The sequence below is a fragment of the Saccoglossus kowalevskii genome, chromosome 15 (assembly GCF_978046115.1).
Source record: "Saccoglossus kowalevskii chromosome 15, keSacKowa6.1, whole genome shotgun sequence".
NCBI lineage: Eukaryota > Metazoa > Hemichordata > Enteropneusta > Harrimaniidae > Saccoglossus > Saccoglossus kowalevskii.
The window spans coordinates 2,631,546-2,703,634 of NC_140655.1; the positions used below are offsets into that span (position 1 = coordinate 2,631,546).

The window sequence follows — 72,089 nt, forward strand, 5'->3', positions numbered from 1 at the left end:
TCACAATGACAAGATGTGAACAACTATTGTGAAAATGTTTCATTCTGTGTCCAGCTTTAATTTTCTGATTTTCAAATGAAACATTCAGGTCAAGCAATGATATAAATATAAATGTATGTTTCTTGAATGAAATATTATCAGGTTTCCCTATAGGGCCTTGACTTTCTAACATTTTACACTTTTGAGACTAAATTTTTGTAAATTTATAACCTGTTTAGGGAAACGCACAAATATTAAATAAAAAAAACATTCATAGTTAAAACTACATGTTCTTAAGTAAAATAAAGCCAACCGAGAACATAATGTTGATTTGATGAAATTTTTGTTTCTTCAGACCTTTTCAAGCAATCACCAAAAGAGTTAGACTTTTTAAAGAACTAAATAGGAATCCTGCTAAATGTAAATGTACAATTCAAAGATAATCATCCACAACCAGTATTATCATGTAATAGTTAAAAAAAAAAGAAAAAAGTAATGGCTATAGCCATATTTGGATTCACAAACTCTGGAATATACAACAGATTTAATGTTCACACTGAGCTGCAATTCATCAGAATTAACAATCTTTTAGGGTTCTTCCAACATTACTGGTTTTTGTTTTCAAAATACATAAAGTCCTGTGAAAAGAGATAAAATGTGATGTATAAAACATAGTTATCAAGTCCATTTAAAAGTTTAATAGGGAATAAAGTGTATTTAGGAAGTGAAAATAGCAAACACAAGTTTATAATATTAAAAGCCAATCTAAAAGAAAGGGCTGCAATAATGAATATTTGGTAATGTATGTGACAAGAAGATCTAATGTTGTTAAAGCCAAGATTTGGTTATGGGAATCCAGATACGCTATTTTCACTGTATATTAATATGAATTTTTCAGATGCAAGTTTCTATGGTAACATAAATGGTGTGTTTTGTAAAGTGTTGACTAAAAACAAGTCACAGAATATCCATGAAAAGTTGATGAAAAGTTTGTAAGAAAAGTAAAAAGTAGTTTTGGTGTGTATACATTTGATTTATAAATAGAATCATTGCAATATTTTACAGATACATTTTGATCATCAATCAATTCAGATAGCAATGTGTTACCGTACAGTTTCAAACATCACGATCACTGACTACATACTTAAACTAAAAGAGTAGTTGACAACTATTTGTATGTAAATTGTAAAACGCTTTGAAATAGTTGCATGCTGTTTCTTAAGCATGGAACTATAAATTCACTTAACCATTTCATTTTACAAAACTAATTATTAAACATAGTTTTTTATTTGCAATCACATGGTATAAGACTAGATTTTGAATAAGTGTGAAGTTTGAAGAGATTAGGATGAAGGAAAGTACGAGATCAGACACACTGGTGAAAACTAAACTACAAGTCCTTGTTTTTGACAAACTAATAAGGAATCGCTTCTGAATTTAAAAGTGTGAGAACTATGGCAGAAACTGAGTGATTGTCATAAACTTTACATCATTTACCTTCACTAACAAAGGTAGCATTGTAAATACGACGTAGCATGGTTTCAGATTTGCTGAAGCCTGATCCATAAAATGCAGAAAGGCTACATGTAATACTACTGTAATAAGCCAAAATATGTGACAAGGAATTGTTGCATGGCATGAAAAAGTCTCAAATCTAAGCTTTGGTTCTCTCTTGCGAATAATTCTATCAACTTAGACCGCAATTCACATGCTCTAGAGAAATAAACAGCCAAACCACATTCAGACCACAAACCAAACAGACATGGTGTTGATTGTAAGCACTCATCACAGCTGAGCAAAAATTGCGATACAGATACATGGAAATAAAGGCTGGACATCGTCGTCTGTGCTGTTCTCTGGCAACATTATTTTTATCAAAAAAGTTGAGATTCACTATCTTTTATATCAGATATTTGACCAACAAATCAATAATGAAGTAATTATTCCAATGTTTCATAGATTATTTAATGTAGTGACAGGGGAGGGGGTGAGAAGGAAAAACATTTTTCACAAAATTTTGGATTATCAAACATTATATTGTATACTTTCTTTATCACTGGTCAAAATTTTCTGTGCGCAATGCATTTGGCGAGTATTTTGGTTCATTTTCAGCTATGCTTATTTCTCCTTCTCTTTCCACTAACAATGCACAAATTACATCACCTATTCATCCTATGTGCTGTTGATTTTGAGTTCTCATCATAAGATCATGGATAAATTCATGAAATTTAGTTCATAAAGTTCAATGGATTATATCTCCAGACCGCCAGAACTATGAGGCAAATACAAAATTCTAAGACCAAGTTTCAAAGATTAATATCCTTTAAAGCAATCAAACTCGTAGAAAAAACTAACAGCAAGAAAAGGCCAATCCTGTGAAAAACCGCGCAAATCCGGAAGTATCCGCTCCCGCGCTCGCTCGCTTGCTTGCTTGCTCGCATGACAGTGCGACCGCCCGCATTTACAGTTCATGTACAAGTGTATCATTTTTGTTTTTATGATGTTAAAAAAAGAATAAATACAACCAGAAATTTATAGAACGACCGTTGAAAAATACGGTGGATCACACTGACATATAAAACTGGTAATAATACATACGCGTAGTAATAATGTCCACCATAAACAAGATCGAACCAAACATGTGAAATCAAATACGGCACTGACACAGACACAACTAATATGAAATAAAACCATTCTATTTTTGGTGGAGAGCGAAAAATGTCTACTGTAGAGTACGGTATTCGTTGAGTAACCGTGTGTAGGGTGACGGTTGACATGCACGCATGGTTTGGGTTTAACACGGGTCAAGTTATAGTTATGTAAATCTGTGTCACCTATAACAATTGAAGAATATTTGCAGGAATAGTAAGACTGGGAAAAAAACGACCAATCGATTGTTTAAGAATGACTGTACTGTACAATTTGTCAAACAAATACAAGACTTGCAAATGTAATGTCGGCCAGCGCCCATCTTACTTGTCCGAAGTTGTTGAATCCGTCATCAATGGAGATCGCGTTTTTTTTTCAACTAGGTGGCTGGCAAGCGGACTAACACATTACATAAACTTGTTGAATTACAATTATAATAGTAGTTTATAAATAAATAAACGCTGCTCGGACTGATAAGTATGATATATTGAAGATAATATTTGGTAATCGTAGTCCTAAATAACTATTAAAAATAGCTAGACGTTTCGAGCAATGGCTCTTTATCGATAGCATAGAAGCAAGTGTGATAACGTACAGGTAGAACATAGGAACGTAAGAACGCACATGAACTATAAGTTAGAATCACAAAAAATTCCACAATAGAACAAATAACGCGCCTTAGGTAGTGAGCTCAACAAATGAGTTGAACTGTTTGTTAATACCATGGGGTTCTTTAGTTCCAAGGCGGAATATAGTTTCCTCCTCGACACGCCTGAGCTGATTTTCGTTGCCATTGACAACACATACTCCAGAAATAGACATATCTGTAATATTATGTCCACTAGAATAACGATTTTTTTGTCTAGTTTGCCGTAGATGCTCAGCAAACCGATCACCCAGTCGACGAACTGTAGAACCAATATAAACTTTCCCGCATCTAATACATGAAATGCAATATACAACATTCATAGTGATACAACTGAACGGATATTTGACCTCAACATCTCCTTTGGGACCAAATATACGATTAGTGTCTGTAATAAAAGGACAAGTATTACACCTAGGACGATTACATGGGACAGAACCATATTTCTCAGGGTCTCTATTTTTAATAGTTATTTAGGACTACGATTACCAAATATTATCTTGAATTACAATTATGGTTTTTATTTTTGTGCCCAATGTCTCGTTATAAAATAAAGGATTCAAATTTTGCAGGGTATTCCGTTTTGCGAACTCTGGACGAAATACTTCCATGAGCTGTACTAGTTCACTTACAGCCAAAACAAAGTCAGCTTTGGACGTAAGTTGCGAGACGCGACAAAACAAACGCTGCCAGTGATAGATTACTTGAATAAAAAAACGAAATAAACGCAATCAAAGGCACAATCAAACGTGTTTCTAAGAGGAATCGCACCTGCATCTCGACGACGTCTCCGGTCATGAGCAGGGTTTGCCGCATCTCGGAAAAATTGAAAATTAAAAAGGAATCAGTGTCGGGGAACCATTGACAATGTTTGCATTTTTTGTGTATCTTTAGGAATACTCTGGTCGGCGTCTTTGATTGCATTTATTTTTTATTTTTATTTTCGAAATGTATCACTGGCTGAGTTTGTTTTGTTTTATTTTATGTTTTCCTCAACAATTAACTGTTCCAAGATCTCTTTCATTTTTCGTCCGGCTGCTGCTAATCCAATAATTCGTCGCCGCATGTACTCAGACAAGCGATTAATCGTCACAGTCATTATACTAGCAGTTTAAGTCCAATTGATTTGTAGAAATTCAGCTATGCGATGATTATATGTGCAGTTTTGTTTTGCACACCAGGAACACGAGCAAGTTAACCCGATAGATTTTCTGAACTACAGCATTCAGATTACTTATGCAAATAGAGTAAGGGTCATAATGTGAGTTGCGTTCGCAAATAACAAAGAGTCAAATTATTTTGAGCGCCGTTCGGAATAAATTTAGTCAAAATCACACACAGAAACACACACACAACACACAAATACTAGTACTCAATAATATCGCGATTGACCAGTTATATAGCTGCTTGAACTACACACACAAGGACGTAAATATGTAAATACAGGTCACAGTTCGACTTGCGTAGCAAATGTTACAATGTGTCAAGTGATTTGAAGGCGTCTTTTTTCCAAAACAGAGAAGCAATAGGCATTGTATTTTGAATCGTCATTAAAACCTAAATTTATTACGAATAAAAACTTAAGTTTATACATACAATGTACGATCATTGTTACTCCAGCGGTCGGTTGGCAAGCGGACGGTGTTTCTGAAGCCAGTCATAGCAGGAGCGAGCGAGCGAACAAAAGCGAGCGAGCGAGCGAACAAAAGCGAACGCGAGCGAGCGTAAAAAAAGCGGTCGGTTTCCGGTCGGAAAGCAGCGAGCGGTCGGAAATTAAGCGATAATCGGTCGGAAAAAAAGCGATAAAAGCGGGAGGTTGGGCGGAATGAGTACTGTATGCTATTCATGCAATGTTTGGTAGTATATGGTCAGAAACTAGACAGGATATGCTATTCATGCAGTGTTTGGTAGTATATGGTCAGAAACTAGACAGGATATGCTATTCATGCAGTGTTTGGTAGTATATGGTCAGAAACTAGACAGGATATGCTATTCATGCAATGTTTGGTAGTATATGGTCAGAAACTAGACGGGATATGCTATTCATGCAATGTTTGGTAGTATATGGTCAGAAACTAGACAGGATATGCTATTCATGCAACGTTTGGTAGTATACGGTCAGAAACTAGACAGGATATGCTATTCATGCAATGTTTGGTAGTATATGGTCAGAAACTAGACAGGATATGCTATTCATGCAATGTTTGGTAGTATATGGTCAAAAACTAGACAGGATATGCTATTCATGCAGTGTTTGGTAGTATATGGTCAGAAACTAGACAGGATATGCTATTCATGCAATGTTTGGTAGTATATGGTCAGAAACTAGACAGGATATGCTATTCATGCAATGTTTGGTAGTATATGGTCAGAAACTAGACAGGATATGCTATTCATGCAATGTTTGGTAGTATATGGTCAGAAACTAGACAGGATATGCTATTCATGCAATGTTTGGTAGTATATGGTCAGAAGCGAGACAGGATATGCTATTCATGCAGTGTTTGGTAGTATATGGTCAGAAACTAGACAGGATATGCTATTCATGCAATGTTTGGTAGTATATGGTCAGAAACTAGACAGGATATGCTATTCATGCAGTGTTTGGTAGTATATGGTCAGAAACTAGACAGGATATGCTATTCATGCAATGTTTGGTAGTATATGGTCAGAAACTAGACAGGATATGCTATTCATGCAATGTTTGGTAGTATATGGTCAGAAACTAGACAGGATATGCTATTCATGCAATGTTTGGTAGTATATGGTCAGAAACTAGACAGGATATGCTATTCATGCAATGTTTGGTAGTATATGGTCAGAAGCGAGACAGGATATGCTATTCATGCAGTGTTTGGTAGTATATGGTCAGAAACTAGACAGGATATGCTATTCATGCAATGTTTGGTAGTATATGGTCAGAAACTAGACAGGATATGCTATTCATGCAATGTTTGGTAGTATATGGTCAGAAACTAGACAGGATATGCTATTCATGCAATGTTTGGTAGTATATGGTCAGAAACTAGACAGGATATGCTATTCATGCAATGTTTGGTAGTATATGGTCAGAAACTAGACAGGATAAAAAATTATTATGCTATTCATGCAATGTTTGGTAGTATATGGTCAGAAACTAGACAGGATATGCTATTCATGCAATGTTTGGTAGTATATGGTCAGAAACTAGACAGGATATGCTATTCATTATTTGACCAGTTATATAGCTGCTTGAACTACGCACAAAAGAACGTAATTATGTAAATACAGGTCACAGTTCGACTTGTGTAGCAAACGTTACAATGTGTCAAGTGATTTGAAGGCGTCTTTGTCCCCCCCTCCCAATACAGAGAAGCGCGTTGTATTTTGAATCGTCATTAAAATATAAATTTATTACGAATAAAAACATAAGTTTTTACATACAATGTACGATCATCGTTACTCCAGCGGTCAGTTGGCAAGCGGACGATGTTTCTGAAGCCAGCCATAGCAGGAGCGAGCGAGCAACAAAAGCGAGCGAGTGAGCGAGCGAACAAAAGAGTGAGCGAGCGGAAAAAAAGTGATAAAAGCGGGAGGTTGGGCGGAATGAGTACTGTAATTTATCCCAAGCAAATATTAACATGAAATATCATCAATATCTCAGCTTTGTGAAAACATATACATTGCCATAGCTACATGCTTAATAACAAGCTTGAAAAGTCCTAATCACAATTAAAGTATTACTCATTTTTCCCTCACAATAATCTAAATCCATTCAACCAGTGGCACAGTCATTCTGTGACACAAGTTTACTTTAATACACCTACACACAATGTTACAAAATGGATGTATTTACTTACAATGAGAAAGCAAGCTCCAAGAAGAGTTGCTTTGGTTTTCACATCCAGATCCATAGGAACTACAGAAAAAAACAAAGTGAATACTCTGTAAATGATACAACAACTTTAAAACACAAATGCATTATGGTATCAATGCTACATGTGTCTTAGCTTATGTACAAGATTGACCACTCCCCAACAGGACTGACCGCTCCCCGACAGGACTGACCCCTCCCCCGAAAAGAGTGGTCCCTCCACCGACCAGACTGACAACCCACACACCCCCCCCCGACAAGACTGACCCCTCCCCCGATAAGATTTTTGAATTCAGATATCAAGTCAGCTATACATTGCTTATATTTAAGTATGTACGTACATTCTCAATAATGTTGGCATATAGCTAATAAAATTGGATTATCCATCACTTACAAAGTCACACTTTATCAGGGATCTGCCCACACTGGTCAGAATTTGCGACCATCACAAAAAGTAAGCGACCGGCACTATTGTTCTCAAAACTTGCATGTCACTGCGTGACAGGAAGCCAGCCAAGTGATATCCCATCCCTCGCGCAGGCTAGTTGTGTAACAAACAGGCAAAGGAAAACTATAATCAACAAAGCTAGTGATTAACACGCCGAATACTTTGAGTGACGGTCGCGAATCGACAAGCTGTACATGAAATAAGAACAAGTGTTACCGACAACGTACTCGTGAATTGGGCGAAGCCTGGTGATTAACACGACTGCTACTTTGAGTGACGGTCGCGTCGTAAATGAAATAAAAACAGTGTTGCCGATTTAATTGAAACATTTAGCACCTCTTATTAGTTGTGAATTACCTGGTAAATAAAATTGTGTATAACAAGTCAGGAAAATGACACAGTCCCCGTTAAGTTCTCTTTGTGCTCGTCATATTAAAGCGGAGGGGTTGTTGCGAGCGTGTCCTTGAAACTTGAGTTCCAAGTGGCGTATACAACAGATTGTTTATTTACATCAAAACACTTGTTTCGTGTCATAGTAATATGGCCAAAATAAAAACAGCCGTTATTCAGCCATCTTTGATCTGATTATGAAACACACTGATATGTATGATGTATGTGCCAAATACGAATGAAAATGGTACATAAATTGTGGAAATATAGTAGTAAGGCCAAAAAGTCAGATGGCTGTCAATCGGCCATCCTTGACCAGATTTTGAAACAAATTGTCATGGACATGTATCCTAACATGTATAATCTATGTACTAAATTTGAATCAAAACTGACGAAGCATGTCCAAAATACAACATTTTCAAAAAACAAGATGGCTGCCAGTCGGCCATTTTGAATCGAATCACTAAACCACTGCATGTGCATATGTCCCACATAAAGTACAAGGCACATGCAAAGAATGAACGGAATCGGTCCAAGGGATTCTGAGATATGACTCCGGACGAACACACGGACGCACGGACGGAGACCGAATTATAAGTCCCCGTTTTCGGACTTCGTCCGAATGGGGACTAAAAAGAGAACGAAATGCATGTAACACACCATTTCCCGATTGCCTAGCAAGAGAGAAGTAATGTCCGATTGCCAAACTTTACTTAGTAAACTGTTCCTGAGTCATCACCTCTACAAAGCATAAGAGTACCGTTGCTTCCGATAAAGAGAATGCTGTGCCGACACCAAAGAAATCCAGAGTGGAAAGTAATGACAAACGTAGAGCCCACGTAGAGCCCAAGCTTCGAACTTTCGCAACGAGTGGATCACTGGTCGCGAATCATGGTTGTATTTTCGCCAAGGCGATGGAATGTATTGCAAGTTATGTCAGAAGTTTAATATGTTGCCGTATGATCGTGACATATGGAATAAAACGCCATGTAAACGACTGAGATTAGGCAGCATCAAAGACCATGAGCAGACAGCAGCACACCACGAAGCTACGAGACGGGACTTCTATTTCCAGTCAAATTATTGCCGAGGTTATACAGCCAGAAGTAAACAATGACGCCATAACATCCGCCTTTAAAGTGCTGTATTTTTTAGCAAAGCGAAGAATACCACATACGGCTAACTTTGAACCGATGTTGGATCTATTAACGCAGCTTGGTATGTCTGTGAAAGACGATCAGTAAAAATGCAACATACTGTAGTGACAAGTAGATTCAAGAAATGACCGGCATTCTTTCGTCTGTACTTGAGAGTAAAACCATCGACGTTCTCAGGAAGTCAGATCACGCTCGACAAAACAACTGATTTCAGTGTCAACAAACAATTAACTTTAAATTGCAGATATATCACACCAGATGGCAATTTAACAGTCAAGTTCTTGAAAATGATTGAACCCCTGAAGCCCGATGACGACAACAATCAGAGAGTAACACTCAGAGCTGAAACAATAACACGACAATTTACAGCGTATTTGGAAGAGAAGGGACTAGATTATAACAGGCTTGTTGGTATTGGGACAGACGGTGCAGCCGTGATGACAGGAAAGCGATCCGGTGTGGTAAAACGGCTACAAAGTTAGCAACGAAAGTGATTGGCATTCATTGTTGTGCCCACAGGCTACAATTGGCATCGTCACAGGCAGCGAACGCAGTCCCCTACGTCAAGCAGTTTACTTCAATTTTGGGACGGTTTTATGACATTTTCAACAACAGTCCAGTTCGTATGGCAGGGCTTCACGCAATTCAAACTGCGTTGCATGAAAAAGAGTTAAAGCCAGTGGAGTCATCATTGACAAGGTGGCTGAGTATTGAGATGAGCGTGACCAGACTAAAATACATTTATTAGCGTGTTATTAAGCTTGGACAGAGCCTTCCAAGCTAGCGAGTTTGAACTCAGTACAATGAAGCCATTGATCGCATCAACTGTGTCAACGATATTGGCCATGTAATCCAGTGATGGTGAAAATTTGGAACAGCTACCAGTATTTATTAACAAGCTTCGAGATGCTGACATCACTATAAATAAACGCGCTGACTACGATGATTTTTTTCAACACCACATCAGAAGCAAGTACCGTGAAATCTGTATTAGAAGCCGCATCCCTAATAGAAGTCGCACCCATTCTTTTTGAATGTTTGAGAACCAAAAATTCATCATTTCTCATATGTGTAGATGCTCTAATAGAAGCCGCATCCCCTCTGTTGCATTGTACCATTTTAATAGAAGCCGCGGTTTCTAATACAGATTTTACAGTATATATCAGTTTTAGTCAACAACATCGAGCAGCGCTTTTCTGAAGAAGACACTGGAATTCTCGCCCACTTCATTATTTTTGACCCACACATTGCTGATCGGCCAACCTACGGAAATGATGAAGTACGAGCGCATTTTTTTCTCATTGAAAACCAGTCAGACAAAACAGCAGATGCCGTCAACGAGTGGACCAGCTTCAAAAATCACGCAGAAGATGCAATTTTGAAACAACCAGTTAGATTCAGGAGTTATTGTCCAATCCCAGTGTACTAGGCGAGCCTTGCAAGCTGCATTTCCAGTCATCGCCAAACTTGCCAATATTTACGCGTCCTTCCCTGTCACACAGCAGATTCGGAAAGAACATTTTCACAGCTTGAATTGATCAAGACGATACCATGTAATTGTCTCAGTCAAAGAAGTCTGGATAGCCTAGTTCGCATCACCATCAACGGGCCAACCACGGAAAACTACAACTATTCAGCTGCTGTTACCACTGTGGGCTGAGATGAAAAAAGCCGTATTTTTCATAAGTAATTTATACACAAGTCGTATCACGGACTTTACCTAGTGAACCACTTAAATTCAGCACTCATGTACATATTTTGTCAGGAATTGTCAACAATTTAATGAAATTTATTTTACCGCAAATGTGTTTGTTTTTTTTCTGGTGGAATATTACTAAAAGTAAGATACAAAGAAAAATTATTAATTTATTTCCTCTGTTATTTATTGAATCTGAGCACAACCAGTCAACTCACTCAATCTGAGCACAACCAGTCAACTCACTCAATCTGAGCACAACCAGTCAACTCACTCAATCTGAGCACAACCAGTCAACTCACTCAATCTGAGCACAACCAGTCAACTCACTCAATCTGAGCACAACCAGTCAACTCACTCAATCTGAGCACAACCAGTCAACTCACTCAATCTGAGCACAACCAGTCAACTCACTCAATCTGAGCACAACCAGTCAACTCACTCAATCTGAGCACAACCAGTCAACTCACTCAATCTGAGCACAACCAGTCAACTCACTCAATCTGAGCACAACCAGTCAACTCACTCAATCTGAGCACAACCAGTCAACTCACTCAATCTGAGCACAACCAGTCAACTCACTCAATCTGAGCACAACCAGTCAACTCACTCAATCTGAGCACAACCAGACAACTCACTCAATCTGAGCACAACCAGTCAACTCACTCAATCTGAGCACAACCAGTCAACTCACTCAATCTGAGCACAACCAGTCAACTCACTCAATCTGAGCACAACCAGTCAACTCACTCAATCTGAGCACAACCAGTCAACTCACTCAATCTGAGCACAACCAGTCAACTCACTCAATCTGAGCACAACCAGTCAACTCACTCAATCTGAGCACAACCAGTCAACTCACTCAATCTGAGCACAACCAGTCAACTCACTCAATCTGAGCACAACCAGTCAACTCACTCAATCTGAACACAACCAGTCAACTCACTCAATCCGAGCACAACCAGTCAACTCACTCAATCTGAGCACAACCAGTCAACTCACTCAATCTGAGCACAACCAGTCAACTCACTCAATCTGAGCACAACCAGTCAACTCACTCAATCTGAGCACAACCAGTCAACTCACTCAATCTGAGCACAACCAGTCAACTCACTCAATCTGAACACAACCAGTCAACTCACTCAATCTGAGCACAACCAGTCAACTCACTCACTGTATCAAAGTAAAATAAATAAGCAATAAGTTGAAATATTTTTTTCCTCTCCTGCATTTAACTGACCATAACCAGCCAACAGAACTGTATTTTAAAAATCTCATAGTTTTTGCCATGTAATGAAAAATAAATAACACAATGATATGACATTTCTTCTGTAGCTTGTATCTTCTGTACAAAAGCAGTACTCAACACCCAAAACAATATGGGTATTTCCAGGGTCTGTCAACCTTATGAATATTAATTAGCTCATGAATATTAATGAACGACCAGCACTCCCAAAGAGCTGGGCAGATCCCTGCTTTATCAATAGTAAACACTTTTTTACATACTTACATGTAATGCTGAAGTTGTTGGCATTAGTAAACATCTCTCTAGCAATACCAGACCATTGTTTACTGACTTTGCCAAGCTCTGTGGTCATATCCTTAGAGAAGAGCTAAGAAGAGAAATCTTAATTAAAACATGGGACAGTACAGATACAACATGGTCACTTACAGTGAATTCCTGATATCAAATACAGCATGGGATGGGACAGTACAGATACAACATGGTCACTCACAGTGAATGCATGGGATGGGACAGTACAGATACAACATGGTCACTTACAGTGAATTCTTGATATCAAATAAGCATGGGATGGGATGGGATGGGACAGTACAGATACAACATGGTCACTAACAGTGAATTCTTGATATCGAATACAGCATGGGATGGGACAGTACAGATACAACATGGTCACTTACAGTGAATTCTTGGTATCGAATAAGCATGGGAAGGGACAGTACAGACACAACATGGTCACTAACAGTGAATTCTTGATATCAAATAAGCATGGGATGGGACAGTACAGATACAACATGGTCACTAACAGTGAATTCTTGATATCAAATAAGCATGGGATGGGACAGTACAGATACAACATGGTCACTAACAGTGAATTTTTGATATCAAATACAGCATGGGATGGGACAGTACAGATACAACATGGTCACTAACAGTGAATTCTTGATCCCAAGTACAGCATGGACCAGTACAGATACAACATTGTCACTAACAGTAAATTCTTGATATCAAATAAGCATGGGATGGGACAGTACAGATACAACATGGTCACTAAGGGAAGAGTAGGAAATCAAACGGGCGGTGCACCGCGGTCATTACCGCGGTGGTGGTGGGTGCTCGCCGGTCGACCGCATTTTATGCAAATTTATGCATAGAATCCATGGCCCCGGTTTACCGCGGTTGTGTGCGGTGGGCTCGCACAGCAATTCACACTTATTGTCAAGACCATTAATGAACACACGAACTGGGAAATTAAAAGGATCACAAAGTTCTAATGAAAAATTAAACCAATTTGGCTGAGCCAAAAGCTAGGAAACTAGTCTATAATAGTTCACATTATTTTATTTGCCTGAGCTTTGGAATAAAATCACAAAACAATCCAGAAAGACGTAGAGATCAATATAATATAAAATAAGATAAGATCGCATTATTTTGTGAATATATATCATGCATGGTCTCAGAAAATGTTTAAAAAGATTAATGTTTCGCGTAGACCAAATATAATCACGCATAAGTATAAATTCAAAGTGTTTTAATACATTGGTGAGAGGTCGCATTTACGTGAACAAGAACATGCACTAAGAAGAAAAAGCAAGCCAAAGTCGAAACGGGGTGTATCATGGACTTGGTACAACATGCGTTGCGACAATTGAGTGATCGTCGACATCATTTTGGGGCACAATTGAACTTGTACGTTGCGAAACTTGCTACGCGGCGATGCTGACATCAGTGTGTGTTGACCGAAGTTTGACCCCCAAGTCACGCGCTGAACTGGCGCGTTACCTTAGCAACCTTTTTCTTTCTTGGTCCGCGCTTCGATCTCGTAAATTTGTTATCCTATCCGGCGGTACTGTAATAACACAACTTGTATCCAACTCTGTATTGGCTTTGAATATTTCAACATCGTTTACTTAGTGTGCTGCTTTTCTAATAACGCAAATATGTTTACAGTATTGGACGGGCTCTAAATATTTCAACTTTGCAATGTATTACTTTTATAATAATTACGTAAACTATGTTATGTTTTATGTTATTATTGTTGGGACACTAACCCGGGCTATTGGGTCTGTGAATATTTCAATATTACCGACTTGATAATGTGTTGCATTCGTAATTATTACGCAAATATAAACATGGGCGCATTTACTAGAAAATCATTGAAAAAGATAGTCAGGTCCCGGAGTCAGGTGTCTAACGAAAGTCGAGAAAATAATTTAAATACTTGTGACTCATCGGTGAATTATTTTATTCGAAATAAAGTGAATATGTAATATTAACCATACAATAACATACAATATCATGCGTAATGTTAAATTTTTTTATAATAAACTCGCAGCGCACTTCGATCGCATTATTCACGTACATTTCGACTGAACTCTAATAACCATTCCATGCAAAATAATTACGAAAAACTAATGAAAACTTCGAAATATACTGTAATGTAGGCCCCTATGGCGTTAAAAACCCCTACGGACGCTTAACACACGTGTTTGAATTACGTGCGGCAATGGGCAATGACCTCAATGAGTTCACGCACTGACATTTAAATTCGGGCCACCCAGTTTGACGCAAAACGATATAGTTACTTAACATTTGTTCAAAAAATCGGTAAACTCTCGCGAAGAGTTAACTGAAAGGCAACGTCGTTTTTGACCAAAAAAAAAACACGTCAATACAAGATTATGTGTGCAAGGTTAGATTTATAGAATGTACATGACCGCTTAACTTTTTTAATAATCATGCCGCACGTGAAACACGGGAGACATTTTAGTTCGTCCATTTCTTGTTTACCGATCTTGAACTTTTTGTCTGGAATGCGATACAGGCAAAGAATAAACATTAATGATACCCACCGTTGTCAAATCAACAAGAGGCTCGAATCAGGAAGGCTTGGCTATTTAAAACTTCGTAAATAACATTCTTTTCATGTGGTAGACTTTATTCAAGTGTAACAAACGTAAGTGAAATGTATGGACGAGTCATAATACTCGTACCTTCGAAAGTTACGACTTTTACTCTTGGAATTGGTGATAAATACATGCATAAAATACAACATTGTTTCACGCAACAACAATTCGTATACAGCATTGGACTTATGGATTTTTATATTAATAAAATACGTGGGCCGATAATATTACTATATGCTTAGTATTTCCATGCCAGCGATGCTCGTAACCTGCTCGATTTAAAAACAGCTATTTGAAACAAAGACTCATGGAATCACAAAGGAAACTGTTAAGTACGTATTTCACACTTTTCCTACGACCGCGGTTGCAACCGGTATCGGTGGCCACCGCGGTAGAGACCCCTAATTATAAGCAGTCCGCGGCTCTCCCTGGTGTACCGCGGAGAGCCGCGGTGATTATCGCGGTGAACCGCCCGTTTGATTTCCTACTCTTCCCTAACAGTGAATTTTTGATATCAAATACAGCATGGGATGGGATGGGACAGTACAGATACAACATGGTCACTTACAGTGAATTCTTGATCCCAAGTACAGCATGGACCAGTACAGATACAACAGGGTCCTTTTAATCGCAACACAGTCTCATGATTGGCATCCATTATATCAAATTCTGCAACCCAACAATACTGCCTGCAATGAAGAAAATAGAAGTTATGAGAGAATATGCATCAACACTCAACATTGTTTTTTTAGGTAGAAGCCTAACCATAATTTTTGAAAAATTGGTCATAAATCGCCTAACGTACACTGGTTTAGTACATAAAATCATGGAGCTATTGTCCTAAGTGTTCAGTGACGTATTTTGGAGAACTTGTCTAGGTATTTTTTCAAAAATCGCAATTCCATAGAACACCAATGTAAAAGAAAAAATTGTTGACACTTTTGAAAAACATTTTTTTGAAATAATCTTGAACAATAAGTACGCCATCATTCACAATATATATATTTTTTTAGCCTATGTCACCAGCCTACAATTTAAGATATAGTTTAACCTTTTCACCACCAGTTCTCTCCGTTATCACAAATCTTGTTGATAGTCTGTATTTTGGACAAAAATAGGCAAATTTTTTTGAGTGAAAACTGAAAATTGACCTGAATTTTGTTAGTTGGCTTCAAAATTAGGGTTCATTACCCAAAATATTGAAGAATTAAGAAAAAAGTGCAGACAAATTTAGATGAGAAAGTCTGGTGGTGAAAAGATTAATATGGATATTTGTATTTATGAGTGGAGTACTACCTTAATTACTGTTCATTTCTGTCGCTACATATTTAGGGGTATAGTATGTACTGACCTTTGTCTGACATAACCAATTGGTACTCCAACAGGAGCTTCAATGGCGATTTCAAATGCACAGTGATCAATATTTGCACACCAACAACACCCAGCACAGCATTTAAACTCACGAACACATCGAAGAATTTCCTGTCAATACAGAAAGACATGTTTATTTTATTTTATATTTTTCTGACTATGCATATATATATTATATTTTTCTGACCTGATAGAAATGTACAGACAGCCCTGATCAATTCTTTGTGGAAGTTCATTATTATTGGGTACATGTGACAACAATCCAATTAATATACTGTAAAATACTATCGCTTGGAATTAATTTTCGCTATTTACTATTTTTATAAAATTCAGCGAATATACTTTTTTCCCTCATTTCACATTCAACTTGTCAGAAATCAGTGAAAATTAATCACATCATGTGTTTACATGTGTAGCAAAAAAATAGGGTTTGACCTGAAGTTAGCTTTAACAAGTCATTGAAAATTACACATTGAGATAGACATTCCAAGAAATTATAGATATGTGTGAAAACTATTTTATGCAATTGCAGAAGAAAGCAAAGACCTATTTGTATGTTTGGGCTGAATTTGAACAATCAAGGTTCATTAGATATGCATTCAGTAAAAAAGAAAAGAGTCATTAATTTCATCTGGGGGGAAAGTAACATACAACAAGGTCCCACCATGTTCAATGTACGTACCAAATTAGAAAGAAATATGTCCATGCATACTCGAGATGTGGTTCCAGAATGGCAGAAATACTTTGAGTTTGAATGTGATCAGTTAAGGCATGTCAGAGATACAGATGCCAATAGACAGATGTAAAACTAAAACATTTGAACAGGGAATAAAAAAATTTGCACATTTATTTTGTGAAATGTGAGAAAAGTTAACCATTCATTGGAATGACATTAAAGTGCTATTACATACAGTCACTTGTATATTTACCGTTTGGTTATTGTCTACAATATGCATTGTGAACCCACGGGCAGGACCACAACACTGACGCTGACATAACTCAGATTCTGTAAAAGTGGAAACAGCAGTGAATTTTCCATGCATGAAAACAAAAACATTGAACAATCCACTGATTCATTAAATATTTATGGTTGAAAAATTGAGAAATTTACCTCATCCAAGGAGTGAATAACTTCACTGAACATGAGGGTATCAATACAGTACTACATGTACATGTAATATGTGTATGTAAATGTATTCACATACATGTCTGTCTTCCAATAGGTGAACATCACAGCAATGCATGATGGCATTTAATGGAGTGAACATCACAGCAATGCATGATGGCATTTAATGGAGTGAACATCACAGCAATGCATGATGGCATTTAATGGAGTGAACATCACAGCAATGCATGATGGCATTTAATGGAGTGAACATCACAGCAATGCATGATGGCATTTAATGGAGTGAACATCACAGCAATGCATGATGGCATTTAATGGAGTGAACATCACAGCAATGCATGATGGCATTTAATGGAGTGAACATCACAGCAATGCATGATGGCATTTAATGGAGTGAACATCACAGCAATGTATGATGGCATTTAATGGAGTGAACATCACAGCAATGCATGATGGCATTTAATGGAGTGAACATCACAGCAATGCATGATGGCATTTAATGGAGTGAAGACAGCTTAGTTGGTAAACTGCGCAATATGTCAGCTTATGACCAGCACAACTGACATGCTGTCATTTTCAAGTTCAATTTTTGGCCAAGTTACTCAAAATTGAAAAGGTTATTGAGTAAATATGCCAACAATTAAGCTTTAAATAACATGTGTACTGTAATAAACAATAGCTGAACATCACCACATAACTATGTAGTTCTAATTGTGATTGAGTTTTCAGCATCTTAGGGTATGATCAAATCACTAAATTGCACACAGATCTCTCCAACCATCTATACTACAAAATCAATATTTGAGAAGCATTTTCCACTACAACTAGTCTGAGATTCACTCCACACTCTTGTTCTGTTTTCCTGAATAGACATCAAATCATGTTACCTCAGTCTGCATTATGAATGGAACATTACATACTTCCTAGGTTAGTTGAGTTTGGCACACCTCTGCATGCTATGAGACGAGTTACACCATGGTTGATACAAAACAATGCATCAGTATAACTCTAAAAACTTTTGCCTACAATACACCTTTTAATACTTTTTTATTGTTTGAAATTTATCAAAATAAACTATAGCTATGAGTATACCGTAAAATCTGTCATTTCTCATAAGTGTAGATGCTCTAATAGAAGCCGCCTCCCCTCTGTTGCATTGTACTATTTTAATAGAAGCCGCAACTTCTAATACAGATTTTACAGTAGTACATGTAGATAAACAAGCCATGCATGGCACAGTCCCAGTTAGTTATCAAATTTAAGATGTATAGTTTTGTTTATAGTAATATACAGTACTCATTTCGCCGAACCTCCCGCCCGCTTCCGGATTTCGATCGCTTTTTTTTCGCTCGCTTTGTTCAATTCGACCGCGCAATTTCCGCTTTTTTTCCCGACCGCGCAAATCCGGAAGTATCCTCTCGCGCAATCGCTCGCTCGCTCGCTCGCCTGACAGCGCAACCGCCCACATTTACAGTTCATTACCTACTGTTTCATGTACAAGTGTATCATTTTTGTTTTTATGATGTTAAAATAAGAATAAATACAATCAGAAGTTTATAGAACGACCGTTGAAAAAAATACGGTGGATCACACGGCCATATAAAATTGGTAATAATACATACGCGTAGTAATAATGTCCATCATAAACAAGATCGAACCAAACATGTGAAATCAAATACGACACTGACACAGACACAACTAATATGAAATAAAACCATTCTATTTTTGGTGGAGAGCGAAAAATGTCTACTGTAGAGTACGCTATTCGTTGAGTAACCGTGTGTAGGGTGACGGTTGTCATGCACGCATGGTTTGGGTTTAACACGGGTCAAGTTGTAGTTATGTTAAAATTCGTGGCACCTATAACAATTGAAGAATATCTGCAGGAATAGTAAGACTGTGAAAAAAACGACTGATCGATTGTTATAGAATGACCGTAGTGTACAATTTGTCAAACAAATACAATACTTGCAAATGTAATGTCGGCCAGCGCCCATCTTACTTGTCCGAAGTTGTCGAAGCCGACATCACTGGAGATCGCGTTTTTTAACTAGGCGGCTGGCAAGCGGACTAACACGTTACATAAACCTGTTGAATTACAATTATGGTTTTTATGTTTGCGCCCAATGTCTCGTTATAAAATAAAGGATTCAAATTTTGCAGGGTATTCCGTTTTTTGCAAACTCTGGGCGAAATACTTTCATGAGCTGTGCGTAGTTCACTTACAGCCAAAACAAAGTCAGCTTGAACATTAAGTTGTGCGACGCGACAAAACAAATGCTGCCAGTGATAGATTACGTGACTAAAAGAACAAAATAAACGCAATCAAAGGCGCCGACCACGCGCTTTGGAAATTAATAGAACGTGTTGCTAAGAGGAATCGCACCTGCATCTCGACGACGTCTCCGGACATGAGCAGGGTTTGCCGCGTCTTAGAAAAATTGAAAGTTAAAAAGGAATCTGTGTCAGGAACCATTCACAATGTTTGCATGAAAAATCCCACGCGAAAGCGTTTTTTTTTTCCTGTTACAAACACTATGATACCTGAATCCCGATTAATTCATAAATATGAATCGGTAAGGGTCAATTTCCTGCAATCCTTCAAGATTAAATTTGCCTCCGAAAATCTTTCTAACGATGAGCTGGAAGATTGCCATAATTGAGTGCCACCATTTCTGTTCTAAGATTTATTCAGTATAATAATACAAATGTTCACCCCAACAGAGGTGGACATACAGTTTTAGCGACCTGAAGAGCTCGTTGTCAAACAAGGCGAAGCACTACGATAAAGACTTTCCGTTCCAATAAATAATAATTCTCGTTCCCGACATTATGAAATTCTTTCGTTTTGGGGAAAAAAACCTGGAAAAAAAAACTGATTTTGACAAAATAATTTAGAAATTGATATTAAGAATAATTCATAACGAAATCAATATGTACCCATATTTTTTTTTCATAATTACTGATTACACACGAATATTACAGAAAAAAATAATTTGCTATATTATCTATTTTTGCGCCTTTTATTTGTTTTGAATCGTGACTGAAAGGAGCTGGATGAAATTACAAACTATGTAGTGTGTTCGACAACTCATGTATGAACAACAATTTTAATAAATATGATTTTACTTGGTAAAATTACTGTATTTTTCTACATAAAAACAAAAGAATTTCATAATGTCTAGTATGTTATCATAGCGTTGTTGGTAATAGTTGAAAATGATACATCCACGTGAACCTGCTTATATGAGATCGAAGGAGTCTCTGTTTACAACAGCCGTATACATCTAACTGCGTCATCGCTAAGTTTCCTTGTGGACCACGAGCCCTGTTGCTTGTTTGCACGTTATCATGTTCACACAATCTCAGACATTATTTGTAAGGGTGCCCTTTGAAATGGCACATTTTCTCGATGTTTTAGGGAGTACTCCGCGGGTATATGGCTTGTTCTCACATCAGCATAATTTTCCTCGAGTTCACTCATCGCTTTCCCACATGCACTTCTCGTTCTTTGCTGCTAACTTTTTTGCACTCTAATATGTTGTTGTTTTTGTCTTTCTAAACATCGAGTTTATTTTTGACATTCAACGAGATCGCTTGAATTTTGAATTTGATGACGGTTCGAATTTATCCACTTTTACAGTGATCAACATTGCGTTCGAGTAGAGTTACTAGTAATTACAAGCCTGATTTACATTTTTCTTGCGGTGTTTTTTGTCAATGTATTAAATATAAGGGCTTTGGGAAATAACATAATTACATTGCGCGAGTGAAAGAGTTTGGTGAGACTGTCACAACACGTTTTATTTATTTCCAACGCGCGTGTTCGGCGCCTCTGATTGCGTTTATTTTGTATTTTTGTTTTCAAAATGTATCACTGGCTGCGTTTGTTTGTTTTCCTCAACAAATTAACTGTTCCGGGATCTCTTTCATTTTTCGCCCGGCTGCTGCCAATCCAATAATTCGTCGCCGCATGTACTCAGACAAGCGATTAATCGTCACAGTCATTATACTAGTAGTCCAATTGACCTAAGAGAATTGATTTGTAGAAATTCAGCTATGCGATAATTATATTTGCAGTTTTGTTTTGCGCACCCAGACACGAGCAAAAGTTAACCAATAGATTTTCTGAACTACAGCATTCGTATTACTTGTGCAAATTGAGTAAGGGTCATAGTGTGAGTTGCGTTCGCAAATAACAAAGTGTCAAATTATTTTGAGCGCCATTCGGAATAAATTTAGTCAAAATCACACACAGAAACACACACACAACACACAAATACTAGTACTCAATACATATCGCGATTGACCAGTTATATAGTTGAACTACACACACAAGGACGTAAATATGTAAATACAGGTCACGGTTCGACTTGCGTAGCAAACGTTACAATGTGTCAAGTGATTTGAAGGCGTCTTTGTTCCAACGCAGAGAAGCAATAGGCGTTGTGTTTTGAATCGTCATTAAAACCTAAATTTATTATGAATAAAAACTTAAGTTTATATATACAATGTACGATCATTGTTACTCCAGCGGTCGGTTGGCAAGCGGACGATGTTTTTGAAGCCAGCCATAGCAGGAGCGAGCGAGCGAGTGATCAAAAGCGAACGAGCGAGCGATCGAACAAAAACGAACGCGAGCGAGCGGAAAAAAAGCGGTCGGTTTCCGGTCGGAAAGCAGCGAGCGGTCGGAAATTAAGCGATAAGCGGTCGGAAAAAAAGCGATAAAAGCGGGAGGTTGAGCGGAATGAGTACTGTAGCTGGAATATAACCATGTCAGGAATATGATTTTTTTAACATTAAAATAATTGACATTTGTATCTGATCCTCAAACAAGTACTTGTCCATATTGAGAGATATTGCTCTGGAACAGCATTCAAAATCAGCCATTTTGAATACATGTATATATATATAACATGATGTATAACGAATATATAAAATTTGAATATAATCAGTCAAAGCATTTAAGAGATATGGCTCTAGAGGCCCATTCATTAAAACAAAATGGCCGCCAGACAGCCATTTTGAATCCGATCTGAAAAATAAAATGACGTGCATCAGGAACCCGCAATGTCTAATGAATGTACCAAGTTTGAACGAAATCCATCCATAAATACCAGAAATGCTTGATATTTGATGATTTTTTAGCACAAAAATGACAAACATTCGGCCATTTTGAATAGGATCGTCAAACCAATATAATGGTCTATCTATGACATGATGTATAACGAATATTTAAAATTTGAACATAATCAGTCAAAACAAGTCGGAGATATGGGTCTAGAAGCCCATTCATTAAAACAAAATGGCTGCCAGTCGGCCATTTTAAATGTTATCTGAAAAACAAAACTATTTGCATCAAAGTCCCATAAAAAATCCATCTGTAAACAGCCGAGAAATGCTTGATTTTTATGATTTTTTAGCACAAAAATGGCCGCCATTCGGCCATCTTGAATCAGATCGTAAAACAAAATGATGTGCATCAAGGTCCTATAATGTCCAATGTATATACAAGGTTTGAACAAAATCCATCTGTAAACAGCCGGGGAATGCTTGATTTTGATGATTTTTAGCACAAAAATGGCCGCGATTCGGCCATCTTGAATCAGATCGTGAAACAAATTGACGTGCATATGTGTAATATCATGTATGATGCATGTGTGAAGTTTGATTGTGATTGGTCCAGGCATTTCTAAGATACAGGTCCGGACGCACGCACGGACACACGGAGGTCAAAACACAAGTCCCCGTTTTCGGACTGCGTCCGAACGGGGACTAAAAACTCACCTTCACCAGCAAAGAACACTTGTTGTCCCAAACTGTTCTTTACCTGATATCTATTTCTGCATTCCCATCCAGTGAAAACTATAGGCATAATAAACATTTTATTTTGTAATTGAGCAATTAAACAATGAATTAATAAAAATACAGTAGAAATCCAATCAGCAATTACATGTACCGATAATTATTCTGATGTATTAACATGCATAAATCAAAGAAAGCTTAGAAAGAACTCCCATGTGCTGAGAGTATTGGAGACACATTAAATATAATTCGAAATTACTTAGCTGAAAACTAATTATGCAAATCAGAAAATTAATATGACCAGATTTGAGTGAAAACTAATGAGGTCTGCGCAATGTAACAGAAAATCTATGTCTCCAAGTTTAATTGAAATGTGATTAGAACCAAAAAATTATGAATTAATATGCTTATTAGGGAATTAATATGAACAGATTTTTACCCCAAACTAATTAGGTTTGTACATTGTCCTAGAGCATCTTTGTACTAAGTTTCATTGAAATGGAATAATTAGTACCGTGAAAACTCCAAAATTTCGACCCCTCTAAAAATTCGGTCGCCTATTTATTTGCCGGGTTTCGGTGTTTTATTTACCTCCAAATTTTCGACTCCACTAAAAATTGCCGACTCATTCTTATTCGAAAATTGCGACCAGTTTTAGTTTTCCCCCAAACGAAAAAAAACCCGATGTGAGCGTTCAAACGGGACCTTCCTCGAAGGCATGAATCCAGGTTTCTGATTGACTGAGAGATTTTTATTTTATTGGTAACGAAAATATATTCTAAATAAACGAAGTTTCAAATAAAAACGAACACAAAAATCTCGGCATGCTGCGTTTCTGAATTGTTGATTATTACTGTACTCAGTAGTGATTATAATAATGTACACAAAATAAATTTGTTGAATGGTTATGAAATACAAATAAAAGTCAACTTAGTTTCATCGTAAGCGAATGATTCCGGTCTCGTATAAACGTTTGATGCTGTAGGATATCCGCCATGTTCTCTTAGGTCAAATAGGTCAAATCGCTAATTAACCAATCAAAAAGCTGGATGATGCCAACGTGTTCAAATTACCATAGCTTATTTAAATATGTTAATGTTATTGAACGCAATGCGGAAGAGATTGATGTTGTAGTACGATATTTTGGCTTGGATTTTGATGCGAAAACGGCATGATTTTTTTTAAATAAAAAAATTAGTTGTTTTTAAAAAATAAACTGGTCATCTGAAGAATAATTTAACATTGTTCACAGTGATAACAGCTCATTCTCGAAAGGAAGCTTACCCGCTCACGCTAGTCACGATAAAAATCATACACGTGTACTCTTGAATAGACAGACGTCAATGACTACGGTAAAACTTAGACTCTATTTTAGCCGGCAGGATTGATTGAAATGTCCGAAAAATGACGTCAAAATACACCTTAAAAGTCCCATTTTATTTTCTTAAATCCCATTTTATTTTTTAATCCAAAGGCGAATTTACGCCTCAAATAAGGGACACGTGAGCTTTGATTCTAAGCGGATACATTGCACTGGGTCGGGGAGATAGTTTGCTAAACTTCCATGTATCTTTTGTCCAATGGGTACCTGTACTTCGAACATTCGCAAGTTTTCCTAGGTAGTGCGAGACAGCTTTGTCTTTTGACCTATTAGTTTTGTGCTGACCTCTTCTCCGCGTCTTGATGTTTTGTTTTGCTTGTCATAATACTCACTGATTGATGACTTTGTTTAGATTTTGAGTTACAACTCGGCCACGACCTTTGCTTTTACCGTGAAACATGAGGAAGTTTACGTCAATTGACGGACATTGCATTTTTTAAAAACTAATGAAGCACACTGTCTATCATCCCCATTTTTTCATTTGCTGATTTCTATTCTGAAAAATTCGACCGTCCGAAAATGCACCTTAATTTTGACTCTAAAAACACGTCACATTTCTAACACCAATTATTTAAAACCGGTCGAAATTTTGGAGATTTTACGGTACTTTAGATATCAGTGTGAAAGCTTAAAATTGGTTAATTATGCAAATTAGGTAATTAATATGTACAGATTTTAACCCACAATTATTCAGGTCTGTCTATTGTCCTACAGCATCCATGTACATTCATTGATATGTGATGTATAGTACCTGAGATATCAGTGTGAAAGTTGGTTAATTATGCAAATTAGGTGATTAATATGCACAAATATTTACCGGAAACTAATTGGGTCTGCATAATTCTAGATTCATTGAAATGTGATGATTAGTACTTTAGATATCAGTAGAAAAGCTGAAAATTAATTATGCAAATTAGGTAATTAATATGCACAATTATTTACCCTAAAGCTAATCAGGTCTCTGCATAGTCCTAAAGGATCTATGTACCAAGTTTCATTGAAATGCGATGATTAGTACTTGAGATACCTGTGGAAAAGCTGAAAATTAACTAATTATGCAAATTAGGTGATTAATATGCACAAATATTTATCGAAAACAATCAATCTCTGCATAGTCCTTGAGTATGTAAGTACCAAGTTTCATTGAAATGTAATGCTAACTACTTATATCAAATGCTGAAAATTAATTAATTATGCAAATTAGGTAATTAATATGTACTGATATTACCATAAAAACTATCAGGTCTGTGCAGTGTCATATGACATCTATGTACCAAGTTTCATTGAAATGTGATGATTAGTACTTGAGATATCAGTGGAAAAACCGAAAATTGACTAATCATTATGCAAATTAGATAATTAGTATCCACGGATTATTACCAAAAACTAATCAAAACCTAGCATTAGTTCAGAGCATCTATGTACCAAGTTTCATCAAAATCCAATGAGTGGTTGTTTAGATATCAGTGGAACAGTCATGGAACCACTAAAAAATAGCTAATTATCATGCAAATTAGGTAATTAATATGCACGGATTTTTACCAAAAATTAATCAAATCTGCGCATATGTTCAGAGCATCTATGTACCAAGTTTCATCACAATCCAATGAGTGGTTCTTTAGATATCAGTGGAACAGTCATAGAACAGCTAAAAATTAGCTAATTATCATGCAAATTAGGTAATTAACGAGCATGGATTTTTACCAAAACCTAATCAAATCTGCGCAATGGCCCAGAGCATCTATGCACCAAGTTTCATCAAAAACCGATGTATGGTTCTTGAGATAGCAGTGGAACAGTCGGACACACATACACACATACACACACACACACACACACACACACATACATACATACAGACACACTAACTGCAAAGACTCCCATTTTGTGCTTCGCACATGGGAGTCAAAAACCACATCACTGATCATGTTGCTCTATTTAATAAGAGGGAATCTGAACAGGAAATTTCTTTTTGACATAACATGTGTAATGACAAGTAACCCAACATTTTAAGGATGCATACATACCAGTATGTACTTTCTATATATGGTCAATAACTTTCAAATCAAAGAAAGCTTAGAAAGAACTCCCATGTGCTGAGAGTATTGGAGACACATTAAATATAATTTGAAATTACTTAGCTGAAAACTAATTATGCAAATCAGAAAATTAATATGAACAGATTTGAGTGTAAAACTAATGAGGTCTGCGCAATGTAACAAAAAATCTATGTACCAAGTTTAATTGAAATGTGATTAGAACCAAAAAATTATGAATTATTATGCTAATTAGGAAATTAATATGAACAGATTTTTACCCCAAACTAATTAGGTTTGTACATTGTCCTAGAGCATCTTTGTACTAAGTTTCATTGAAATGGAATAATTAGTACTTTAGATATCAATGTGAAAGCTTAAAATTGGTTAATTATGCAAATTAGGTAATTAATATGTACAGATTTTAACCCACAATTATCCAGGTCTGTCTATTGTTTTACATCATCCATGTACAAACATTCATTGATATGTGATTAGTACCTGAGATATCAGTGTGAAAGTTGGAAATTGGTTAATTATGCAAATTAGGTGATTAATATGCACAAATATTTATCCGAAACAATCAATCTCTGCATAGTCCTTGAGTATGTAAGTACCAAGTTTCATTGAAATGTAATGCTCACTACTTATATCAAAAGCTGAAAATTACTTAATTATGCAAATTAGGTAATTATATGTATTGATATTACCATAAAAACTATCAGGTCTGTGCCGTGTCATATGACATCTATGTACCAAGTTTCATTGAAATGTGATGATTAGTACTTGAGATATCAGTGGAAAAACCGAAAATTGACTAATCATTATGCAAATTAGGTAATTAGTATCCACGGATTATTACCAAAAACTAATCAAAACCTAGCATTAGTTCAGAGCATCTGTGTACCAAGTTTCATCAAAATCCAATGAGTGGTTGTTTAGATATCAGTGGAACAGTCATGGAACCACTAAAAAATATCTAATTATGCAAATTAGGTAATGAATATGCACGGATGTTTACCAAAAACTAATCAAATCTGCGCACATGTTCAGAGCATCTATGTACTAAGTTTCATCAAAATCCAATCAGTGAAACAGTCATAGAACAGCTAAAAATTAGCTAATTATCATGCAAATTAGGTAATTAACGAGCATGGATTTTTACCAAAACCTAATCAAATCTGCGCATTGGCCCAGTGCATCTATGCACCAAGTTTTATTCAAAACCAATGTATGGTTCTTGAGATAACAGTGGAACAGTCGGACACACATATATACATACACACACACACACACACACACACACACACATACATATACAATGTACAGACACACTAACTGCAAAGACTCCCATTATGTGCTTCGCACATGGGAGTAAAAAATGACTATGATGAGTAATATCTTTTTGAAAAATTCATCAGTAATTGTTTAAGGTTGATCAAAGAAAACTTAATTTTTGTAAAATGTAATGTTTTTATGCAAGCACAATCTAACACGCACATTAAAATTTAACAAAATGTACAAGTGAAAATTTCTTCTTTCTTATGATCTGGGTGAGGCATGGTACAACCAAGGGGTGGGGAACTCTGAATACTAAGCTTTTCAAACAGCGATGCTTGGACATTGATATTCAAAATTTGCAAAGTGGACCTGAGTTATTCCGAAGCTGTGTTTTTATAGAAAATTGAAATATAGTTTGTATTTTATGTAATACCAATTGTGTAGAGGACGAGTATCATTTTTGCATTATTCGTTTTACCAAAAGTTGAGATTTAAATACATCCCAAGTTATTACTATACATTTCCCTCACTCGAAAAATTTCTATCGTTATTACAATTACAAAATGTAGTAATCTTGCGTATTATTTCTAAATTTATTTTTCTTGCCTCAAAAAAACGCAACAATTATTTTGGTCTGACATTTCATGTTCTTTTCATATTTTCATGTTCTTTTCATATTTGCTTGTTCTTCACTGTAAAATGTTATGTAATTACAATGAGTATACCATGAGGCCGGAGGGCTACAGTATTTTTGAATAAATTAATTACACAAGTGAAAATTGATTTAAAACTATTTTCAATTTAACAAATTTGTAATAGTGATTAATACAAATGCAAACTTGTAACAATAAGAACTGGGCAATTTTCAAACATGATCAGTCCAGCCGTGTTAACAATATGGCTCCAAAACATCATTAAAAGTAAATGGCCATCAGTCAGCCATTTTCAAATCTGGGAAAAATGTAGAAATGTGTGATATTGCTGAAAAAAATTACCATAACAATTATTAAATACAATTTTCGAATATATGCACTAAGGGTTTATTTTGGTCAACAAAACATTCCCTAGAACACAAAACTAAACATTTTACCATTCTTCCATATGTGGTACACTGTACCGGTACCTTATTAAAATATAATGTTAAGCATGACATGTTTAAATCATTTTCCAGGTGTATATAAAAGGAAAGGACGGATACTGGATTTCAGTATACATGGTATCCATGATGGGATTGTGAAGCCATGCTTTAAAAGGGCAAACTGGCAGATCAACTGTTATGTTACAGTTCTTATTATTATATAATTATTATTATAAAAATACTTTAAACTTTGGCACAATATCAACAACACAATTATTTCAGATATTGCTTTAACCATCATATGTGATATATAGCTAACTTTTAACAGAATTAGACATCAGAGATATTTACATTGCAAAACAAGAGAAAAAGCTAGTTTGTGACAGGAACTATGAATGATAGACACCATAGTCATGTGATAAATACCTTCAAACAACTCCACAACTTGATGAATCAATAACTGGTCAATTTGAGTGAGATACTCCAATCCTGGGGGACAACCTAATGGTGCCATTGGTGGTGGCATCCACACTGTCATCTGGGTATCACCAGGCTGTTGTCCTGCTGGAGGCTGACCAGTTACCTACAAACAAAAATATAGGACACAACCAGATATTTACCAACTTTTTGATGTTGACGAGTTTCGACATAAGATTGTTCTAGATGTGTCCTGTTATTTACTTTTCACTTCACTGAACTAACAAGATTACTTCTTTTAAGATCAAAAAAAAAGAAAGGAATAATTTATGAAAAGTTAACATAAGACCCTTATGAAATTGATTTTTTGGTTTAATTGGTCATTTTTGTTTTGTTTTTATCCACTTCAGAAACCTGAAAATGGACATCTCCTGTACAAAGTAAATAAATACCATACACCTACATGTATGTATATGCAACAATTCATGTCATCTTATTGTCTGTTGTGCAATAGGAAAGCAAATCTAAACGAGTCAGCCATTTTGGATCAGAACTACCTTGTAGTTTAGACATGTCAGAAAAATTGCTTTGGAACAGTATTCTTAATTAGATGGATGCCAGTTGGCCATTTCTAATTTTGTTCTGATAAAACAAAATGACATGCACCAAGGTCCCATAATGTCCAATGAATGAAGTATGAACAAAATCTGTCTACAGATGGCAGAGTTTCAGTTCCAGAACAACCAAAACGCAGGATTTTTAAGTGAATCACAAAACAAATGCATATGTATCTCATGATGTACGTATTGGTGAAGTTTCAATAAGATCGGACAAGCCATGACATAAACACTGGTAGCGACAGACAAACTGAGAGATGCACGAAGGAGATCAATCTATAAAAATATAGTACATGTCATGAATTCATTCATCGTATTACAAACACTAGTCCTTGTATAGCCTTTCAAGAATACATAAATCAGAAACAGAAACAAATATTTATTTGCCATATCAGGGGTTTCGTCTACTTTTTGATCTCTTCGCCTCTCCTGACCACCTACATCGGTCTCGCTGTGAATGATAGAGCCTGTTTTATTTTATTTATTTTTTACCTATTGTTACAGGACAATGGCCTCCTAGCTCCTATTAAATGCATTTGTGAAATGCCTGCATATAACTTTTGAACTCTCTGTGATGACATTTAGTTAGTATTCAGTGTCATGAAATAGAGGCAAGTACAAAATGACATCAACTTACAGCTTGTTTTTCATCCATGTTTTTCGTAGCACTGGGTTACTAATAGTTATTCTGTAAAAAAAAATACATTATAATTAGATACTGACTGATTTTCAACCAAATAGCAGTTTACTTTTAAGTTATGATATTGGTACCAATGTATTATAAATACAAGTACTTGTCCATATTGAGAGATTGCTCTGGAACAGCATTCAAAAATCAGCCATTTTGAATACATGTATATATATATATATATATATATATAACATGATGTATAATGAATATATAAAATTTGAATATAATCAGTCAAAGCATTTAAGAGATATGGCTCTAGAAGCCCATCATTAAAACAAAATGGCCGCCAGTCAGCCATTTTGAATCCAATCTGAAAAATAAAATGACGTGCATCAGGAACCTGTAATGGCTAATGTATGTACCAAGTTTGAGCAAAATCCATCCATAAATGCAAGAAATGCTTGATATTCGAGGATTTTTTTAGCACAAAAATAGCCACCATTAAGCCACTTTGAAAAGGATCGTCAAACCAATATATCTGTTTATCTGTGACATGATGTATAACGAATATTTATCTGTGACATGATGTACAATGTATAATGAATATTAAAAATTTGAACATAATCAGTCAAAACAAATCAGACATATGGGTCTGGGAACCCATTCATTAAAACAAAATGGCCGCCAGACAGCCATTTTGAATCTGATCTGAAAAATAAAATGACGTGCATCAGGAACCCGTAATGTTTAATGTATGTACCAAGTTTGAACGAAATCCATCCATAAATACCAGAAATGCTTGATATTTGATGATTTTTTAGCACAAAAATGACAAACATTCGGCCATTTTGAATAGGATCGTCAAACCAATATATCTGCCTATCTATGACATGATGTATAACGAATATTTAAAATTTGAACATAATCAGTCAAAAAAGTCGGAGATATGGGTCTAGAAGCCCATTCATTAAAACAAAATGGCTGCCAGTCGACCATTTTGAATGTTATCTGAAAAACAAAATTTTTTGCATCAAGGTCCCATAATGTATATATCAAGATTGAAAAAAAATCCATCTGTAAACAGCCGAGAAATGCTTGATTTTTATGATTTTTTAGCACAAAAATGGCCGCCATTCGGCCATCTTGAATCAGATCATGAAACAAATTGACGTGCATGTATGATATCATGTATAATGTATGTGTGAAGTTTGATTGTGATTGGTCCAGGCATTTCTAAGATACAGGTCCGGACGCACACACGCACGGAGATCAAAACATAAGTCCCCGTTTTCGGACTGTGTCCGAACGGGGACTAATAACATCTTTGGTCAACTACTTGACCACTAGTTTGTTACTTTGACTTGACTGCTCATCTAACAATATCTAAACTACTAGGAAGAATCACATTCCCTCTATCCTCTTTATACATCAGAGAGACTGTGGAAGAAACTAAACCTACTAGAAACACGTCATCGTACCGTGATCGCTTCTACGATTTTGATCTTTGTTTTTTCTATGATTTTTGTTGCATAATTTCGTACGCCATTTTTTTCTGTTTCCTGTTGAGCTATCAATCTATCGCAGTAATTCTTTACTTTACCAAATATATATTAAGACGCGTACCTCTTCGTCAAGGCAGAAATTGCGTGAAATTACGAAAGATGTCTCTGCCATAATTGAAGAAGACAATGAGGGCGTGATTTGGGCTCCAACAATAGGCCCCCAATACGTATACACGGTTGGAGCCATGTCGGGGCTCAACCCTATCGAAGTTCAACCCTGAGGGTTTATTGGAGCCGAACTTGGCTTGAGCCGAGCATGTATACACGGTCATTTTTGCTGGCTCGAGCGGTAGGACTCCGATAAAATGCTGTTGTGTGAACGTAGCAAATATATCTTATCCAATCAACCCGTGTCCTTGAAAATCAAGTCTTATAGAGCCAAAATTACGGAGGCCAAAAAATGGCCGATTTTCATCGAATCTTCTATGATTTTTTGATAACATTAATTCAGTCCAGTGGTTAGATAGGTTATTTATTAGTGACACCCCAGAGGAATGAAAATTGATGATAATAGCCAAGTGGGTGAGGAACTGCATTTCAAAAACACATTTTATATATAGGGTCTTCAAAAACGTGAATTTTCCTTTAACATATATTGCAAACTGTAATTTTTTAATATATGATTTTTCTATCGAGTCAATGGCACACCGGAAAATAGCTGCCAATAGTTTCATCTAGAAATATGAGTACACCAGTAAAGGTTGTATTGACTTAGAAGCCACACTGTTCCACATCATGTGTTATTTGATTAAAGCACATGACTGAAAACATGTGACCAAGTGTGACCTAAATACACAAGTCAACAAGTATAGGCGTGGTGAAATGTGAACATTGGCCTAATTGTTTACCTTTTAAAATGATATGCCTTAATCATGGATGTACATCCATGCCTTAATTAACTGCGTATGTCAAGATCTATCTAGCAAAAGTCCCTGTATTTCCTAGTCGTCAATTTATTACCCTAATAAAATAATTACCAAAGATAATTTGGAAGCTGAAAGTCGCGAAAGCAAAACTCTGTGCAAATTCCAGAACACTATATTTACTATATTTACAGTGTTGCCATGAAACTACAGATTTGAAAACAAAGCATACACTTGCAGTTCCACGATGATATGCAACAAAACTTAAACAAAAATTCAATTCGGAATCATGTGCATGTCTGTGGTCACTAAGTTCTGTCAGCTAAAATTCATGGCTGGAGAGGGAAATGAAGCGTCGAGAGTCGAGTCGAGTTCCATGGGTGTTATAAACCCTTTTTTCATTAAACGGAACTTACGTAATGAATTGTAATTGTTTATTTCACCTCATGTTCTTTGCGGAATCAGAAAAGCGTAGGTTTTAAAACTTGAAATAATACTGCTTCGTCTACATTGTGAAATGAAAAGTGATTTTGACTTTCTAAACAACACACGCACACACGATAATAGTAATATAACTAACCACACAAATCAGTAATCCGGTAGTTCGTCGAATATAATCCAGTAAACGAAATATTCCACAGCAGCGAAAGCAAAAGGTCACCAGATTTCAGGGTACAAATCTGAACTGCGTACAAGTCACGCCCGTCGAAGAACCCGGATGTAAGGTTATCGGATTTCTGTGACCTCGCGACATAGTCACGTGATCGGGAAAGTGTGTTTGTCTGAGATGTCCATGTGGTCGGTTTGTTGAGCTGTGTTACTCGGGAACTGGGATCGCTCTCTCGCAAAATTCGAGTATCCAGCCTTGCAAATAGGTTTTCAGTTTCATCCTAAGCAGGTCGTGATGTGTTCATGGTGTACGGTGTATTCGCACACTGTTGGAACGCCTTGTAAAAATAAAGTACTCGAGAGCTTTCCTTTTCTGAGACGATGTCTAGGCGCATTCTAGGCGCGGTGCCGGGGAAACAAGTCATTGAAAATGACACAGCTCCCGTTCAAACTGTTCAAATTAATCTTCATGTACCAAACTTGGTCTTTACAATATTCAAGAAATGTGTTTACAAAGGAAAGTAGTTTAAGAATTGTGTTAAAACTAATATTTGTTGAGAAAGTTGATCAGAAATCGCATGACAATGTTCGTCGGTTTATTGTGTAAAATTATGAAGCCATTGTCCCATCACAACATGGGATAGCATTCGTTTGTGTGTGACTGTGGCATATTTTGAGTAACTTGTCCTATATTTTTCAAAAATTGCTATTTTTAGAACAATTCCACAATGTTAAAGAAAAATTGCATTTTTTGCCACTTTTTAATACCCGGATTTTTGAAATAACAAAAGTATTTTATCATTCACAAAATATAATTTGTTCAGCCTATGCCACCAGGGTACAATTTGGTTTGTGGCATAATATCTCTGCCATAGGAACCAATGGTAAAAACACTATAATATTGCCAAAATGGCCACTATCCGTCAATTTAAAATACAATCATTATTTTGTTGAAAATTAAAGTGATGACCCCCAGTCAATATCCTTGTATTGCCCAGAAGTACAATTTATTGGAAAATGAATAAATTCTGGGTATTTGAAATCAGGAATAATTACTTTGTTTTTGTAAACTGTTTACATATTTTAGAAACGTTGTATATACATTTTTGGAGGCATCCTGTTTTGAAATGGTTATATATCTGCTATATTAATCATGGTTTCCAAAAATGTTATGAATGAAAAAAATTACCAACATGGTATCACCAGCAACATAAACTTTATTGTTTCGAAAGATTTTCTAAATGGCCTATAAAATCCCTAATTTTTATAAAATCAAGTTTAGCAACTTTAAAAATGATCAGTATAATTTTAACTCAATTTCACAGATTCCGGAACTCTGCCGTTTAGGGTTTGACGCCATTACATCAGCACGGCAGAATATGTGATACGACAGAATGCAAAACTACCCATATGCAGCATGATAACAACAGAATATAGAACCATTTAGCGATCGATCCACGCCGATGGGATCAAACCGACGTTTTGTTTCAGTGGTCTAAAGTTTCACGTTTGTTCACACGGGTCTTCAGATAGCATTTTAGAAATTATCCTGGTTATTCATGATCATATATAACCTGAATGTAATATCAAAAACCGATAGAAGTATTTTAGTTGTCTGGCTCGAAACTCGAAAGAAACATTGCAAGCCATTGGTTAGAACATACTAGTATGATGGATATTCGAGGTATTCACACATAATTAGGCCGGGGTCTGTTTCTATAGCGAAGAGGAGCCTGAGGTAAGGGTGTGCAGCCCACCTCTCGTAAACCATACTCACTTCTAAACCATTTTTTTCTATTTATATATCCACTTCTAAACAAAAGCTCACAACTTTCACAACCAGTGAGCGCATCCGGGCGATGCATTTTATTCAGCCTTTTCCAGTATTTGGCTTTGAATATAAGAACCCGTGAAAAAGTAAATAAATGCAACACACTTCTAAACCAAAACATTGATAAATGACTACCCACTTCTAAACAAAATAACGTGAAATAACGTGAAATGACACCCCAGTCGGGCGGCACATACCCGTATTGCACTACTATGCAAGTAGCCCCCCCCCCGGTGTCAGGCTAGGGTAAGGTATTCTGAAAATGACTATTTTTTTTAAGCTTTAATTTGTCCTTCTTTCGAAATAGGCCTAAAATGTATTTTGTTACCCAGAAATCTATTACTTGCCGAGTAAAAACAACCAAAAGTTGTTAGCAAAAAAAAATTAGACGCCCTACTTTTTTTGAAACTCCGGGAAGATATTAAAATATGTCCATGTCCCGACTATTGACAGTCTCGTTTTAGTTGTGCGCCCAGAAGCAGCGAGGAGACTGATCTCAGCAGGGAACTAGCGCCCTCTATGAACAACAGTGTTATATACCATAAACTAAACATCGAGATGGGAAGGCACAAAAGACCAAAAATAAAAACAGAAGACAGAAAATGTACTAAATGCAACCTACTTGAGGATGAAATTCATTACATCACAAAATGTGAACTTTACACAGATGAAAGAGAGTTGTTATATTCACATTTTTCAAAGAAAATTAACAATTTTCAACACTGTACAAACAAAGAAAAATTCATTCATATATTGAATACAAACAACAAATATTTACTAACAGAGCTTATCAAATTTATAAAAACAGCAAATACCATTAGAGAAAACCACCTAATGGGTCATTAATATTTTTTTTTACATTATTTCATGTAACTGTATTGTAGTAGATTTTAGATATCTAACTTGTTATGTTTATTTTAACACCTTTATTGCATTTCATAAACCAAAATAGATATGTAATTCATTCTATAAGGTTGTAATAAAGAATTATCTTATCTTATCTTATCTTCACCATACTTTGTAACCCCCCCAGTGTTTTTTTTTTCAAATTCAAGGAACATTATATGCGGTGTTGCCATATCCGTAACTCTTAGCTCCAGTATCTGTCTGTCTATATGTGTATGTCTACGTTCATTTGAATGTTTTATTGATGAAATCAAAAGAAACGAATTGTTTGTAAAACACCAGATGAAGGATTAGATTCATCTTGTATTTTCTAAAATGTTATTTCAATGTAATCTTTTTGGGGCAGTGTAATCATATTCATATGGTGTTTTACATGTGTATCAAACAATCACATTGTTAATTCATGATAATATTAGTATTCTGTTCCGTGAAAGCTAAAAATAGATAAGTTATATTGATATTATGTATCTCTCTGTGATTAAAATGAGTAATAGTTTAATTACGATTAGGACATACTTCATCGGACGAAGCAAGTACTATGACCGGTTAGGAAATACTTCATCCGACGAAACAAGTACTATGACCGGTCGTTCATGTTTTTCACTGTCACATCATAATTACAATGCAGTAGTTCTTGAAATAGAGTCTTGAAATATTATATATTAACATATAGTATTAACATTATGGGGATAAATAAAAAGAATAAAGTAGCACAAAACCTACTTCAAATTGGACACATCAACGCACAAGGACTACGATATAACTACATACCAGAACCACCAAACAGAGATGTGAAAACAAAAGAACTCATTGACATAGAAACCAAATACACAATTACCATATATACTGTTTCACTGAGACATGGTTAGATAGCACTACAACAGACCTTTTACCTACACCAAAAGAATACTTTATCCATCATAAACTGAGGAAAAAACACAAGAAAGCATGGAAAAGTTCAGGTGGGATAAGTGTTTATATAAAGAATAAAATTAAAGAAGGTGTATCAATACTACCATCAACAAATGAATATACAGTGTGGTGCAGACTGAACAAGGATTTCTTCAATCAACAAAATGACATATACCTATGCAATGTCTACATACCCCCCATCAGGTTCTTCATATTATGACACACAAGAGACAGACCCTTACCAGATTCTAAATCAAGAGATAACCAATATAAACAAAAAGGATCCATATTACTCCAAGGTGACTTCAATGCCAGAACAGCCAATCTAACAGACTACATTGAAGATGATGACAAAGACAACAATCTGCTACCAATACCAAACTACTATGTTTCTGACATACACGCCAAACAAAGACATAATATGGATAAAAGGAAAAACAATTTTGGAGAGGAACTTATAAATATCTGCAAAACACAACAGCTGCTCATCCTAAATGGCCGAACAATTGGAGATAGTTCAGGCCAGTTAACTTGCTATGAATGGAATGGAGCTAGTACTGTGGATTATACTATAATCGACCAAACATTAATACAAAATGTTATGAACTTTAAAGTAAATCCACTTTTACCAGGTCTTGATCACTGCCAAATATCAACCACCATAAAACTACATATACCAATCTACAAAGAAACGCACACAAATATAAACAACACCTTACCTTTAATGTCTGGACATTACAAGTGGTCAACAGAAAATAAAGAAATATATAAAATATACCTACAAACAGGAGAAGGACAACATATAATCAACAACTTCATAAAGAAAGACTACTCCAATCACTCATCTCAAGACATCGCCACCGATTTTCAGGAAATGATAGACAAGATAGCAAAGAATTGCCTCATTACAAAATCAAAACCAAGAAAAATTAAGAAAACACACGCCAGTAAAAAAAAAAACAATGACAGGCAATGCAATATAATGAAGAAAGAACTTATCAATATATCAAAACAAATGAGAAAAGATCCATATAATACTGGAATCAGGACCCAATACCACATGAAAAAGAAAATCTTCAAAAAATATGTGAAGCAACTTAAGCAACAGAAATGGATTACCTTTCAAAATAAAATCAACAACCTAAATGAGACTACAACACAACAAGAACTGTGGCAGACAATACATGACTACACAAAACAAAACATCAAAAATAACGGTAGTAAACATGTATCAGAAATACCATATACAGAATGGATAAACCACTTTAAATCTATCAGCACCAATTCAAACACTTCAAAGATCAGACAAGAAGAGATAAATACAGCACTAAGAAACATCGAAAACATGAAGAAAACAAACGAATACCTAAACAAGAAAATAACATTACATGAAATCACTACCGTATTAAGAAAACTAAAGAATAGAAAATCATCTGGCATAGATGGAATACCACCAGAGATGTTGAAATATGGTAGCCCACTTCAAGCTCTACAATTATTATACAACCATGTACTTACTACTGAAGATTACCCACAGCTTTGGAACATCAATACAATAACACCTATCCATAAGAAAGGCAATGCATTAGATCCATCAAATTACCGTGGCATTTCAAGCAGCAATATAGGCAAAATATTCGCAATTATTCTAAATACAAGACTTATCAACTTTCTAGAGAAACAGAACATCATACACAAAAACCAAGCAGGATTCAGGAAAGGACACAGAACCATAGACCACATATTAACAATACACACACTGATTAAAAAGTATCAATCAAGGAACAAAAATCTGTATGCATGTTTCATAGATCTCAAGAAATGTTTTGATACAGTATGGCAAGATGGACTCCTGTACAAACTACAAAAACACAACATAAGTGGCCCAATGTACAACATCATTAAAGACATGTACAGCAGCATGCAATTCCAAATCAAACTGGATGGAAAAATCTCGCCACTATTCCAATTAGAAAATGGAGTGAAACAAGGCTGCCCCCTGAGCCCAACACTTTTCAATGTATTTATAAATGAACTATCAGAAGACCTCAACCTCAACACAGACCATATGCCAAAACTCAACAATAAAGCTATATCAAATCTGATGTATGCTGATGATATCGCCCTGCTTTCAAAGTCAAAGTCTGGACTCCAAGCAAACATCAACTCACTACAACAATAAACAGAGAAATGGGGCTTGACAGTAAACACGGAAAAGACAAAAACAATGACGTTCACAAAAAACGGACATAAATCAAAGAATACTTTTTTCACATACAACAAAACAAAACTACAGAAGACAAATCAGTTCACATATCTGGGCATCAACATCAACTCCAATGGTACCATGACAAAAACAACACAAACGCTGGCAGATAAAGCAAAAAAAGCAGAACGTAATCTATCAACAATCTACCCAAAAAACAAGAACAACATCAGATTGAAGACCAAACTATTTGATACTATACAACAACCTATACTATTATATGGCTCAGAAATATGGGGAATACATATAAACATACAACAATGGGACCACACAGACACTGAAAAATGTCACCTAAGACTCTGTCGCCAGATATTATCCCTAAACAACAAAAGCAGCAACATCGGATGTCGAATGGAATTAGGAAGACTGCCACTCTTATCCATAGTACAACAAAGAGCCATAAAATATTATCAGCACATCACCAAGAGTGGATCAATAACATTTGCATATGACGCTTTAATGGAGCTGAAACAACAGTGTTATCCTAACTCTTGGCTGCAAAAACTCAACAACATCAAAACAACTTAAAACATTGACATCGATAACATTAATAAAGACCATTTATATCAGATATCTAAAGACTACTACAATAAACTATGGAATCAAGACAATAACAGAGAGAACTCAAAACTACGGACATACAGGCAAATAAACAATGAAATTAAACAAGCACCATATTTAACTAAATTAAATAAACTCCATGATGTTGAAACACTAGCAAGATTACGGCTTAGTTGCCACAAATTACAGATTGAAGTAGGAAGACATACTCGTCCAAAAACACCACTCAGCAAGAGACTATGCAAAACATGCAATATATTAGAGGATGAAATCCACTTCATTACATCTTGTAAAGCTTACTCTTCTGAAAGAAAGACTCTTTACGATGAATTTAACATAATATTTACAAATTTACATGAGATGGACAAAACAGAAAAATTCAAGACAATCATCAACGCATCAGATATACATTTACTGAAAACACTAATCCAATACATTGATAATGCAAACTTGAAAAGAAGCATTTAGTAACTTTCTTTGTTTTTTGATACTATAATTAATCTGTGTTCATGTTTATTAATTTAACTTTATTATTCAGAGCCCAAAAAAGATTGTAATTTCTTTACGGTGATAATAAAGTATTATTGTATTGTATTGTATATTGTATTGTATTATATGTGCTTTCTAGTTTTGAAGACATAGTCTATTCAGACTAAATATCATGGTTTCTCCGTGGTCATAACTCAAAATCGATGACTCATAAAACTGCCCGTTTTTATCCCATTTTGCGACGAATCTAGTGTATAGAGTTGAAAACAGAATTACTAAATTAATGATAACCATTTTTGTATTTGGTCGCAGATAAACAGTAATTTTATTCTATAGCAAGCATACTTTATAAATACAATTTATCTAAACCTATGTTTTGTTTTCTTCTCATTTAATGATAACAATAAAAAGACAAATACGGTTTTCTTGTAACCATGGGGAAGTGTGTGTTAATAAATCAACTAATTTATTCAGGACGCTTTGTCGCGTGACACAGCTGAAATATTTGCTGTACCATGGAGGTAAAAAAAGACTACTATCAGAAAGATAGTTTGATATAGCCTGTGCATATGTAGGGTACACCTGCCAAGTAACAGTGACTAAGACTAAAACGTCCATAGCAGGAGAGATTTGTTTTGAAATTTGGAATCAGTTTAGTTGCTCTGTGTTTTTCAGCTTCATCAACATCTGTTTGAAATATGATGTCCATGCAGGTATTTCATATTCCAGAATTGGTATAACTAAACTATTATATGAATTTAAAATTGATGATTGGTCTAAATATCTAAAAGTTCTTCTAATGACACCAAAGTGCAGTTAGCCTTAGCTAATGATTCTTGTCGATTATTCTGATTATTACCCCAAGATCATTCCAATTCTAAGTACTTTGCACGTTGCTCGAGTGAAAGTAAATTTCCCATATCTGTGACCTGTTCTGAATAGTGTTCATGTCTAATTTGGAGATCACCGCACTCATTAGTGCATCTAATTTATTTAGGGGAGGACCATTTGATATCCTGGGGGCAGGAAGATTTTGTGAAAAAAAAAAACAATTCTATGACTATACTTGAAAAAACAATCCTACACTATATGCATGTAAAAAAAATCTGAAACTTTTAGACCCACTGAAAAAAAAATCAAGACAAGACAAGACAGGACAGGACAAAAAATACAATTTTAGAATTTTTTATTGATTCTTTCCCTCAACAATTTTATCAACTATGTTGTTTAACAGTTATTTCACAGTGACTTTCTGCTGTGATTTTGTATAAACTGTCTCTAACAATGCATTTATTATCGATGGGGTGGTGGATTGACGAACTACTCACCGACTGAGGGCAGTATTGCATTAGCTAACTACGAGTACGTAACAGATGTATTATTCCGTATTAAAATATTTCATGTGTGATTCTGATAGAAGTAAACACGGAAACAATATTGGAATACGAAACTGAATACGAAGAAAGCCTGTGTCGATACAGCACTCAAATTTATCCGTAATTGGATTATTCACTAGTGTGATGGTGCTGTTTTGGGGTTCTTTGTTGAACCCTTCATCGGGCAGAACAGTACTTGACCGAATCGTTCAATTTATTTAGCTTTCAGAATGTTCGACTTTCATTATACAATTTAGTATAAAAATCGATTAATTCCAGATTGTACATTTCTGTAACGAGCTCATGGATCAAACTCGTTGTAACTATGGTATCGTTACCAATAATTTTAGTATAGTAATGCTCGTTGTTTAGTTGACGCTCAGACTAGTAATACATTACTAGTCTGACATTTTACTAAACTAAATTTAAATGACAATCACACTGAATCACGAGCTAACAAATAAATAATGTCGTGGTACAAATAGTAGCGCAACAAATAAATAATGTCCTGGTACAAATAGTAGCGTAACAAATAAATAATGTCGTGGTACAAATAGTAGCGTAACAAATAAATAATGTCGTGGTACAAATAGTAGCGTAACAAATAAATAATGTCGTGGTACAAATAGTAGCGTAACAAATAAATAATGTCGTGGTACAAATAGTAGCGTAACAAATAAATAATGTCGTGGTACAAATAGTAGCGTAACAAATAAATAATGTCGTGGTACAAATAGTAGCGTAACAAATAAATAATGTCGTGGTACAAATAGTAGCGTAACAAATAAATAATGTCGTGGTACAAATAGTAGCGTAACAAATAAATAATGTCGTGGTACAAATAGTAGCGTAACAAATAAAGAATGTCGTGGTACAAATAGTAGCGTAACAAATAAATAATGTCGTGGTACAAATAGTAGCGTAACAAATAAATAATGTCGTGGTACAAATAGTAGCGTAACAAATAAATAATGTCGTGGTACAAATAGTAGCGTAACAAATAAATAATGTCGTGGTACAAATAGTAGCGTAACAAATAAATAATGTCGTAGTACAAATAGTAGCGTAACAAATAAATAATGTCGTGGTACAAATAGTAGCATAACAAATCAATAATGTCGTGGTACAAATAGTAGCGTAACAAATAAATAATGTCGTGGTACAAATAGTAGCGTAACAAATAAATAATGTCGTGGTACAAATAGTAGCGTAACAAATAAATAATGTCGTGGTACAAATAGTAGCGTAACAAATAAAAAATGTCGTGGTACAAATAGTAGCGTAACAAATAAATAATGTCGTGGTACAAATAGTAGCGTAACAAATAAATAATGTCGTGGTACAAATAGTAGCGTAACAAATCAATAATGTCGTGGTACAAATAGTAGCGTAACAAATAAATAATGTCGTGGTACAAATAGTAGCGTAACAAATAAATAATGTCGTGGTACAAATAGTAGCGTAACAAATAAATAATGTCGTAGTACAAATAGTAGCGTAACAAATAAATAATGTCGTGGTACAAATAGTAGCGAAACAAATCAATAATGTCGTGGTACAAATAGTAGCGTAAATAATGTCGTGGTACAAATAGTAGCGTAACAAATAAATAATGTCGTGGTACAAATAGTAGCGTAACAAATAAATAATGTCGTGGTACAAAAGTAGCGTAACAAATAAATAATGTCGTGGTACAAATAGTAGCGTAACAAATCAATAATGTCGTGGTACAAATAGTAGCGTAACAAATAAATAATGTCGTGGTACAAATAGTAGCGTAACAAATAAATAATGTCGTGGTACAAATAGTAGCGTAACAAATAAATAATGTCGTGGTACAAATAGTAGCGTAACAAATAAATAATGTCGTGGTACAAATAGTAGCGTAACAAATAAATAATGTCGTGGTACAAATAGTAGCGTAACAAATAAATAATGTCGTGGTACAAATAGTAGCGTAACAAATAAATAATGTCGTGGTACAAATAGTAGCGTAACAAATAAATAATGTCGTGGTACAAATAGTAGCGTAACAAATAAATAATGTCGTGGTACAAATAGTAGCGTAACAAATAAATAATGTCGTAGTACAAATAGTAGCGTAACAAATAAATAATGTCGTGGTACAAATAGTAGCATAACAAATCAATAATGTCGTGGTACAAATAGTAGCGTAACAAATAAATAATGTCGTGGTACAAATAGTAGCGTAACAAATAAATAATGTCGTGGTACAAATAGTAGCGTAACAAATAAATAATGTCGTGGTACAAATAGTAGCGTAACAAATAAATAATGTCGTGGTACAAATAGTAGCGTAACAAATAAATAATGTCGTGGTACAAATAGTAGCGTAACAAATAAATAATGTCGTGGTACAAATAGTAGCGTAACAAATCAATAACGTCGTGGTACAAATAGTAGCGTAACAAATAAATAATGTCGTGGTACAAATAGTAGCGTAACAAATAAATAATGTCGTGGTACAAATAGTAGCGTAACAAATAAATAATGTCGTGGTACAAATAGTAGCGTAACAAATAAATAATGTCGTGGTACAAATAGTAGCGTAACAAATAAATAATGTCGTAGTACAAATAGTAGCGTAACAAATAAATAATGTCGTGGTACAAATAGTAGCGAAACAAATCAATAATGTCGTGGTACAAATAGTAGCGTAAATAATGTCGTGGTACAAATAGTAGCGTAACAAATAAATAATGTCGTGGTACAAATAGTAGCGTAACAAATAAATAATGTCGTGGTACAAATAGTAGCGTAACAAATAAATAATGTCGTGGTACAAATAGTAGCGTAACAAATCAATAATGTCGTGGTACAAATAGTAGCGTAACAAATAAATAATGTCGTGGTACAAATAGTAGCGTAACAAATAAATAATGTCGTGGTACAAATAGTAGCGTAACAAATAAATAATGTCGTGGTACAAATAGTAGCGTAACAAATAAATAATGTCGTGGTACAAATAGTAGCGTAACAAATAAATAATGTCGTGGTACAAATAGTAGCGTAACAAATAAATAATGTCGTGGTACAAATAGTAGCGTAACAAATAAATAATGTCGTGGTACAAATAGTAGCGTAACAAATAAATAATGTCGTGGTGCAAATAGTAGCGTAACAAATAAATAATGTCGTGGTACAAATAGTAGCGTAACAAATAAATAATGTCGTGGTGCAAATAGTAGCGTAACAAATAAATAATGTCGTGGTACAAATAGTAGCGTAACAAATAAATAATGTCGTGGTACAAATAGTAGCGTAACAAATAAATTATGTCGTGGTACAAATAGTAGCGTAACAAATAAATAATGTCGTGGTACAAATAGTAGCGTAACAAATAAATAATGTCGTGGTACAAATAGTAGCGTAACAAATAAATTATGTCGTGGTACAAATAGTAGCGTAACAAATAAATAATGTCGTGGTACAAATAGTAGCGTAACAAATAAATAATGTCGTGGTACAAATAGTAGCGTAACAAATAAATAATGTCGTGGTACAAATAGTAGCGTAACAAATAAATAATGTCGTGGTACAAATAGTAGCGTAACAAATAAATTATGTCGTGGTACAAATAGTAGCGTAACAAATAAATAATGTCGTGGTACAAATAGTAGCGTAACAAATAAATAATGTCGTGGTACAAATAGTAGCGTAACAAATAAATAATGTCGTGGTACAAATAGTAGCGTAACAAATAAATTATGTCGTGGTACAAATAGTAGCGTAACAAATAAATAATGTCGTGGTACAAATAGTAGCGTAACAAATAAATAATGTCGTGGTACAAATAGTAGCGTAACAAATAAATAATGTCGTGGTACAAATAGTAGCGTAACAAATAAATTATGTCGTGGTACAAATAGTAGCGTAACAAATAAATAACGTCGTGGTACAAATAGTAGCGTAACAAATAAATAATGTCGTGGTACAAATAGTAGCGTAACAAATAAATAATGTCGTGGTACAAATAGTAGCGTAACAAATAAATAATGTCGTGGTGCAAATAGTAGCGTAACAAATAAATAATGTCGTGGTGCAAATAGTAGCGTAACAAATAAATAATGTCGTGGTACAAATAGTAGCGTAACAAATAAATAATGTCGTGGTACAAATAGTAGCTTAACAAATAAATAATGTCGTGGTACAAATAGTAGCGTAACAAATAAATAATGTCGTGGTACAAATAGTAGCGTAATAAATAAATAATGTCGTGGTGCAAATAGTAGCGTAACAAATAAATAATGTCGTGGTACAAATAGTAGCGTAACAAATAAATAATGTCGTGGTACAAATAGTAGCGTAACAAATAAATTATGTCGTGGTACAAATAGTAGCGTAACAAATAAATAATGTCGTGGTACAAATAGTAGCGTAACAAATAAATAATGTCGTAGTACAAATAGTAGCGTAACAAATAAATAATGTCGTGGTACAAATAGTAGCATAACAAATCAATAATGTCGTGGTACAAATAGTAGCGTAACAAATAAATAATGTCGTGGTACAAATAGTAGCGTAACAAATAAATAATGTCGTAGTACAAATAGTAGCGTAACAAATAAATAATGTCGTGGTACAAATAGTAGCGAAACAAATCAATAATGTCGTGGTACAAATAGTAGCGTAAATAATGTCGTGGTACAAATAGTAGCGTAACAAATAAATAATGTCGTGGTACAAATAGTAGCGTAACAAATAAATAATGTCGTGGTACAAATAGTAGCGTAACAAATAAATAATGTCGTGGTACAAATAGTAGCGTAACAAATCAATAATGTCGTGGTACAAATAGTAGCGTAACAAATAAATAATGTCGTGGTACAAATAGTAGCGTAACAAATAAATAATGTCGTGGTACAAATAGTAGCGTAACAAATAAATAATGTCGTGGTACAAATAGTAGCGTAACAAATAAATAATGTCGTGGTACAAATAGTAGCGTAACAAATAAATAATGTCGTGGTACAAATAGTAGCGTAACAAATAAATAATGTCGTGGTACAAATAGTAGCGTAACAAATAAATAATGTCGTGGTACAAATAGTAGCGTAACAAATAAATAATGTCGTGGTGCAAATAGTAGCGTAACAAATAAATAATGTCGTGGTACAAATAGTAGCGTAACAAATAAATAATGTCGTGGTGCAAATAGTAGCGTAACAAATAAATAATGTCGTGGTACAAATAGTAGCGTAACAAATAAATAATGTCGTGGTACAAATAGTAGCGTAACAAATAAATTATGTCGTGGTACAAATAGTAGCGTAACAAATAAATAATGTCGTGGTACAAATAGTAGCGTAACAAATAAATAATGTCGTGGTACAAATAGTAGCGTAACAAATAAATTATGTCGTGGTACAAATAGTAGCGTAACAAATAAATAATGTCGTGGTACAAATAGTAGCGTAACAAATAAATAATGTCGTGGTACAAATAGTAGCGTAACAAATAAATAATGTCGTGGTACAAATAGTAGCGTAACAAATAAATAATGTCGTGGTACAAATAGTAGCGTAACAAATAAATTATGTCGTGGTACAAATAGTAGCGTAACAAATAAATAATGTCGTGGTACAAATAGTAGCGTAACAAATAAATAATGTCGTGGTACAAATAGTAGCGTAACAAATAAATAATGTCGTGGTACAAATAGTAGCGTAACAAATAAATTATGTCGTGGTACAAATAGTAGCGTAACAAATAAATAATGTCGTGGTACAAATAGTAGCGTAACAAATAAATAATGTCGTGGTACAAATAGTAGCGTAACAAATAAATAATGTCGTGGTACAAATAGTAGCGTAACAAATAAATTATGTCGTGGTACAAATAGTAGCGTAACAAATAAATAACGTCGTGGTACAAATAGTAGCGTAACAAATAAATAATGTCGTGGTACAAATAGTAGCGTAACAAATAAATAATGTCGTGGTACAAATAGTAGCGTAACAAATAAATAATGTCGTGGTGCAAATAGTAGCGTAACAAATAAATAATGTCGTGGTGCAAATAGTAGCGTAACAAATAAATAATGTCGTGGTACAAATAGTAGCGTAACAAATAAATAATGTCGTGGTACAAATAGTAGCTTAACAAATAAATAATGTCGTGGTACAAATAGTAGCGTAACAAATAAATAATGTCGTGGTACAAATAGTAGCGTAATAAATAAATAATGTCGTGGTGCAAATAGTAGCGTAACAAATAAATAATGTCGTGGTACAAATAGTAGCGTAACAAATAAATAATGTCGTGGTACAAATAGTAGCGTAACAAATAAATTATGTCGTGGTACAAATAGTAGCGTAACAAATAAATAATGTCGTGGTACAAATAGTAGCGTAACAAATAAATAATGTCGTGGTACAAATAGTAGCGTAACAAATAAATAATGTCGTGGTACAAATAGTAGCGTAACAAATAAATAATGTCGTGGTACAAATAGTAGCGTAACAAATAAATAATGTCGTGGTACAAATAGTAGCGTAACAAATAAATAATGTCGTGGTACAAATAGTAGCGTAACAAATAAATAATGTCGTGGTACAAATAGTAGCGTAACAAATAAATTATGTCGTGGTACAAATAGTAGCGTAACAAATAAATAATGTCGTGGTACAAATAGTAGCGTAACAAATAAATAATGTCGTGGTACAAATAGTAGCGTAACAAATAAATAATGTCGTGGTACAAATAGTAGCGTAACAAATAAATAATGTCGTGGTGCAAATAGTAGCGTAACAAATAAATAATGTCGTGGTGCAAATAGTAGCGTAACAAATAAATAATGTCGTGGTACAAATAGTAGCGTAACAAATAAATAATGTCGTGGTACAAATAGTAGCGTAACAAATAAATAATGTCGTGGTACAAATAGTAGCGTAACAAATAAATAATGTCGTGGTACAAATAGTAGCGTAATAAATAAATAATGTCGTGGTGCAAATAGTAGCGTAACAAATAAATAATGTCGTGGTACAAATAGTAGCGTAACAAATAAATTATGTCGTGGTACAAATAGTAGCGTAACAAATAAATAATGTCGTGGTACAAATAGTAGCGTAACAAATAAATAATGTCGTGGTACAAATAGTAGCGTAACAAATAAATTATGTCGTGGTACAAATAGTAGCGTAACAAATAAATAATGTCGTGGTACAAATAGTAGCGTAACAAATAAATAATGTAGTGGTACAAATAGTAGCGTAACAAATAAATAATGTCGTGGTACAAATAGTAGCGTAACAAATAAATAATGTCGTGGTGCAAATAGTAGCGTAACAAATAAATAATGTCGTGGTACAACTAGTAGCGTAACAAATAAATAATGTCGTGGTACAAATAGTAGCGTAACAAATAAATAATGTCGTGGTACAAATAGTAGCGTAACAAATAAATAATGTCGTGGTACAAATAGTAGCGTAACAAATAAATAATGTCGTGGTGCAAATAGTAGCGTAACAAATAAATAATGTCGTGGTACAAATAGTAGCGTAACAAATAAACAATGTCGTGGTACAAATAGTAGCGTAACAAATAAATAATGTCGTGGTACAAATAGTAGCGTAACAAATAAATAATGTCGTGGTACAAATAGTAGCGTAACAAATAAATAATGTCGTGGTACAAATAGTAGCGTAACAAATAAATAATGTCGTGGTACAAATAGTAGCGTAACAAATAAACAACGTCTTGGTACAAATAGTAGCGTAACAAATAAATAATGTCGTGGTACAAATAGTAGCGCAACAAATAAATAATGTCGTGGTACAAATGGTAGCGTAACAAATAAATAATGTCGTGGTACAAATAGTAGCGTAACAAATCAATAATGTCGTGGTACAAATAGTAGCGCAACAAATAAATAATGTCGTGGTACAAATGATAGCGTAACAAATAAATAATGTCGTTGTACAAATAGTAGCGTAACAAATAAATAATGTCGTGGTACAAATAGTAGCGTAACAAATGAATTATGTCGTGGTACAAATAGTAGCGTAACAAATAAATAATGTCGTGGTACAAATAGTAGCGTAACAAATAAATAATGTCGTGGTACAAATAGTAGCGTAACAAATAAATAATGTCGTGGTACAAATAGTAGCGTAACAAATAAATAATGTGGTACAAATAGTAGCGTAACAAATAAATAATGTCGTGGTACAAATAGTAGCGTAACAAATAAATAATGTCGTGGTACAAATAGTAGCGTAACAAATGAATAACACATAACAATCAGAAACAATAACAACATAAAACGTGCAAATGTGGATTGCTGCGCATCCGGGTACGTTTCCGGAAATTAATTGGGATATTTGGATCCCGCGAACTGGTAAATGTCCGAGGCACACAGCACAATGTAACCATAGTTGAAACTTGTGTTATTATATTTTACAAATCATGCAATTGTTGTCATGAACAAACATGCGAGTATGAGAAAACTTTGATCTATTATTAAGAGTGATATGCCATAATTAAATGATCAAAATTAAGATATATTGAGCACATGAATACTATGCTGTATTAGAGTATTGGGTAGGAAATATTTGAAGGGCGACATGGGTGTGATCCTAGCAACTAATTAAATACCAATGATAACACAACCTTAAAAGGCATTAATGTCATATTCAACACATATTTATTTGTATTTGCATTATGGAGTGGTGGACATTGTAACATTTTATTACGTTTACAAAGAATGTTAGAAAAGTTGTCCATCCTAATTTGTTAAATAGTTTTATATGCTGTACAGTATAGTATAGTTTTTGATATTTTTACGTTGGTTGTTTTATTAGTTTCATTTTTTTAAATTGGCAGGATGCAAGTCTTGGAAATGCTGGTATATCTTTCGTATGAACATGTATATAAATGTGTCGCAATGGGTGTAGTGCGAGTAGTTAGTACTAGTAGCACTAATCCGAAAAAGTACTACATCTAGCGCTAAAATGCCACTAGATCTAGTGCTAATATGGCACTAGATCTAGTGCTAAAATGTGCACAGTGCGAGTGGCATTGTTATCGCATTGTCAACGACGTCGAATAATAGGAGGGGCATCAACAACCACTTTCATATGCAATCTACAAACAGTATAAAACATCGGCAATATACGCGAGATGTCCATAAGAATACTTTCTTTATATAATACCGGATTCTGCCGTAAATTCGTCCATCCAAAAAATCGCCCTGGGGATTTCACGGCTGATGGGTGCTTATTTGGGGTTCAAAATTTCAAAAAATAATTATCAAATAGTTTGGGGGACATTTTCATTGTATCCAACTACACAGACTTTCTACACCGTCAGTTGGGCCACCCAAGACGAAAGAAACTAATGCAGAATTAACAATAATTAATAATTCTTGCTGAATTAAAAAGTACGCTAAATGCTAAAACGAGATAATTGTTATTACTAAAACAGTGCATAACAACTAATTAAAAACAATATACAATATCATAAGGACACTAATAACTGCACAGTTCGTAGCAAAACAATATACAATATCATAAGGACACTAATAACTGCACAGTTCGTAGCAAAACAATATACAATATCATAAGGACACTAATAACTGCACAGTTCATAGCAAAACAATATACAATATCATAAGGACACTAATAACTGCACAGTTCGTAGCAAAACAATATTCCTATCAGTACTAGTTATGATCAACATTTCGTAAACATTCTACTACGTATAGAAGCACCTCTGCATAAATGTCTATTCCATGTGAATCGCTTTGTCGTAAAGGATTTGGCAGTGACTGTCGTTGTACGTTTTGTTCACTAAGATGAATGTCAATGTCAGGAACTATTACAATCTCGTCATCAGCTGGTTCTTCCAGTAACACGTTATCAACTTCGAACTCATCCAAAATATTCTCGGGAATATTCCCTATGTGATTGTTAAACACGCTCTGAACCCCAGTGGACTGCAGATTTTGTTGTTGGATCAGACCACCAATCCAGAGTTGAAGGGGCGTCCAGTTATGCTCTGAGCTCAATCTATGGTTGTTATACCCATTTGCCCAACGATGAAGTGCATCGTTGATTCGAGGAATATAAACGTGATGCAAGGCATATAAATGCATTTCATTGTTGCAATCTAATAGCCCTGTATCTTCCATGTGATAGAACACTTTATAAAATGTGTCACAAACGAATTGGAAAACATCTCGCCAAAGTCTTTCTATCCTTTGATTATGAACAGATCTTCCAGTCAAATGGCTTCCACGGTTTGCTCCACGCACACGCTCCATAAAATTGACAATGTGCACATTCTCCCCTCCCTTGTCTGTACGAACACAGCTTGGTAAACCAAAATTCTTCACACCTGACAGGAAAAAACGAAATGCTGCTTTTGCTCTGTTGTTTGGTGACACGTATAGATATGGTGTTATTCTTGAATATCCATCGATTGCACCGTGAATAACCAATCTCCACCTAAAACGTGAAAAAGGATAAGTACAGAATCATCAACAAAGTATTACTGTTGTCTTTTTCCCTAATATGTATTCAATTGATACAGCACAGCAACAAAATAGTAATACATTTATGTATTCGCATAGAAAAGAATGAAACATTAATTGAAGACGTTTTAAAACAACTTAATGCGCACTTGTATCACAGATATGCAATTGGCGATACACCAGGATCTGATTTGAGTTCTCACCTAATAAGAGCATGATGTCCATCAATATGCCAGATGGAGTTTGGCGAATTTACTCGATATCTTCTTCTCATCACAACATGTGACCATCGTGTGGCTACGCCAACAGGGTCAACCCGCAACAATGATTCTGGGCATCGACGTCTCTGTACACGTATTTCCGGGCCAAGAGCTGACCATGCATTCCTTTATATCCTATGTTTGGTCTTTCATGATTTATGCCACGTACTATGGAATCTAGTTCATTATCTCCAATCTGTGTGTATTGCGAGCGTACGCTGAGTCCGTATTGTTTCATAACATTAAAGAGAGTTCTTCTTGATACCCAGCCGAATAATTAATTTTTAACAATTTTCGCAACGCTGAAACCACACTTAAGCAATATTTCTAGCTGTTCTTTCGGTATGTCATACTTTGAAGCACCGCGACTACCTGTACATATACGTTGAGACGTATGGCCAGTTACAAATTGATGAGAAATTGTAATCGACATATGATGATTCCGTAAAAAATCAATAAGTTGTTGAATGTTTTGGCACAAATTATCATGCAACACTGCAGATGAAGCCAATCGAAGACTCATTCGATGAACATTTAACTGTAACTGTTGTAATTGTTGGATGGCATCTTCACAGTCTCGTACATTATTGACTTGTCTGCGTTCAAACCTAAAGTTAAATTAAACAGAAATTGTAATTAAATAAGCTAATACATTTGTTTACAAATCATAATAAAAGAAAGCTTAAGAAAGAACTTTCATTTGCTGCAGGAATCGAAGGCATGAAATAGAATTAACAATTAAAAAAAAATATCAAAAAATATAATAAGATATCACCAACATTATATATATATATTATATATAGTAACCATAGTTTGTAGACATAGTTCACATGTTGTTTGGTATGTCTGTGGATTAGTCGAGAGCATTGTTCGCTAAGTTTAATTCAACTTGGTGATTTTGAAATATCAGTGAAGTGGTGTGATGTGAATTGAATAATTTATGCAAATTATGCATTAATATGTAGGAATATCAACCCGAAATAATTTTAAGTAGATTATTCTAGAACAACTATAATATGATTCGTTGAAATATGTTAAGTACTTGTGAGATGTCTGCTAACTATCTGATTTAATAATTATATGCACAGATGTCAACACAAACATAAACTTTATGTGGATTATGCTAAGCTTTGTTGAAATGTTTTGAAGAGTTCTAGAAATATCAGTAGAACAGCACAACATTTGGTAATTATAATGCAAAGCATAAAGGTAATATAGATGGATTTCAACTAAAATATAATCAGGTTTATACACTGTCTCTAAGTATCAAATATGAACTCAAAAAATCACAGTCATAAAAAACCATAGTGCAAAATGAACGAATTTACACATACCAGATTACGTACTGTACATATAATAACAACAAATGTGGCCTCATAAACGCAATCAAGCAAAACGGACAAAGCATGAAGCAAAACAATAACATTATTTTAAAATTGTACTGAAAAATATAAATGGTAACTAGAAATAACAACAATACAACATTGAACAAGCGAGCACGTTAGAGTACTTCGTACCTTCTTTGAATATCCAAAATCAGCCGGACTGATCTTTCGAGAAAATCTGGAACTCTGTCATTATGAACTCTTTCTGCCCTGTTCGGTAGAGGTGCTCGCACTTGAATGTTGCACACGTAAATCCACAAAATAAACAGTGTACAAAAACCATAAAACCAAGACGCGAATTTAACCCCAACACCCATATTGCTAGTTTAAAATACAATATGGCGCAAGCACGTGACTCATTAGTGAGATACAGTGTACTGCCAACGCCGTACTAACAACTTTAAATCGATAACGCCTTACGAATGGCGTTATTGGCATCTTTACACCAATAACGCCATAAGCTATGTCGATATCGCTTAAATGAATGGCGTTATTTACAACTTTGCATCATAACGCCATAAGCTACGGCGATATCGCTTAAATGAACGGCGTTATTGGCATCTTTACATCGATAACGCCATAAGCTACGGCGATATCGCTTAAATGAATGGCGTTATTGGCACATTTACACCAATAACGCCATTAGCTACGGCGATATCGAATAAATGAATGGCGTTATTGACATCTTTGCATCGATAACGCCATAAGCTACGGCGATATCGCCTAAATGAATGGCGTTATTGTCATCTTTACATCGACAACGCTATAAGCTACGGCGATATCGCCTAAATGAATGGCGTTATTGATACTTGTACATCGATAACGCCATACGCTACAGCGATGTCGTCTTAATGAATGTCGTTATTGGCACATTTACATCGATAACGCCATTAGCTACGGCGATATTGCCGTAGCTTATGGCGTTATTGACAATTTTGCATCGATAACGCCATAAGCTACGGCGATATCGCTTAAATGAATGGCGTTATTGGCATCTTTGATCCGTGGTACATCGTGCCCATTCCAGGATGTAAACTCGTTCTTACAATTAAATAAATACAACATTAGTATATTAGGCCCATTTTATATGATATTTCAATCGTGTGCATGCGACGGAAAACTTAATATATTGCCAAATATTTTGATTTAAATTATTTCCATGGGATAGCAAATTTAGTATTTTTCGGCAAATTTGTAATTCATTATCAGTATCAGTGTGTTTAAATTTCCGCGAATTAACATTATGGCATTTTACGTCTGTCAAATAACGGCCAAATAAATACGTGGAATCATTAATTACTAAGGACCTGGCGTAGAATTTGAAATTACTCCAAGTAAACACATGTCCAATTCGGGAACAGGATAATAGTATATTTGGTTATTAATAAAATAGTAGGGCGCCACCGGGCGGTTGGGCTTAGCAAGTGCGTCGTGTTTCTCTCATGAAGTTGACGCTGAATGCACACAAAGGAAGCCGCTCATCCCGCCACTGGATAGCAAAGAACGTGGAGATGATCCGTGCTACATCGTGACCAATAATAAAATTATTGGTTTTCCAACTGTGGGCGTGTCTTTTATTTCATTGCCAAATGTGCAACACCAAAGTCCCGCCGTTTATTTGTCATGGTTGTTCGACCATAGTCGTCTGCATCAGTATCACGAGTTCTAAGTTTAGTTTACTATGTTGGTCGCTCGACACCATATTCACCGCCTCCCTCTCGGTACCTACGCCCAACTCGGCGTCTTGGGGAGGAAATCTACTCACCCCGCCACGCCATCTCGATACCTCTCTTTCCCGGAAACATGCTTTCCAATACGAGACTGATTTCTCTATATGTTCGGCCATTTAATATCATATTTTGGACAAGATTTGTTATCAATTGCTGCTCCAAATCATTCAGAAAATGGCAGCGCAAAAACCGCGCAAATTCATTTTACCGCCACTTTACAACGGTTTTCACACAGACACCAGTTAATTCCGTTACCCAATGGCTGAAGCAATTTCACATCGACCAGACACGCCCAAAACAGATGACAAGATTTGACAGGATCGGCCAATGCGCATGCGTTTAAAACAGCTGGTAATAATATCCTAATTTCGTAATAACTTATTTGCACTTGTACAATGCAAAATACATATTTGATTAGATTGGTTGGCCATCAAGTACCATCCTATGGCACCCAATTCATATATCACAAATACCATAGTACAGAGTTATGTTAACAACGAGTCAAAAATAAGACTAATATACTAAATTTGTATTTAATTAATTGCAAGGATGAGATTACATTGTAAAATGGCCATGATGTACCACGGATCGATAGGGCTTTGCACGTCGGAATTTTTGCGGGTGTTACCCTGTTGGAATTATCGGTGACATGGAAGTGTCGTTGTCGGTGTCTACGTATTCTTTGGTCTCAGAGGACTTTATCGCTGGGGATTTCCCGTCCACCACGTGTATTTGTAATTTCAGTGTCCCACTATTTGAGCGCACTGTGTTGTCAGTGAGTAGAAGTTTAAACCGGTCATTCCGTGGTAAATCCACCTTTTGGTTTTCATCATCGAGTACTTGAATGCGTGTTGCTTCCATCCGACCGAGGTATTCAATTTCTCTGTTGATTAGTCCAACAAAATCTTCGAAAGACATCTGCTGTAACCGAGTTTCAGTGATGTAAATTGGGGTGATTCGTACACTTCCATAGTACATATAATGTACTTTGATTAACATCTCCGGCTCGCGAATTTCCATCATCTTGAATTTGTCTGGCACAACTAGCAACCTACCTTCCGCGTGTGTAGGAACGAACTGGGAATATTTGTTCTGTTATTCAAATCAGTTTATTTGTACCGAGCCGCCATGGTGTCTATCGAAATGAACAAGCCTTGCTACATTTTAATTTTGTTGTTGTTGACCTGTCAATCACGCCTTTGATAATTACCGGGTTGTTGCCAACATTTTGAACAGATGAAGTAAATTTCAAAACAAACTGCCTGACCAATTGTAACGACTTATCAACATCTGACTGCAGTTCTTCGTGTAATCCAGGGGTGAAAGGGGTGTAATTGTAAGGGTGAGATTACATTGTAAAATGGCCATGATGTACCACGGATCGTTATTGGCATCTTTAGATAGTTAAGACAATAACTTATGCTAATTGCCTATGTGGATCACGAATTTAATGTTTGCCGCACTATTTCTGCCGAAATCCTTTACAAGCGTGACGTTACTGACATTTACGTTTGATATAAAACGTAAAAATTACATTGAACATATCATCCAACACACTTTGTTATCGACAAATCGCCATTGATAAAGCCTCGATGATTTGATTTATTTCTAAACACCATTGACTACTTCTCAGTTAGTTATTTCTTTATGGTTAAACACTTATAACACGTTTATATCGATATCGCCTAAAACCAAATATGATCTATTGATAACGCTTCTTGCTAAACACTTGTGCAATCGTTATCGCTTCCCAGCTAAACACTGTTTAATTGTTAACGTCGATATCGCCATTTAGTAGCAACTTCATGTCGATATCGACTTTCAGTCTAAACACTTGTTACCCCACCACGTCAATAACGACCCAGTGATGTCGTTATCGCCTAATTAACAACGTTATCGCCAAACGCTTCTCAATAACGCTGCGTTATTTTTTGCACTAACGGAGCATAAATATCGATAACGATGTTAGGACAACGATAACGACAAATACACATCGATAACGACATTTGGGCTTTCTGATTGGGTAATTTTAGTCGATATCGTCTTATATTTTTGTCGTTATTGCCATCGCTTAGTCGTTATCGACGCATGCTATTTATTGCACTAATGGCCCGCCATACACACCTCCCTCTTGCAATGTGGGATTGTAATTTTAAAACTTATAACAAACGCCCTCAACGTCCACATCGATCAACACAACAACAATCAAGATGGCCGACCACAGCGAGAAACATGTGACGGAAGATGACAAAGCTACCCCGGCTAAAATGAGAAAATTGGAAAGTGGGGATGCTGCAGAAGCCCGAGATAATTTTGCTGGATTCAAACTAATCAAAGTGCTCAACGAAAACACACGAAACAAATGCATATTTGTACACGGCAGTTTCGAGGGTTCAGACGACGATGCGGTCGTGTTGATGGAGAAGACGCCGTTTGATAAACAAAGTATTTCTGCCATGCTGACATCGACTACAGATCTCAAACAAGTTATGCAGAATGACATATATGGAGTGTACACTAGTTCACCGCCTCCAGATCTTAACGGTATTAACATAATCAACTCAATAGAGGCCCGGGTAGGTAAATGGTGAGCCTCACCAAATCCTACAAGTCGGAATTACTAGTATAATCATAGACCTGTTTTCTAAGGTCTATGGTATAATCGTGAACGGAAAACACAATTTTTCCCAACTAATCTGACAAGAAATCACGGCTGTCTAAATCGAAATCATAACAAGATACTTCACGATGGTCATCTTGCATCAACAATGACATTCACCAAAATATTTGTCTGGGGTGGACCGCATGCAATAAAATTTAGAAATCTTTTTTCCCATTTTTCACATCACTTGTACTTGACTAAGATTTAATGAATATGCAGAGCAACAAAATATCTTTGTGGTGGATCAACAATATAAAGGGGTCATAGTTTGGTTGCCATTTTACGAATTATTATTTTACCAATGTTTAAAATCCCAAACCATGGCAGTACCGAAAAACTTGATACAGACCCTTATAACTACCTCAACCTTAGATTCTCTACCAACTTAATGCAAACGTTTTCCCAGATTTCCTCAACTAAACCTTCATTCTTGCGGTTAAATGGATGTTTTGCATGTGTATGTTTTGTCAATAGAAATATCATGAAATAGCAGACAAGGTAATATTTTGTTGGTTGAAAATATTTAAATTCAAAATGTCAATGAAATAAAGTTTGATAGATGATTACTACTATTCATTTTAAATAAATAAATTATACAGCTTGTGAACTGTAACTTTCAATTTTGACAATAATTAAAATTAAACTTGATAATCTGGGTCTAACCATGAAACAAATGTCAGTTTTGGCATATCAGAATGGCTTTCCAGGATTAGCATTCATCTATATGCATTGGTGTTTAGTCTGCGTAGAATGGCAGTTATCCTTAATTGGTAAAAGAATCTCTGCGAAAAATTGAGACGGGTTGTTTATTTGAGTTTATTTGTCACTATCATGCACCTCAATTTAGTAGTGATTCATAATCATTAAGGTACAGTCTAATATTCAGATTTGCAACTATGTTTAGAATGTTGAAAAATGATATATCAATATTTTAGGCCAGTTTGCATCGATTAAAATGTCTTGTCCACTCACAATCATGCATTTACAGATGTAATACACTGGTATAATACAATATACATTATAATTCAAACTAAATCATATATTTATTAATTTTTAGGAATAAATACAACTATTATATATCCAGCCACCGATCGTCATATCATGAAATACTCAGCTCAACAAATATACTTAATAAATGAAACAGCAGAAGAATATCAGGAAATTACGCTGCCATTTATTGAGTCACAGCCATTCAGTTTACAGGTGTGTAGTGTAAATGTGGTACTAAATAAGTTGAGTCAAATCTGCTGCTATTTATGTTGCATTTTAACTGTATTTATTACATTTATCGTGCAAAAACATGATAACTGTTTTTCCAACCGACTGATAATTTCTTGCTTTAATGTCAAATTTGTGAACATTGCTTTATCTAAATCTATCAACCTCATCTTGGTAACACACATAATTCATTTCACAAACTGTTTGCCGATCACTCCTGAAATGTGAGATTGAACTACCACAAAATTACATGAAAGGATGCCAATGCTGTAACCATAGACCTTAGAAAATAGGGACATGCAACCTTATAATTACTTAACCAATTAACACCTCAGAGGGACTGAAAAAAATAGCCTGAAGTAAAAATTATGAAGGTAAGGTTTATATTTCACAATGAAAACAGGAAAGGAGCAAAAATCTACATGTAAACAATGACCTGTAAATTTGTCGTCATATTTAGAACCGATATAGCCTAGTCCATCTGTCATACTGTGGAAAATGTGAATATTGGCACAGCATTATTTATCAAACATATAAACAATAAATACCAGGTATTAATGGGATTAGCAGTACTGGAGATTATAACCCATGTTTGCACACATGGATTTTAATTTGTCAGAGTTGCATGTCCCTGTTTTCTAAGGTCTATGCTATAAATATATTGATGACTTCATTGAATTAATCGAAGGTAATAAACTGTCGATGTTCAAGGAGTGACATTCTGGTATGCAAATGAGATCAGATGCACTAATAAATGTGCATACACACATATTTTTTATTGAGGAAATAGTTGTGAATCAGATACATGGGATCAATAATAGAATATAAAATATCGTCATCAGATTCATTAATATTTGTCCCTGTTTTATATGTTCCTCCACTCAAGGGCCACTTATTTGATATCCTCTATATAACAAAGATAAAATTATAATGCTCTTTCTCAAAACTTTTTTGACCTAATAGAGGTTTTATGGTACATGTATAACAATTTATATTTCATATCTTACAGTGGGTTTACAACATTCTTGATAAAAAAGCCGAATCTGATAGAATTATTTTTGAAGATGAAGACACAGACACTGGATTCATACTATTGCCGGATATGAAATGGGATGAAAAACTGACAGAAAACTTGTATATTATTGGTATTTGTCATAAAAGAGGAATTAGGTCGCTCCGTGATCTCGGAAGAGAACACCTACCACTGCTGAATAATATAGCAAAGAAGGGGAAGGTGAGGAAACTATGACTAGAAATTTGTTGTGTCAAACAGACAAGTTATGTAGAGAGAGAATACCGGTAGCTTACACAAGCCATGTATGTCCCTGTTAGTTATCAAATTTAAGATAGTAATATAGTTTTAACATAAACATTACAGAGATATGAAAAACAAAATGACATATTGTCTATTGTATGTAAGACATTTGAACAAAAACCATCTATAAATCGAGATCTTGTTCTGGAATGCCAGAAAAGCTTTATTGTTGATGATTTCTGTCTTTTTGAATTGGATTGTCTAACCAATACATCTGTATATCTATGACATGATGTATGAATATATAAAATCCAAACATGGCAGATATATGGCACTAGAACTGCATTCATTAAAACAAAATGGCCACCAGTCGGCCATTTTGAATCTAATCTGAAAAACAAAATGATATGCATCAAGGTCCCATAATGTCCAATGCATGTACAAAGTTGGAACACAATTCATCTGTAAACAGCCGAGATTCTGTTCCGGAATGCCAGATATGCTTGATTTTTAAACACAAAAATGAGCACCATTTGGCCATCTTGAATCAGATCATGAAACACATTGATGTGCTTATGAGGTTATTACGAAGACAGTACAGCAGAAGTATTGACCGATGCGACCGCATACTGTCTGAGTGCACACTTTGCAGTATCCTCATAATAACTTAATTATTATACATCTTTTCTTCCCAGGAATACATCATGGGAATGCCGAAATACAAAACGTTTAGAACAGATTTAGTGAATTTCATTGTGTGGGGTCCGATCAAAACCTGGGGGCTGCCATGTTGTTATTATTAGAGGACCCTCATGCACGTAATCGTTCCATATTTGGAATCCGCGTTTCCTAATATGGTAGTATGAAAATACCCAGTGCAATACTGCAAAAATAAGGCACGCTGTAACTAATGACGTTGCGGTGACAGATGTAGAATAATATTATGTATGATGTATGTGTGAAGTTTGAATGTTATTGGTCCAGGCTTGTCTAAGATATAGGTCCAGACGCACACATGCATGCACAGAAGTCCTCGTCTTCAGATATTGTCCAAAGAGGTACTAAAAAGAGAATATTTTAGATAGGCAAGTTATAATGTAAAAAGAGAATAACTTTGGCAGACAAGGTATAATGTAATGCATTTTTGTGTTCAAATCCTCTAATATTGCACATTCTAAATTCTTCTTGTATATTTTCCTTTCAGGAAGCTATATGCACCAAATATGGAGTGAAAGAGAATCAGTTGCGTGTATATCTGCATTATCAGCCATCCTACTATCACTTACATGTTCATTTCACCCATGTAAACTTTGATGCTCCAGGTATGAATATTGGAAAAGCTCATCTCTTATTAGATGTCATGGAGAATATTGAAATGCAAAGTGACTATTATCCTAAAAAGACCTTCACATTTACTGCAAAAGAGAAAGATCCACTTTATCTGAAATATAAAGCTGCTGGAAAGATGTAAAAACTAGCTTGTTTTATACTGAATGAAAACTACATTGTATATGTTGAAAAAAAATGTAAAATGTGTTCGTGTTACTGAAGGATTGAAGACATAGTGGTATTATTCTGGTATTTTATTGCTCTTACTTTGTTGTCACAGTTTAAAATTTATTTTGATTTAAAATAAATATTTTCAAAATATTTTTAAAATGGTGTTCCTTGTATACTGTGTGAGTTGTGTGTCTGATTGTTCATATTGTGATAAAATGGTGATTGTTGTTACATTAACAACCCTATCTGTATAAGTTGAGTGTGGCTTGTACTGATCTTTTTGTTGTCTTGTCAAATTAATGTGTACCGGTAGGTCATGGAATGTGTTTGAGTTCACTAGGTTTAGCTATACATGACAAACAATGTTTTGTGGAAAGTGATGTGGTAGTGATACTTAGATATATAGCTTTGGTCCTCTGTTTGTAATAGAATAGATCTGTCTCTATTTAGCACTGTTGTTACTCTTATTAGGATAGATTATTGGTCTTGAAAGCCAGAATGAGTGGAATGAAAATGACAGTGCCAGCAGTTAGGAGTGTGATCATAACTGTCCTATCATAGCTGTTCTGTCATAGCTGTCCTATCATAACTGTCCTGTCATAGCTGTCCTGTCATAGATTTCCTGTCATAACTGTCCTATCATAACTGTCCTATCATAGCTGTTCTATCATAACTGTCCTATCATAGCTGTCCTGTCATAGCTGTCCTGTCATAGCTGTTCTATCATAACTGTCTTATCATAGCTGTCCTGTCATAGCTGTCCTATCATAACTGTCCTATCATAGCTGTCCTGTCATAGCTGTCCTATCATAACTGTCCTATCATAGCTGTCCTATCATAGCTGTCCTGTCATAGCTGTCCTATCATAGCTGTCCTGTCATAGCTGTCCTATCATAACTGTTCTATCATAGCTTTCCTATCATAACTGTCCTATCATAGCTGTCCTGTCATAGCTGTCCTGTCATAACTGTCCTATCATAGCTGTCCTGTCATAACTGTCCTATCAAAGCTGTCCTGTCATAGCTGTCCTATCATAACTGTCCTATCATAGCTGTCCTATAATAGCTGTCCTGTCATAGCTGTCCTATCATAGCTGTCCTGTCATAGCTGTCCTGTCATAGCTGTCCTGTCATAGCTGTCCTATCATAGCTGTCCTGTCATAGCTGTCCTGTCATAACTGTCCTATCATAGCTTTCCTGTCATAACTGTCCTATCATAATTGTCCTATCATAACTGTCCTATCATAGCTTTCCTGTCATAGCTGTCCTATCATAACTGTCCTATCATAACTGTCCTATCATGACTGTCCTATCATAGCTGTCCTATCATAGCTGTCCTGTCATAGCTTTCCTATCATAGCTTTCCTGTCATAACTGTCCTATCATAACTGTCCTGTCATAACTGTCCTGTCATAGCTGTCCTATCATAGCTGTCCTGTCATAACTGTCCTATCATAGCTGTCCTGTCAGAGCTGTCCTGTCATAGCTGTTCTATCATAATTGTCCTATCATAGCTGTCCTGTCATAGCTGTCCTATCATAACTGTCCTATCATAGCTGTCCTATCATAGCTGTACTGTCATAGCTGTCCTATCATAACTGTCCTATCATAGCTGTCCTGTCATAGCTGTCCTGTCATAACTGTCCTGTCATAGCTGTCCTGTCATAGCTGTCCTGTCATAACTGTTCTATCATAGCTTTCCTATCATAACTGTCCAATCATAGCTGTCCTATCATAGCTTTCCTGACATAACTGTTCTATCATAACTGTCCTATCATAGCTGTCCTGTCGTTGCTGTCCTGTCATAGCTGTCCTGTCATAGCTGTCCTATCATAACTGTCCTATCATAACTGTCCTATCATAGCTGTCCTGTCATAACTGTCCTATCATAGCCGTCCTGTCATAACTGTACTATCATAGCTGTTCTATCATAGCTGTCCTATCATAGCTGTCCTATCATAGCTCTCCTGTCATAGCTTTCCTATCATAGCTTTCCTGTCATAACTGTCCTATCATAACTGTCCTATCATAGCTGTCCTATCATAACTGTCCTATCATAGCTGTCCTATCATAGCTGTCCTATCATAGCTGTCCTATCATAACTGTCCTGTCATAGCTGTCCTGTCATAGATTTCCTGTCATAACTGTCCTATCATAACTGTCCTATCATAGCTGTCCTATCATAGCTGTCCTGTCATAGCTTTCCTATCATAGCTTTCCTGTCATAACTGTCCTATCATAACTGTACTATCATAGCTGTTCTATCATAGCTGTCCTATCATAGCTGTCCTGTCATAGCTTTCCTATCATAGCTTTCCTGTCATAACTGTCCTATCATAACTGTCCTATCATAGCTGTCCTATCATAACTGTCCTATCATAGCTGTCCTATCATAGCTGTCCTATCATAGCTGTCCTATCATAGCTGTCCTGTCACAGCTTTCCTATCATAGCTGTCCTATCATAGCTGTCCTATCATAACTGTCCTATCATAGCTGTCCTGTCATAACTATCCTATCATAGCTGTCCTATCATAGCTTTCCTGTCATAACTGTCCTAACATAACTGTCCTATTATAGCTTTCCTGTCATAGCTGTCCTATCATAGCTTTCCTGTCATAACTGTCCTATCATAACTGTCCTATTATAGCTTTCCTGTCATAGCTGTCCTGTCATAGCTGTCCTATCATAGCTGTCCTGTCATAGCTGTCCTGTCATAGCTGTTCTATCATAGCTGCCCTATCATAACTGTCCTATCATAGCTGTCCTGTCATAGCTGTCCTGTCATAGCTGTTCTATCATAACTGTTCTATCATAGCTGTCCTGTCATAGCTGTCCTATCATAACTGTCCTATCATAGCTGTCCTATCATAGCTGTACTGTCATAGCTGTCCTATCATAACTGTCCTATCATAGCTGTCCTGTCATAGCTGTCCTGTCATAACTGTCCTATCATGGCTGTCCTGTCATAGCTGTCCTGTCATAGCTGTCCTGTCATAACTGTCCTATCATGGCTGTCCTGTCATAGCTGTCCTGTCATAACTGTTCTATCATAGCTTTCCTATCATAACTGTCCAATCATAGCTGTCCTGTCATAGCTGTCCTGTCATAACTGTCCTATCATAGCTGTCTTGTCATAGCTGTCTTATCATAGCTGTCCTATCATAGCTGTCCTATCATAGCTTTCCTGTCATAACTGTTCTATCATAACTGTCCTATCATAGCTGTCCTGTCATAGCTGTTCTATCATAGCTGTCCTATCATAGCTGTCCTATCATAGCTCTCCTGTCATAGCTTTCCTATCATAGCTTTCCTGTCATAACTGTCCTATCATAACTGTCCTATCATAGCTGTCCTATCATAACTGTCCTATCATAGCTGTCCTATCATAGCTGTCCTATCATAACTGTCCTATCATAACTGTCCTGTCATAGCTGTCCTGTCATAGATTTCCTGTCATAACTGTCCTATCATAACTGTCCTATCATAGCTGTCCTATCATAGCTGTCCTGTCATAGCTTTCCTATCATAGCTTTCCTGTCATAACTGTCCTATCATAACTGTACTATCATAGCTGTTCTATCATAGCTGTCCTATCATAGCTGTCCTGTCATAGCTTTCCTATCATAGCTTTCCTGTCATAACTGTCCTATCATAACTGTCCTATCATAGCTGTCCTATCATAACTGTCCTATCATAGCTGTCCTATCATAGCTGTCCTATCATAGCTGTCCTATCATAGCTGTCCTGTCACAGCTTTCCTATCATAGCTGTCCTATCATAGCTGTCCTATCATAACTGTCCTATCATAGCTGTCCTGTCATAACTGTCCTATCATAGCTGTCCTATCATAGCTTTCCTGTCATAACTGTCCTAACATAACTGTCCTATTATAGCTTTCCTGTCATAGCTGTCCTATCATAGCTTTCCTGTCATAACTGTCCTATCATAACTGTCCTATTATAGCTTTCCTGTCATAGCTGTCCTGTCATAGCTGTCCTATCATAGCTGTCCTGTCATAGCTTTCCTATCATAGCTGTTCTATCATAGCTGCCCTATCATAGCTGCCCTATCATAACTGTCCTATCATAGCTGTCCTGTCATAGCTGTCCTGTCATAGCTGTTCTATCATAACTGTTCTATCATAGCTGTCCTGTCATAGCTGTCCTATCATAACTGTCCTATCATAGCTGTCCTATCATAGCTGTACTGTCATAGCTGTCCTATCATAACTGTCCTATCATAGCTGTCCTGTCATAGCTGTCCTGTCATAACTGTCCTATCCTGGCTGTCCTGTCATAGCTGTCCTGTCATAACTGTTCTATCATAGCTTTCCTATCATAACTGTCCAATCATAGCTGTCCTGTCATAGCTGTCCTGTCATAACTGTCCTATCATAGCTGTCTTGTCATAGCTGTCTTATCATAGCTGTCCTATCATAGCTGTCCTATCATAGCTTTCCTGTCATAACTGTTCTATCATAACTGTCCTATCATAGCTGTCCTGTCATAGCCGTCCTGTCATAACTGTACTATCATAGCTGTTCTATCATAGCTGTCCTATCATAGCTGTCCTATCATAGCTCTCCTGTCATAGCTTTCCTATCATAGCTTTCCTGTCATAACTGTCCTATCATAACTATCCTATCATAGCTTTCCTATCATAACTGTCCTATCATAGCTGTCCTATCATAGCTGTCCTATCATAACTGTCCTGTCATAGCTGTCCTGTCATAGCTTTCCTGTCATAACTGTCCTATCATAACTGTCCTATCATAGCTGTCCTGTCATAACTGTCCTGTCATAGCTGTCCTGTCATAGATTTCCTGTCATAACTGTCCTATCATAACTGTCCTATCATAGCTGTCCTATCATAGCTGTCCTGTCATAGCTTTCCTATCATAGCTTTCCTGTCATAACTGTCCTATCATAACTGTACTATCATAGCTGTTCTATCATAGCTGTCCTATCATAGCTGTCCTGTCATAGCTTTCCTATCATAGCTTTCCTGTCATAACTGTCCTATCATAACTGTCCTATCATAGCTGTCCTATCATAACTGTCCTATCATAGCTGTCCTATCATAGCTGTCCTATCATAGCTGTCCTATCATAGCTGTCCTGTCACAGCTTTCCTATCATAGCTGTCCTATCATAGCTGTCCTATCATAACTGTCCTATCATAGCTGTCCTGTCATAACTGTCCTATCATAGCTGTCCTATCATAGCTTTCCTGTCATAACTGTCCTAACATAACTGTCCTATTATAGCTTTCCTGTCATAGCTGTCCTATCATAGCTTTCCTGTCATAACTGTCCTATCATAACTGTCCTATTATAGCTTTCCTGTCATAGCTGTCCTGTCATAGCTGTCCTATCATAGCTGTCCTGTCATAGCTTTCCTATCATAGCTGTTCTATCATAGCTGCCCTATCATAGCTGCCCTATCATAACTGTCCTATCATAGCTGTCCTGTCATAGCTGTCCTGTCATAGCTGTTCTATCATAACTGTTCTATCATAGCTGTCCTGTCATAGCTGTCCTATCATAACTGTCCTATCATAGCTGTCCTATCATAGCTGTACTGTCATAGCTGTCCTATCATAACTGTCCTATCATAGCTGTCCTGTCATAGCTGTCCTGTCATAACTGTCCTATCCTGGCTGTCCTGTCATAGCTGTCCTGTCATAACTGTTCTATCATAGCTTTCCTATCATAACTGTCCAATCATAGCTGTCCTGTCATAGCTGTCCTGTCATAACTGTCCTATCATAGCTGTCTTGTCATAGCTGTCTTATCATAGCTGTCCTATCATAGCTGTCCTATCATAGCTTTCCTGTCATAACTGTTCTATCATAACTGTCCTATCATAGCTGTCCTGTCATAGCCGTCCTGTCATAACTGTACTATCATAGCTGTTCTATCATAGCTGTCCTATCATAGCTGTCCTATCATAGCTCTCCTGTCATAGCTTTCCTATCATAGCTTTCCTGTCATAACTGTCCTATCATAACTATCCTATCATAGCTTTCCTATCATAACTGTCCTATCATAGCTGTCCTATCATAGCTGTCCTATCATAACTGTCCTGTCATAGCTGTCCTGTCATAGCTTTCCTGTCATAACTGTCCTATCATAACTGTCCTATCATAGCTGTCCTATCATAGCTGTCCTGTCATAGTTGTCCTGTCATAGCTTTCCTATCATAGCTTTCCTGTCATAACTGTCCTATCATTACTGTACTATCATAGCTGTTCTATCATAGCTGTCCTATCATAGCTGTCCTATCATAGCTGTCCTGTCATAGCTTTCCTATCATAGCTTTCCTGTCATAACTGTCCTATCATAACTGTCCTATCATAGCTGTCCTATCATAACTGTACTATCATAGCTGTCCTATCATAGCTGTCGTATCATAGCTGTCCCTTCACAGCTGTCCTATCATAGCTGTCCTGTCATAGCTTTCCTATCATAGCTGTCCTATCATAACTGTCCTATCATAGCTGTCCTGTCATAACTGTCCTATCATAGCTGTGCTATCATAGCTTTCCTGTCATAACTGTCCTATCATAACTGTCCTATTATAGCTTTCCTGTCATAGCTGTCCTGTCATAGCTGTCCTATCATAGCTGTCCTATCATAGCTGTCCTATCATAGCTCTCCTGTCATAGCTTTCCTATCATAGCTTTCCTGTAACAACTGTCCTATCATAACTATCCTATCATAGCTGTCCTATCACAACTGTCCTATCATAGCTGTCCTATCATAGCTGTCCTATCATAACTGTCCTGTCATAGCTGTCCTGTCATAGCTTTCCTGACATAACTGTTCTATCATAACTGTCCTATCATAGCTGTCCTGTCGTAGCTGTCCTGTCATAGCTGTCCTGTCATAGCTGTCCTATCATAACTGTCCTATCATAACTGTCCTGTCATAACTGTCCTATCATAGCCGTCCTGTCATAACTGTACTATCATAGCTGTTCTATCATAGCTGTCCTATCATAGCTGTCCTATCATAGCTGTCCTGTCATAGCTTTCCTATCATAGCTTTCCTGTCATAACTGTCCTATCATAACTGTCCTATCATAGCTGTCCTATCATAGCTGTCCTATCATAGCTGTCCTATCATAGCTGTCCTATCATAGCTGTCCTATCATAGCTGTCCTGTCATAGCTTTCCTATCATAGCTTTCCTGTCATAACTGTCCTATCATAACTGTCCTATCATAGCTGTCCTATCATAACTGTCCTATCATAGCTGTCCTATCATAGCTGTCCTATCATAGCTGTCCTATCATAGCTGTCCTGTCACAGCTTTCCTATCATAGCTGTCCTATCATAGCTGTCCTATCATAACTGTCCTATCATAGCTGTCCTGTCATAACTGTCCTATCATAGCTGTCCTATCATAGCTTTCCTGTCATAACTGTCCTAACATAACTGTCCTATTATAGCTTTCCTGTCATAGCTGTCCTATCATAGCTTTCCTGTCATAGCTGTCCTATCATAGCTGTCCTGTCATAGCTTTCCTGTCATAGCTGATCTATCATAGCTGCCCTATCATAGCTGCCCTATCATAACTGTCCTATCATAGCTGTCCTGTCATAGCTGTCCTGTCATAGCTGTTCTATCATAACTGTTCTATCATAGCTGTCCTGTTATAGCTGTCCTATCATAACTGTCCTATCATAGCTGTCCTATCATAGCTGTACTGTCATAGCTGTCCTATCATAAGTGTCCTATTATAGCTGTCCTGTCATAGCTGTCCTATCATGGCTGTCCTGTCATAGCTGTCCTGTCATAACTGTCCTATCATAGCTGTCCGATCATAGCTTTCCTGTCATAACTGTCCTAACATAACTGTCCTATTATAACTTTCCTGTCATAGCTGTCCTATCATAGCTTTCCTGTCATAGCTGTCCTATCATAGCTGTCCTGTCATAGCTTTCCTGTCGTAGCTGTTCTATCATAGCTGCCCTATCATAGCCGCCCTATCATAACTGTCCTATCATAGCTGTCCTATCATAGCTGTCCTATCATAACTGTCCTGTCATAGCTGTCCTGTCATAGCTTTCCTGTCATAACTGTCCTATCATAACTGTCCTATCATAGCTGTCCTGTCATAGTTGTCCTGTCATAGCTTTCCTATCATAGCTTTCCTGTCATAACTGTCCTATCATTACTGTACTATCATAGCTGTTCTATCATAGCTGTCCTATCATAGCTGTCCTGTCATAGCTTTCCTATCATAGCTTTCCTGTCATAACTGTCCTATCATAACTGTCCTATCATAGCTGTCCTATCATAACTGTACTATCATAGCTGTCCTATCATAGCTGTCGTATCATAGCTGTCCCGTCACAGCTGTCCTATCATAGCTGTCCTGTCATAACTGTCCTATCATAGCTGTGCTATCATAGCTTTCCTGTCATAACTGTCCTATCATAACTGTCCTATTATAGCTTTCCTATCATAGCTGTCCTGTCATAGCTGTCCTATCATAGCTGTCCTATCATAGCTGTCGTATCATAGCTCTCCTGTCATAGCTTTCCTATCATAGCTTTCCTGTAATAACTGTCCTATCATAACTATCCTATCATAGCTGTCCTATCACAACTGTCCTATCATAGCTGTCCTATCATAGCTGTCCTATCATAACTGTCCTGTCATAGCTGTCCTGTCATAGCTTTCCTGATATAACTGTTCTATCATAACTGTCCTATCATAGCTGTCCTGTCGTAGCTGTCCTGTCATAGCTGTCCTGTCATAGCTGTCCTATCATAACTGTCCTATCATAACTGTCCTATCATAGCCGTCCTGTCATAACTGTCCTATCATAGCCGTCCTGTCATAACTGTACTATCATAGCTGTTCTATCATAGCTGTCCTATCATAGCTGTCCTATCATAGCTCTCCTGTCATAGCTTTCCTATCATAGCTTTCCTGTCATAACTGTCCTATCATAAATGTCCTATCATAGCTGTCCTATCATAGCTGTCCTATCATAGCTGTCCTATCATAGCTGTCCTATCATAGCTGTCCTATCATAGCTGTCCTGTCATAGCTTTCCTATCATAGCTTTCCTCTCATAACTGTCCTATCATAACTGTCCTATCATAGCTGTCCTATCATAACTGTCCTATCATAGCTGTCCTATCATAGCTGTCCTATCATAGCTGTCCTATCATAGCTGTCCTGTCACAGCTTTCCTATCATAGCTGTCCTATCATAGCTGTCCTATCATAACTGTCCTATCATAGCTGTCCTGTCATAACTGTCCTATCATAGCTGTCCTATCATAGCTTTCCTGTCATAACTGTCCTAACATAACTGTCCTATCATAGCTTTCCTGTCATAGCTGTCCTATCATAGCTTTCCTGTCATAGCTGTCCTATCATAGCTGTCCTGTCATAGCTTTCCTGTCATAGCTGTTCTATCATAGCTGCCCTATCATAGCTGCCCTATCATAACTGTCCTATCATAGCTGTCCTGTCATAGCTGTCCTGT

At 36.0% G+C, this 72,089-nt stretch overlaps 4 protein-coding genes across 5 annotated transcripts; 3 read left to right on the top strand and 1 right to left on the bottom strand.

Moving 5' to 3' along the window:
- Positions 1 to 224: 224 nt before the first annotated feature.
- LOC100377797 (phospholipid scramblase 2-like) lies at positions 225 to 33,843 on the bottom strand. The gene is made up of 10 exons (XM_085508614.1): positions 33,713 to 33,843; positions 30,714 to 30,764; positions 29,469 to 29,625; positions 23,249 to 23,326; positions 17,265 to 17,341; positions 16,316 to 16,446; positions 15,533 to 15,653; positions 12,329 to 12,431; positions 7,114 to 7,172; positions 225 to 617 (listed from the first exon to the last, which is right to left on the bottom strand). The coding sequence occupies exons 2-10, from the start codon at positions 30,729 to 30,731 to the stop codon at positions 585 to 587; spliced, it is 777 nt and encodes a 258-aa protein (XP_085364740.1). The 5' UTR covers positions 30,732 to 30,764; positions 33,713 to 33,843; the 3' UTR covers positions 225 to 584.
- Positions 33,844 to 37,161: 3,318 nt separating this feature from the next.
- On the top strand, positions 37,162 to 39,572 carry LOC146733860 (uncharacterized). The gene is made up of 2 exons (XM_085490781.1): positions 37,162 to 37,342; positions 37,690 to 39,572. The coding sequence occupies exons 1-2, from the start codon at positions 37,162 to 37,164 to the stop codon at positions 39,570 to 39,572; spliced, it is 2,064 nt and encodes a 687-aa protein (XP_085346907.1).
- A 45-nt stretch (positions 39,573 to 39,617) lies between these two features.
- On the top strand, positions 39,618 to 40,184 carry LOC146733861 (uncharacterized). Its single transcript, XM_085490782.1, has one exon. The coding sequence runs from the start codon at positions 39,618 to 39,620 to the stop codon at positions 40,182 to 40,184; it is 567 nt and encodes a 188-aa protein (XP_085346908.1).
- A 17,965-nt stretch (positions 40,185 to 58,149) lies between these two features.
- LOC100367637 (m7GpppX diphosphatase-like) lies at positions 58,150 to 62,746 on the top strand. 2 transcript variants are annotated; one of them, XM_002740550.4, is made up of 4 exons: positions 58,150 to 58,496; positions 59,672 to 59,817; positions 60,842 to 61,066; positions 62,292 to 62,746. In XM_002740550.4, the coding sequence occupies exons 1-4, from the start codon at positions 58,163 to 58,165 to the stop codon at positions 62,556 to 62,558; spliced, it is 972 nt and encodes a 323-aa protein (XP_002740596.1). In that variant the 5' UTR covers positions 58,150 to 58,162; the 3' UTR covers positions 62,559 to 62,746. The 2 variants fall into 2 exon arrangements, with proteins under 2 accessions (XP_002740596.1, XP_077870365.1); XM_078014239.2 differs by lacking the exon at positions 59,672 to 59,817 and having other exon boundaries at positions 58,150 to 58,528.
- Positions 62,747 to 72,089: the final 9,343 nt, after the last annotated feature.

Coding starts and splice junctions, on each gene's coding strand:
- LOC100377797 (XM_085508614.1), bottom strand. Junction 23,327..29,468: donor AGTTGTGGAGTTGTTTGAAG/GTATTTATCACA, acceptor TTATGCCTATAG/TTTTCACTGGATGGGAATGC. Junction 16,447..17,264: donor TTGTAGACAATAACCAAACG/GTAAATATACAA, acceptor CTGTATTGACAG/GAAATTCTTCGATGTGTTCG.
- LOC146733860 (XM_085490781.1), top strand. CDS start 37,162: ATGGGGATAAATAAAAAGAATAAAGTAGCACAAAACCTACTTCAAATT. Junction 37,343..37,689: donor TACTGTTTCACTGAGACATG/GTTAGATAGCAC, acceptor TATTACTCCAAG/GTGACTTCAATGCCAGAACA.
- LOC146733861 (XM_085490782.1), top strand. CDS start 39,618: ATGACGTTCACAAAAAACGGACATAAATCAAAGAATACTTTTTTCACA.
- LOC100367637 (XM_002740550.4), top strand. CDS start 58,163: ATGGCCGACCACAGCGAGAAACATGTGACGGAAGATGACAAAGCTACC. Junction 59,818..60,841: donor CACAGCCATTCAGTTTACAG/GTGTGTAGTGTA, acceptor CATATCTTACAG/TGGGTTTACAACATTCTTGA. Junction 61,067..62,291: donor ATATAGCAAAGAAGGGGAAG/GTGAGGAAACTA, acceptor TTTTCCTTTCAG/GAAGCTATATGCACCAAATA.